General features: G+C 46.3%; 4 protein-coding genes across 4 annotated transcripts in view; 2 read left to right on the top strand and 2 right to left on the bottom strand.

Moving 5' to 3' along the window:
* Window positions 1-8630: 8630 nt before the first annotated feature.
* CDK10 (cyclin dependent kinase 10) lies at window positions 8631-24417 on the top strand. The gene is made up of 14 exons (XM_044663161.1): window positions 8631-8731; window positions 10801-10873; window positions 11871-11942; window positions 12504-12606; window positions 12806-12887; window positions 13492-13559; window positions 14194-14246; window positions 14463-14532; window positions 18408-18467; window positions 21642-21765; window positions 21845-21984; window positions 22601-22653; window positions 22874-22996; window positions 23831-24417. The coding sequence occupies exons 1-13, from the start codon at window positions 8645-8647 to the stop codon at window positions 22990-22992; spliced, it is 1104 nt and encodes a 367-aa protein (XP_044519096.1). The 5' UTR covers window positions 8631-8644; the 3' UTR covers window positions 22993-22996; window positions 23831-24417.
* Window positions 24418-26583: 2166 nt separating this feature from the next.
* On the bottom strand, window positions 26584-30430 carry SPATA2L (spermatogenesis associated 2 like). Its single transcript, XM_044660521.1, has 2 exons — window positions 30128-30430; window positions 26584-28463 (listed from the first exon to the last, which is right to left on the bottom strand). Exons 1-2 carry the CDS (start codon window positions 30428-30430, stop codon window positions 27453-27455), a joined length of 1314 nt encoding a protein of 437 aa, XP_044516456.1. The 3' UTR covers window positions 26584-27452.
* A 2346-nt stretch (window positions 30431-32776) lies between these two features.
* Window positions 32777-38517, top strand: LOC123236636. The gene is made up of 6 exons (XM_044662997.1): window positions 32777-32861; window positions 34547-34654; window positions 36211-36350; window positions 36453-36549; window positions 36715-36839; window positions 38341-38517. Exons 1-6 carry the CDS (start codon window positions 32777-32779, stop codon window positions 38515-38517), a joined length of 732 nt encoding a protein of 243 aa, XP_044518932.1.
* Window positions 38518-52748: 14231 nt separating this feature from the next.
* Window positions 52749-60948, bottom strand: part of VPS9D1 (VPS9 domain containing 1) — a 19838-nt gene continuing 11638 nt past the window's right edge. Inside the window, exons 12-16 of the mRNA XM_044659382.1 lie at window positions 60000-60208; window positions 59834-59918; window positions 56931-56933; window positions 54546-54650; window positions 52749-53058 (exon numbers count right to left, since the gene is read on the bottom strand). Of these exons, the coding sequence (XP_044515317.1) occupies window positions 52965-53058; window positions 54546-54650; window positions 56931-56933; window positions 59834-59918; window positions 60000-60208 (496 nt within the window). The 3' untranslated portion in view covers window positions 52749-52964. The remainder of the gene's footprint in view (window positions 53059-54545; window positions 54651-56930; window positions 56934-59833; window positions 59919-59999; window positions 60209-60948) is intronic.

Here is a 60948-nt window from a genome sequence, read left to right as displayed (position 1 = left end):
ACATCTGAATTGTTTCTTTCTAGTTGCTTGCAGTATTTTCTCCTTGGACTAAAAGCTCTTCAATTTGACTATAACATTCCTGAGGGTTGTCATTTGGGGATTTAATGTAAGGGGTGATCTGTGGATTCTTTCAATGTCTATTCTGACCAAGATCTTGTTCAAGAATATCAGGCAGTTTTCTTAGATAATTTCATGTAAGATGATATCTAGGCATTTTTGGGGGGGTCATGGATTTCAGGTAGTCTAATAATTCTCAAATTGTCTCTCCTGGATTTATTTTCCAGGTCAGTTGTTTTTTCAATAAGAAATTTCACGTTTCCTATTTTTTCATTCTTTTGATTTTATTTTTATTAATTCTTGATATCTTGTGAAATAATTTGTTTCTACTTGCTCAATTTTAGTCTTTAAAGACTGATTTTCATCCATGATCTTTTGATTCTCCTTTTCAATTTGGTCTATTTTGCTTTTTATGGCACTTCTTTCATCATTGGAGTTCTTTGCCTATTCTTCCAGCAGGTCAATTCTGTTTTTTAATTTATTTATTACTTCATTTGATTTCTGTGTCTTTCTTTCCATTTGGACAACTTTGCCTTTTAAGATGTTGTTTTCTTTTTGTATTACTTTCATTTCTTTTCTCACTTTTCTTCCCATTTTTCTTCTGTCTGTCTTACTTGGTTCTTGAACTCCTTTTTGAGTTCCTCCATAGCTTACAATCAGTTTCCATTTTTTTGAAGAGTTTGCATGTGATTTTTTGTTTCTCACTCTCTCCCGTTGCTTCTGTTTTTTACTCTTTTCTTTATAGAAAATTTCCAGGATCAAGAGTTGTGTGTTTTTTGTTTTTGTTTTTGTTTTTGTTTTTGTTTTTTTTGCTGTTTGCTCATTTTCCCACTAGAGGACTAGGAGTCCTGCATGTTGCTGGTCATTTCTGTCTTGGTTTCTGTTTCACAGGGCTTTTCCTTGGGGCTATCTTCTCTTTGCTATCAGAGGCCTGAGTGATCCCAGTACTATAGAGCTCTGACTCTCACCTCCAAATCCTGGGATTTCCAGGAGTAGGCCTATGATTTTTGTTTGTTTGTTTTGTAGATGTAGCAGGCTTTGGAGTATTTTTCCCTGAGGTTATCTTCCCTTCTGTTGCCCCCAGGTCCCCATCTGCCACTACCTGTGCTATTTCCGCTGCTCTGGAGCAAGCACCTTTTCTGGGAGCACCCATCCTCAGAACTCCTTCCATTCAGCTCTGCCACTCAGAAACCTTCTCTTCCTCCAAAGCTCAACTTAGACTCTATTTCACATAGTTTTCTTTCTCTTCTCAGTTCCTAGCAATTTCTTCTTCTGCAAATTATTTTGTATTTTTTCTTTCTAGTTAAATATCTCCCTAATAGAATGGAACTTACTTGAAAAAGTAAGGGGGATAAAGACTAATAATGTAGGTTGGGATCAGGGAATGTAGGACTTTAAATGCCAGGCAGAATGATTTATAACTGATCCTAGAGGTAACAGGGAGATAATGAAGTTTTATTGAGTAGGGTAATGATGTAGTCAGACCTTTACTTTAAGCAATCATTTTGGCAGATATGCAGAAGCCAAATGAAAAGAGGAAAGCCTTGAAAGAGGGAGGCCATTTTGGAGATTATTAGAACATTCCAAGTTAGAATTGGTGAGGGACTTAAGGAAGAAAGGTGTCCTTAAGTAGAACAGAGAAAAGAGGCAATATTTGAGATATGTTTTGGAGGTAGAAATGACAAAAATTATATGGAGAGTCAGAGCAAGGAGACCAAGATGATATGAAAATTGTCATCTAGGGTGACTGGGAAGATGGCAATGGTGATGCCCTATACAGAATTAGGGAAATTCAGAGAAGGAATAGATTTAGGGGAGAAAATTGTGTCATCTTCTCCAGCTGTTACTGACAATGAAAGGGGGGGGGGGGCTAGAGTCAAGTCAAAAGAATGTTCATTCCCCAGTATATCCTGAAGCTAGAACCCCTAGAAGTTTGGCATTGTACATCTCTTATTAGAGAGGGAACATTCCCAAAGTGGGGCAGGAGGGATACAAAAAGAAAGACAGACAGAGGCTGATCTCTCTTTTCTAAATTTCCCATGGGAGCTTACAATGGCTTGATTCATTACTGTAGCCAAGCACCATTCCCTTTCCCTTCATCCACACTTTCCTCTTTCCTTGGCATCTAATAGAAAATGAGGGGGAAGAACAAGAAGTATCTGTGACTGTCTCTAAAGGAGCTGCTGCATATGTGTTATGTATTATTATCTTCATTTTATAGATCAAGGAAGCTAAATTTCTGAGAAACTAAATGACTGGCCCAGACACCCACTGCTACTATGCCATGGCAAGTCTATCTTGACTCCAAATTTGATGCTCTTTCTTACCATGCCATTTCTCAATAAATATATTTTAGTGTGTTTTGATTTTCTTAAAATCCTAGATAATGGTGTGACATCGTGTGACAGGGAAGTCATTTCTTTTCTCTTGGCCTCAGGTTTCCCATTTTAAAAATGAAGAAATTGGTTCAATTACCTCCAAGGTCCTTTCCAGCTTTGAGATTCTATGAAAAATGGCCAGGGATAGGGCTTATGATTTCTTTGGTACAGGAAGCTCTGAAGTGAGAAAACTCCCTAAACCAATGCAGACCAGCATTTCCTCTGTAAGTTATCTTGCATTAGAGAGTTTCTTAAGTTAAATATTGAACATCTTTAACAGATTTCATATCTAGTATGTGTCAGAGATAGGCTTTGAATACAGTTCTTCCTGGTCAGCTTTTTGGTCAATATCCCAAAGATCATTATTGGTCACCAAACATAGGAGATCATCAGAAATTAAATTAAGAGAAAAGAAAAGAAAGCAAGAGCCTGAAGAGAAAGTTTTATATAAGTAGAGAAGAAAGAAATTATCTTTTGTTTCCCTCTGAACAAAGTGGTAAATCTCAATGTGAGGTTCTGTACCCTTGTTTTCTAGTTCTTCTGCCTATGTGAAGGAATAAAGAAAAGGAAGAATTCTGTTCCTCATTACTGAGTTTCCAAGCTGTCTGGATAGAAAAGCTTCTGCTTGAGCAAATTCAGAAAAGGTTAAACATTAGTGGATCTTTCCTTTCCTCCCTTCACAGTTACCCCAAAAGGCTAATTTTGTTTTAGAGGAGAAAGATTATTATAACAGGATGATAACCCTTCTGTAAAGATTGTGATTCTTTATCCACTGTGCTACCTAGCTACCCCTCAAAAAGCACTTACTATTAAGCATTTACTATTATAATGTAGGATTTATGCAAGATCTCTTGCATTTACAAAATTACCCTAGACAATCCTGTCAGTTAGAAGAATGGAACTTTGGCCCAGCAGGTGCCTTTCCCAAGACCTGACAGTTTGAGCTGGGACTATAAAGACCCCTGCTGAACCAACCTGGGGGTTCTGATTTCCTTGACCTCACCCAGACACCCAGCTACCCCTTGACTTCCCTTGGGGCCCCAGGAGGGATTGAGGGAGGTGGAACATGGGCAGGAAATTAGATTAGGTCAGCCTAGCAGCAGGGACACCCCTAAACCAATTCATCAACTATATCTGTCTAGCTGGTGGATCATACAACATCAGGGCAGTGTCAAACTATCTCTGGATGAGGGCTGGTTCCCTCAGCCTGACCTTACTTTCTAGGTCCATTGCCAACACTGGCCAGTCGCCCTTAGCAACAGCTTCTCCAGACCCTAAACCCTCTTTCCTCAGTTTTCCCTTCTGTGTTTAAATAAAGCCTTAGCCTGAAACTGTGAGCTTCTATAGTTATTTATAACATCATCCTGGGCTAAAGGGCTGAGGAGAGGGAGAATAGCAGCCACTTGACTCCAAAGGAAGTACTGGGCAAGCATCCATTTTATTCAGGAAGTGTGTGAGCTTCACTTCCTGTTGAGTTCTGCTTTTCCTCCAGCATGGAGGGGCTCCTCACTCTCCACCTTAAAGGAGCCTACAGATAGCAGGGAGACTGACTGGGCATCACAGTTCAGGCTACACATCCCTGGCAGTCTCAAATCACCAGCTACAGTAGTTACAGGCTCCTCTGCCCAGGTGTCTCGCTTGCTCTACCAGCTCCCCATTATCAGCCACATTACCCCCTTATTACACTATGTGCTAGGAACCATGTTAAATGCAGAGAATACAAGTATAAGCAAAAAAAATTGTGCCCAAAGGGCTATAAAACTGTGCATATTCTTTGATCCTGTAATATCACTACTGGATCTGTAACCCAAGGAAATAATTTTTAAAAGTAGGGAAAGGACTTATAGCAGCTCTTTTTATGGTGGCAAAGAATTGGAAACTGAGGGGATGTTCATCTGGCATGGGAGCCTGGATTTCCTTTTTTGTACACCCCAAAGTCCACAAGTGTTTAAGCAGGAAAATTACTTTCCTTCTTTGTATTCTTGCAGTGCTGAAGGAAATGTGACCTTGGGCCTCAAAGACTCACGATAAGGAAAGGCCCCCTGAGAGGAATGAACTACTTGGATTTTCCACTAGGTTTTGAGATGTACCCATAGATACACCTCCCCAGCCAGGCTTTGATACCATCCAGTTGTATCTAAGATATCTGCTCACCCCCTAAACTATGCCAGTCACCCCTTGTGTCTTTGGGACACAAACCCCAATCAGATAACAGACACCCCCCACTCCTGCCTAACCTCATTCCATTCCCTCATTCCTGGTCACCGAGCCCCTGTTGTCAAAAGATAAAAGAGACCCAGGATACATCTCCTCTAGAAGGCAGTACCCACTCTTGTACCTGTCCTCCCAATCACATGAATTCCAAATTAATAAATTTCTCTTTTTATTTCTAAGCTAAGTTATGGAATCCTGCATTCTTGCAAAGGGTACCTATCCTGAACCCAGGGGTTCAACTTAAGCCCCCCACAACACGTCAATTAGGAAATGGCTAAACAAATTATGGTATATGTTGATGATGGAATACTATTGTACTATAAGAAATGATGAACAGGATGATTTGAGAAAAAGCTGGAAAGACCTGTGTGAACTGATGCAGAGTGAAATAAGCAAAACCAGAAGAACATTGTCCATAGTAGCAATAATATTGTACAATGATCAACTGTGAAAACTTGGTTACTTTCAGCAATGCAATGATTTGGGACAATCCTGAAGGACTTAAGATGGGGAACACTATCCACCTCCAGAGGAAGAACTGTTGGAGTTGGATCAAAGCATATTAACTTTCACATCAGTGTATTGTGGTTTTATTTGGGGGGTTTTAGTTCTGTATGATGTACTTACAACAATGACCAATATAGAAGTGTGTTTTGCATGATAATAAAATTTAATTTAATTTAAAAAAGATAAATATGAGCAAAAAGAAAAATAGTTTCTGCCCTCAAGGAGCTTCTAGACTAATGAGGGAAAGATAAAATATAAAACGAAACTAAAAAGGAAGGTAAGAGTGGAGAGAAAAGGAGAGAATAAGTACTTACCCACAAGTTGAAGGAGTAAACATGGCGGGCCTGGGCACTTTCCTTAAAATGGAGGGTTTGGGAGTCATCAATCAAAGGAAAAGGCTATAGGTGTGAAGTAATCTTCCAGGCTAAAAAGGCTTCTGAGTAAAGATAGAGTCCCATACAACCTAATTCCAATCTATTTCTCCAACATCATTTGGCATTTGCCCCACTCTGGCAAGGTATGATCCAGTCAAAGTAGACTCCTCACCTTGAGAAGTCACATGTTATATGGGACATTCAATCTCCCTTCACTCCCTCCTCCTTCTCTATGCCTTTGTTATTGGCTATCTCTCCATGCCTGACATGGTAGTTAGGTAGTTAGGTGTAGAATGCTGGGCCTGGAATCTAGAAGACTCATCTTTATGAGTTCAAATCTGGCCTAGCTGTGTGTCCCTTGGCAATTCACTCAAACCTGTTTACCTCAGTTTCCTCATTTGTCAAATGAACTGGAGAAGGAAATGGCAAACCACTCTAGTATCTCTGCCAAGAAAACCAATGTCAGGGTGATACTGTTTCTGATGGCTCTATGTTGATTAGAATTGTCTAAATTTCTAGATATTGATGAGAAACATCAGGATTAACCAGATAAAATAATGATGCCTGCTCTGGAAGTGACCCTGTAGATGTTTCCACACAAGAATAGTCTAGACCAGCCCTGAGCTACTGTACCTGAGTCAAGTCAAACAAACCAAGACTTTTTCCTGTTATCTTTATTTAATTAATTTATTTATAAAATCCATGCTTTCTGTTTAGAATCAATACTATGAATTAGTTCCAAGGCAGAAAAGTAGTAAAGGATAGGCAATGGGGGTTAAGTGACTTGTCTTGGGTTACATAGCTAGGAAGTGTCTGAGGCCACATTTGGACCCAGGATTTCCTGTCTCTAGGCTTGGCTCTTAATTCATTTGGACCACCTAGTTGCCTCCTCTTATTATCTTGAGCCACACATCTTGGTCCTTATTCCAAGCTGCTGATGACCAACTTCTGTTGCTGGGCAGAAGTTTCCATCCTTGTTGTCCAATCATGAGAACTGTCTCCACCCTTCCAAAATAGTATAAAAACCTATAACCTACTCCTTCTCCCTGATCTTGGTTCTTTTAAAACCCTGGCACATGTGTCTTGTTTTCTTTTTCTCAGAGGAATAAACGATTTTGCTGAGAATGCTGTTGCTCTCTGGTTTTTAGAGTCGATACCCCCAAATCACAAGGAATCAAACACAACTGAACATTAACAACATGCCTAACATGCCTTCCTTACCTCCAATATATATAGGGTCACCTGTATCTTCCTTTAAGACCAAATTCCAGCATCACCTTCTGCTGAATACTTTCCCCACTCCCAATGGCTAGTTATCTCCCAACCCAATTTGTATTGTAGGGTGTCCCAAAAGTCTCAGTGCAATTTAAACTTATTTAAGCCTAAAACTTTATGTGAATAGTTTGCATTTATTGTATTTTCTCATTTTATATTTGTACTGCTTTCATATAGTTATATATTTGTACATGTACTTTGTCTCTCCCATTACTCATTGTAGATAGGCATTGTTCCATTCTTTGGACTTATATTCTTAGTGCATGGCACATAGAATGTGCTTAATAAAGGTTGATTGATTGTAGCCCCAGCACTTGGCACATATTGTATAGTCATTATCCATTTGTGTAAAGTGGAAGTCTAAGAGGGGCTTGAAATAACAAGATGTACCCTTTTTAGCCACTATTCAAAACGAGAGACAAGGGAAATCCATCTTTAAAATGGATTGTATTTTATTGAGATAAAAAGAGAAAATGTGGAGCACTGGTTCACATCATGGACATAAGACAGTGTTTCCCAGATTTAGAGAGAGAGAGAGAGAGAGAGGTGTGTATCCATGCCTCAAGTCATTGACCTCAGACAAAATGACCCCCTGATTTAAAGAAAAACTTGAGGGCAGCTGGGTAGCTCAGTGGATTGAGGGTCAAGCTTAGAGACCAGAGGTCCTAGGTTCAAATCTGGCCTCAGAAAGTTCCCAGCTGTGTGACCCTGAACAAGTCACTTGACCCCCATTGCCTAGCCCTTACCACTCTTCTGCCTTGGAGCCAATGCACGGTATTGATTCCAAGACAAAAGGTAAGGGTTTTTATTTTAAAAACTAAAAAAAAGGGAAAAAAAAAAAGAAAAACTCAACTTATAGGAAAATACAGTATTTATTTTATATATTCAAGCCTTCCTTCAAATTAACATTTTTAAGAAAATCCTCAAAGGTTGGAGACAGAGATTTTAATCCAGAAATAAAGGACAGGAATGTTAAATTGATTAGTTTTACAGTGAATGCAAAGAAAGGAGTTCAAGGCTGGATTACCTGGGAGAGGCTGATGTTTAGCAACGGATACAAGAGGATGCTGGGAATACTATCAATTCATATTTATTAAGTTCCTTTATTATATAAGCTTCTTGTTATAGTGCTCTGAGACAACTGGGGTTAAATTTCCTCATCTGTAAAATGAGCTGGAGAAGGAAATCACAAGCCACTCTACTATTTTTGTTAAGAAAACCCTAAACGGAATCTCAGAGATTGGAACAGCATTGGACACTATAACAAGAAGCTTATATAATAAAGGAGCTTAATAAATATGAATTGATAGTATTCCCAGCATTTTGGCTCCCAGCGGGTGCTTAATAAGTGTTTATTTTTGGCCTCAGGTACCTCCTAGCTGCGTGACTCTGGATGAGTCACTTACCCCCCATCTCCTAGCCCTTACTGCTCTTCTGCCTTGGAGTCACTTAAGGAACTACCTTGGAACCAATCAATACATTGTATTGATCCAAAGACGGAAGGTAAGGGTTAAAAAAAAAATAACAAAAATAAAGTTTATTGATTGATTGCGTGTATTCCCAGCGCCTGGCCCATTGATTGAGTAGGTCTATATTAATTATCTGTTGATTGACTGAAGGGATAAAGTTTCACTACTTGCACTCCAGTAGACGTATTTTTAATATAAGAGCTGTAAGAGTCAGTCCAAATCTAAACGGTAACAGTAGCTAAAAGAAGGCGTGGTCCTCTGAGGAAGTCCATTCTGCACCTGCGCAATCATTTCTTCCTCCCGTTCCCCCTCCCCCCACCTCCTCCCGACGTCTGCGCGTGCTTAGAGGGCAGAAGTCGCGGAATGCAATATGGGGGATCCCGAACCGGAATCGGAGCAGATTCGACTGAAATGCATACGGCGGGAAGGTTTCTTCACGGTGCCGCCAGAGGATAGGGTGAGTATGTGCGGGTTACCTTGCAGGCCAGAAATGCTTTCTCTCGGACGGCCGCCCTCTTGGGTGTTGGCGTATGCTTCCTGGGAAGAACTACAACTCCCAGGGTTCCATTTAGCTGTGCTGGGGAGTGAGCGGTACTCCCGGCGGTTTACCCCGGAAGCTGTGCTCAGCTGATGGTGGAGTCCGCTTAGGATCTGCCCTCTACCTAGAAACACCTGCTTTAGTTCTGGAAGTAAATTATAGATAAAAGATTTCTTTGGCCCTTATTGGTCTTGTAGGCCAATTTTCCACATTTTGCGGTCAGAGGCAGGACTAGAACTCTCAGCTCTGCTTTTCTAATCTGCATCCCTTTTCACTCTGCCATGTTGCTGTTTTCTAAAAAATATCTTAGACTTCACATGGGTAATTGATATATTGTTTACTTTCTCAGTGGGTAGGGGAAGAAGAGAATTAAGAACTCGAAATTTTTTTAAAAGTTGAAGTATAATTACATATTATGTGTATTAATTTACATATAATTTATAGCAGCATTAAACATCTAATATTTGTTATATATAATATCTATAAAATATATAATAAATGTAAATTATATGGATATCTGCCAGGCTTGGATCTTCCCGAGTTCGGATCTGACCTCAAGACAATATCTGTGTGACTCTGGACCAAGTCACTTGATCTTGTTTGCCTCAGTTTTCTCATCTGTCAATTGAGCTGGAGAAGAATGGCAAACCATTCCAGTACCTTTGCCAAGAAAACCCAAATGAGGTCATGAAGAGTTGAACGTGATTGAACAACTATAAATTGTATTTAATTTATGGGACACATTGTTTTCAGGCTTTTTAACAGAAAACTACATTTAGGCCAGTGTGGGAGTTAGACCATGTGATTATGTGTCCTTCACATGCTGTCCCTCTGCTTCCCAGTTGTTGTTTTTTTTTAATAAGGCTGGAGAGGTTCCCCCTGGAACTGTGATTGTGGATTTTGGTATGTTTATGGACCAAGTAGCAGGAAAAAGAAATTAATTCAGTTCTCTTCAAGAGCATTTATTAAATGCCCACCGTGAATGTAGGAGGATTCTACCAAAAATTAAAAGTTAAGCAATGAATTCAGTCCCTACCCTAGTGTATTTATGGTCTAGAAGTATCAGCATTTGGTGGGGATCCAGATCTATGCTTTCTTTATTGTGAGACATTCCAAATGAGGGAACACCTCTAACAAAAGAGATCTACTACTCTTGTGCAACTCAGAATTGGCCAGGACCTCAGAGTGAATATGTATCCAAGGAAGGCTTTGAACCAGGCTTTGAACTCAGAAGGCCAGAAGAGAGGTTTGAGAACTAAAAGAAAAGTTCTTCCTCATCTATTTAATGTATTATCTTGAATTATTATTTTTATGTCATATTTGCTTCCTACTGTATCACATCCCTGAGGTGGGGTTGGGGGGACAGAGGTAGCATAAAAATAACAGTGCAAAAGCACACATTCAATAAATCAGTGACTTTCCTTTTAGCTCCTGACACCTAATGTAAGCAGTGTTAAGTGAGCTTTAGGGTGTAAAGCCCAGACATACCAAAGTGAGCACTGAGATCATTATCTTTGAATTAGACTTAAAGAAGGGGTGAGGATTCAGGAGGGAAAATGGCATACCAGATATAAGGATATGGCAAACAAAGACATAATGATTAGACTCTATGATAGATGTCCTAGGAACAAAATAGTTCCATTTGGCTGGAGTGTGGAGACTATAGAAAGAAGAGCATGACAAGAACATGAGATGAATATGAGAGGAAAGTTATTGTAACACCAGACTGTGAAGGGTCTGAATGCCAGGCTTCATGCATCCCCTTCTCTCTAGTTGTCATCCCTAAAGAGGGTAGAACAGCTAGGTCAGGGAGACTCTGTCTCCAGGCCTGGCACTCTATCCACTAAGCCACCTAGCTGTCATAGTAGCTTTATTTTCAACAAGATCATTATAAGAGGAAGCAAGTGAGATTTAAACTTTGAGTGTCTACGTTATCCATTGAGGATCATTGAGTATTGGCTGTTCAGATTAGTCCTTTCTACTTTCAGCTGGGGCAATGCCGAAGTGTGAAGGAGTTTGAAAAGCTGAATCGAATTGGAGAAGGCACCTATGGTATTGTGTGTAAGTATGGGCTCACTGTTGCCTAGAGTCTGGCCTGGAGATCCACAAATGGTCAGCAGTTCTGGATGGAAAGGGCAGCTATCACTGAGGATGGCTGGCCTAGCAAAGAGGACAGCCAGGAGACCAGAGTGACAGGATGGAAAAGTATGTGTTGGGGAGTAAGGGCATACTCTTGAGGCTCACCCTTACTCCTATCTAATCAGGTCCCAAATCTTGTCAACTCTTCCTCTTGGTCTCACAGCTATCCCCTTCTGTCCACTCACACCACAGTCCCCCTCATTCAGACCTTATCACCTCTTGCTTGGACTTTTTATTACAATAGTTTCCTAATTGGTCTTCCTTCATCCAGCCTTTCCTCTCTGGAATCCAGCCTCTATTCAGCTGCCAAATTGATCATCTCTAAAGACCAGGTCCTTTCTCCAGAAGCTTCACAGTTTCCCTTTTGTCTCTAGGATTTAACTCCTCTGTGTGCCATTTAGAGGCCTTCATGACCTTTCTCTGGTCCATCTTTCCACGCTGTTTATTTAACACCATCTCCCTTTTTGCATTCAGCATTCTGGCCAAACTGATTTACTTTCTTTTCCCTTCTAGGCCATTCTCTCTTCTATTTCCTTGACTTTGCACAGAGAATGTTCTCTTTTTCCATCTCTCCTTGGAAGTTCCCATTCATCTCAACTCAGGTGCCACTTCCTGTCAGAAGTCCAGTTGTTGGTGCCCTCTCTCATTACTTTGTATTTATTTTGTCTGTATTGTATATTTATTTATCTGGTTACTTGTCATCTCCCCTAATAGAATGTAAGTTCTTTGAAGGTAGGAACTGTTTCCTTCATGTCTTTGACTTCCCAGCTCCTGGTACATATTAGGCTCTTGTTGGCTTAGTTCAAATCCTGATCCACTTCATTAGAAAAGGAAAATCAATCCTTCATTGTCCCTGTTAAGAGGTAAGAGGCCTCAGGGCTCTGGCTTTGTGTTTTACATGGGCTTGTTGTCCTTTCAGATCGGGCCAGAGACACCCAGACAGATGAAATTGTGGCCTTGAAGAAGGTTCGGATGGACAAGGAGAAGGATGGTAAAGTGGGGAAGAATGGTTTGCCAGAGGCTTAGTCAGGGATCTAAAGGGAGATGTATAGATGAATAAAGCTTCTGTACATCCATTTGCGAACCCGAGACTAATGTCTACATTGTCCTGAAAAATCCCAGGCGAGAGGAAGGCAGTGCAGGGGGAGCAAAGAGCCCTGGGCTAGGAGTCCAGACACCTGGGTTCTAATTCCAGCACTGCCATTAATTAGCTTGTGAAGGCAGGATAAATCACTGACCCTCATAGAGAGTAATATAACCTGCCTCCCAACTTCACACAGTGGTGAAACTCAAGCTCAGTGTTCTGCAAATCCTCAACTCAAGGGCTAGTCTTTGAGTATTAGTGTTTGGCTCAGCTGCCAAATGCTCTTTGCCAAACATGTTTCCCCTTGGTAGAGGATGAGGAGGGAGGGACTCCCCCCTGTGACTAAGAAGGACTTGTGTGAGGCTTATGTCATTGCCCAGCTAGGAGCTGGGATAACCCCAGGGCCCAGGAAGGCAGGTGTGTTGGTCTAAGTTCAGCAGTCTTGAGTGTATTGTTTTCTTGGGCCAGGGATCCCCATTAGTAGCCTCCGGGAAATCACACTGCTCCTTCGGCTTCGTCACCCCAACATCGTGGAGCTGAAGGAGGTCGTTGTGGGAAACCATCTAGAGAGGTAACCACTCCGGGTCATTCTTAGCCCAGGAGGATACAAGTCCCCAGCCCTCCTCCCCCAGTCCCTGCTCTGAGGCTGAGATTTTCCCTTCCTTAGAGAAAGGACCTGCCCCTCTCTCCGGCTTTTCTCTCAAGTGTTGGCCCTTTGGAAGGATAGGAGGTGGCATCAGGCAGCCGCATCCCCTTTGTTTCTCTTCTAGCATCTTCCTGGTAATGGGTTACTGTGAGCAGGACCTTGCCAGCCTCCTGGAGAACATGCAGACGCCCTTCTCAGAGGCTCAGGTACATGGGGGCTCCTGTCACCTTTATCTGCGGCATTGACTCTTCTTCTCTGGGCTATGCTAGTGACTAGTGAAGGACCAGGCACCTTTGGAGGGTTCATTCGGTTCAGGGATTCAACAAGCAATAAATGCCTACTGGTGCCAGACACCAGAAATACAGAGGGAAAAATATCGCCTTCCCTGAGCTTAAATCATATGGAGGAAAAGCAGATATGAATGCAGAGAAGTAAATAGAAAAAATATACAAGAGCAGCTAGGTAGCTCAGTGGATAAAGCACCAGCATGGAGTGAGGAAGACTCATCTTCATGAGTTCAAATCTGGCCTGAGTCACTTACTGGCCATGTGACTCTGGGCAACTCACTTAACTCTTTTTGCCTAAAAAAAAATCAAAAAAGAGAGTGAGTGAGTGTGTGTTTGTGTGCGTGTGGATAGCACATGTGGCCCTCTAGCACATGGAAGTGATTTGGGTAGCCCAGAATCCAGCATTGGGCCTGGGCATGAGGTCATTCACTCTCAAGCTCCCAAGATGAGCTTCTGAACTATAGGTCTCTGAGGTGGATGAGGCTGTTTTTCATTGGATCTTTCCCCATTCTCACCCTTATAGGTAAAGTGCATCATTTTGCAAGTCCTCAAAGGCCTTCAGTACCTTCACAAAAACTTCATCATTCACAGGTGAGGAGTAGGGGAAGGCTGAGAGGTCCATAGGAGGCAGGTCTGGAAGAGGAGGGCATGGCAGAGCTAGACTTAGGAAGAGTCCAGAGGACAAACTCAAGAGATGGACATTGGGGGCAAGGTTGGATGAGTAGCAACTCCATGGCTGGTCCTAAGACTCTTGTACCTCCCTGGACTGTTCAAATAACACCATCTTCCCAACTGGAAGAGTATGGAAGATTGGAAGCCCAGGTTGGGCGCCCTCCCTCCTCTACCACTGGGGTTGTCCAGATCCAGGCAGGGGTTCCTAATGTTGCATGTACCCCAGACCATTTTGGTAGTCTGGTGAACCCCGTGGAATCCTTGTCAGAATAACGTTTTTAAATGAATCATGTATATAAGATTATAAAGGAAACCAAGTTTATTGAATTAAAGTTATCAGAATATTTTGAAAAACAAGTTCATGGACTCCAGGTTAAGAACCTTTGATCCAGGGAATGGATGACTGTAGACCAACCCCAAACCAAGAGTAAGGAGCCTCTGCCTTTTCAGCCTGGAGACCCAGGGCTTGGAAGGGACTTCCTTCCCATCTTGAAATAGTCATTGAAGTTGACTTCCCTGGAGATGACTGACTACTGTCTTTTTGCAATGACAGGGATTTAAAGGTTTCCAATTTGCTCATGACAGATAAGGGCTGTGTTAAGACAGGTGAGTATCCATATGTTTCCCTGGAACCCTGTGGTGTGTGTGTGTACATGTGTGTGTATACACACGGGATCTCTCTGTCCACATGTAAATACATGAGCCTCAGACATCATCATCCCCTGGAAGGGAACAGCTGGCATACTATTTCTTTGTTCCTTGTGCACCAAGCAGGACCTTGTAGCCTATTAATATTTACATTTCTCTACCCTTCTGTGGCAGCTGACTTTGGCCTGGCTCGGGCTTATGGGGTCCCTGTGAAGCCGATGACCCCCAAAGTGGTCACCCTCTGGTGAGTCACCCTTGAAAACACTTAACACATCAGATTCTGGGTGAGGAGGATTACAGGGGGAAAGGGGAAGGGAAGAGAATAAGCATTTATATGGTATCTACTGGCACTACTAAGCACTTTATAAATATTATCTCACCTGATCCTCACAACACCCTATGAGGTAGGTGCTCTTAAGAGCCTCATTTTACAGCTGAGGAAATTGAGACAAACAGGTTGAGTGACTTGCCCAGGGTCACACAGTGTTGGAGGGAAAGGCTGCTTTCTGGGCTTATCTTCAGGCCTGTATCCGAAGGGGGGCTGGTGGGGTTGGCAAATCCCAATATTCTAGGAGGGCTGCCAGGATTTTACATTGCATGCTAATGAACGCCAGTCACCAGGGCCATTTGCAAAGACAAAACATCATAAAACAGGAGGCTAGCTAGACTTCAGGATTATCTTCTATTAATCCGAATGGAGATCAGTGAATTGTCTCTGCTGTGGGATAAGCCAACTCAAAACCTGTTGATGCTTACCCTGGAATGCAGAGCTGGGGCAAGGGAAAAAGTCATGCAAACAGACCAAAGGTTTGGTCTTGGGCTGATTTTCCCTAGTAAGCAAGAGTTGTTCCCTACAGCCCTCTGAAAGAATTCAAGCTCGTTGTTTTGGTCATGCATGAAGATGGCCAGAATGAATAGCTCATGAAGCCAAGATCAGGGGGCTTTCTGCTCCATTGCTCTGGGTTTCACAAACCTCATTGGCTCTTGCTCATCAGGCATTGGCTGAAGGGTTGCAAGGGAAGGGCAGTGAGGTGAGCCCACACCCGCCATCTATGTATGGGAGGAGCACCATTAGGCTCTAAGCTAAGGCAGTGTGGGAGGCTGATTAGAATAATCAGAAGATAAGTGGGTCTCTAAAGAGAACCTTCTGAGTAAGAAGGTTCTTTCGGAAGCCATGCTCATTCTTGTTCCTTCTGGAAGTAGCCTTAGTGCCTTGCTCACAGGGCCAGAACAGAGACATTTGAACAATCCTTTCTGATGGATAGGTAAAGCGAAGCAGATCAGTTAGCCAACCAATCAACATTTATTATGTGCCAAGCATTGCACTAAGCTCTGGGGATACAAAGAGTCAGTCCCTGCCCTCAAGGAGCTCACAATCTAATGGGAGAAATAACATGCAAATAAATGTACACAAAGCAAGCTACATCCAAGATAAATAGGAAGTAATTAAGAGTGAAAGCTCTAGAATTAAGAGGGGTTAGGGATGGCTTCCTGTGGAAGGTGGGATTATAGTTCGGACTTAAAGGAAGCCAAGGAGCAGCTGGCACAGATGAAATGGAGAGTATTCCAGGCCAGAGAAAATGACTGGAGTTGAGAAATGTTCATGGAACAGCCAGGAGGCCAGTGCCACTGGATAGAAGAGTCCATGATGGGGGGGCGAGGTAGAAGACGACTGGAAAGGCAGGAGGTGACCAGGTTATAAAGGGCTTTCAAGGCCAAACAGCATTTTGTATTTGATCCTGGAAGCCCCTGGAGTTTATTGAATAGGGAGTGACGAGTGATCAGACCTGTGCTTTAGGAAAATCACTTTTAGTGGCTGAATTGGAGAGGGGAGGAACTCGAGGCAGGCAGACCCCCAGCAGCTATCACAGTAGTCAAGGTACAACATGATGAGGGCTTGTACTAGAATGATGAGGAAGGAAGAATGAAGAGAGTATCTGAGAGATATTGTGGAAGTGTAAACAACAGGCCTTGGCAACAGATTGGATATGGAAAGTGAGGGGGATGGAGTCCAGATGATTCCTAGTTATGAATCTGAGGGGCTGGGGGGATAGTGTTGCCCTCTACAGTGATAGAGAAGGAAGGGGCTGGGAGAATTGGGAGGTGGGGAATGATAGGTTCTGTTTTAGACATGTCGAGTGTAAGGTGCCTACTGCACACCCAGTTTGAGATGTCTGAAAAGTGTTTGGAGATCTCAGAGAAGGGAGCAGGATAGGCAGATCTGAGAATCAGCATAGAAATGATAATTCAGCCCATGGGAGTTGAGGAAATCATATAGATATATGTACAGACAGAGAAGGAAGGAGGGCCCAGCACAGAGGCCTCTGGGACACCTCTGGTGAGAGATGACGATCCAGCAGAAGAGACAGAGAAGGGGCAGTCAAATAGGGAGGGGGAAACCCAGAAGAGAGTGGGGTCCCAAAAACCTGGAGGGAAGAGAAGAGCAAGGAGGAGAGTGACCAGCGGCGTCAAAGCCTGCAGAGAGGTTGAGAAGGATGAGCATCGAGAGAAGGCTGCTGGGTTTGGCAACTAAGGAATCCTCGGTAACTTTGGAGAGAGCAGGCTCAATAGAATGATGAGATGAAGAGCCAAACTGTAGGGGATTCAGAAGCCAATGAGAGGAGAGAAGGAAGAGTGCAGACAGCCTTATCGAGGACTTCGGCTAGAAAGAGCAGAAGAGACATAGGACGAGGGTTGGCAGAGATGGAAGGTCCAGTAAAGATTTTTTCAGGATGGGGAAATTTGGGCATGTTTGTGGCAGATGAAAGGGAGCCAGAAGAATGGGTGATTGTGAAAACAGAGGGGCAGCCTAGTAGAGGAGCTGGGTTGGAAGGGGATCACTTGACCAAGTGGAAGGGTTAGCCTCGGGTAGAGCCATTATCACGTAAGGTAGATGTGATGGAGGAGACAGTGGCAGAAGGCACTTGAGTGATAGGAGACAGAAGAGGAAGGAAGAGGGAGTTCATGGCAAATGACCTCAATTTCTTCTATAAGATATAAGGCAAAGTTCTTAGCTGAGAGACTGGGGAGAGGAGCCATGGGAGACTTGGGGAGGAATGAGCTGGGGACAGAGTTGGATAGTGAGTAGATAAGAGAGGAAGAGAATTGCCTAGGAGAAGTGAGGGTCCAGTTGAGGCTATTTAACATATATTCATAGTGGAGCCAATCAAAATAGGTATGTGATTTTCTCCATCTTCATTCAGCAGCGCCTGTGTAGGAGCAAAAGAGATGAAGGATAGGGGTGATCCAAGGCTAAAGGCCTGGCTGGGCATAATAGGTGATGTGATAAAGGGGACAGAGCTTCAAGAAAGGAAGATAGTGGCTCAGTGGATAGAACCAGGCCTGGAAATGGGAGATCCTGAGCTCCAGTGGCCTAGCCCTTACTGCTCTTCTGCCTTGGAACCAATACTTAGTGTCTGTCCTAAGATAAAAAGTACAGGGTTAAAAAAAAATTCTTTTTTAAAGAAGATAGTATAATAGTGCTTAATTGGTTTACCAAGGAGCCAAATGGGGAGAAGAGAGAGAGAAAGTGACCAGTGCAGTGGGGGGCTGGCCTGGGATAAAGCTGGAGGTTTAAGGATTGGAGACCACAGTGAGGATGAATAGGGTTATAGAAGGGAAGGTAGAGGTTGGTGGGGAAAGCCAGGGATTATGTTGGATAAGGGAATTTCAGAATTCTTTTTTTTTTTAAACCCCTACCTTCCATCTTAGAATCAATACTGTATATTGGCTCCAAGGCAGAAGAGTGGTAAGGGTAGGCAATGGGGGCCAAGTGACTTGTCCAGGGTCACACAGCTAGGAAGTGTCTGAGGCCATATTTAAACCTAGGACCTCCCATCTTTAGGCCTGGCTCTCCATTCACTGAACCATCCAGCTGCCCCTGAATTTCAGGATTCTTAAACATTTGTGAGTGATGGCAAGATCAAGGCTATGACCATCTTGTACGTGGCTGAGGTGGGATGGCTGAGACACTGAGTGGTTAGGGTGTAGGAAGGATTGTCCATGTCCAAGAAGACAGGAGTCCAGGAGGAGAAAAGAATTGTAAACTGATAAGCAGATGGCTTGTGATCTCCAAGGAAGAACTGACCTGAGTGGGGCTCATTTTCCTTCACTGTGCAGGTACCGGGCCCCTGAACTCCTGCTGGGGACAGCAACGCAGACGACTAGCATTGACATGTGGTAAGGAGTATGCTCCATCTTCCCGAAAGGCTTGGGGTCGGGGAATATTTTCAAGGCCTGGCTGGAGCATGGGGTGCAGAAAGAGCTGGCACTTTCTTCCATCCTAGTTCCCAGTGATCCAAGAAGTCATTCAGGCTCTCCTGTTCATTTCCTTCCTGGCCTCGCCACCATCAGGGGAGATACGGCTGTCATATGGAAGTGTGGGTAGAAGACAGGATGCTGTCTCATCTCTTGGGGGTAGGGGAAGGGAATTCATGGAAGATCTTTCTAGAAAACTGGCCTTTACTTGTGAGAGTGTCATTACTGGAACCCTCAGGGCCCAGACCTTGGCATAGGCGATCAGCCCCCGTGCCCAAAAAGTTTCTCCTTCCTCATCCCAGGCTCTTGGAATTCCTAGCTTCCTTTAAGGCTCAGCTCAAATGTTACCTCCTACAAGAAGCCTGTCCTTAGAGATGGGAGAACCTGAGTTCAAATATAGCTTCAGACACTTCCCAGTAGTATGACCCTGGGCAAGTCACTTACCCCCATCAGCCTAGCCTTTACCACCCTTCTGCCTTGGAACCAATACACAGGATTGATTCAAAGATGGAAGGTAAGGGTTAAAAAAAAAAAAAGAAGAAGCCTTTCCTGATTCTTTCAGTCAGCATTCCCACCTCCAAAATTACTTTGTATAATCGATAGTGTCCCAAAAGTCCTACTGTAGTCTTACACTTTAGTGTGTGTGTGTGTGTGTGTGTGTGTGTGTGTGTGTGTGTGTGAGAGAGAGAGAGAGAGAGAGAGAGAGAGAGAGAGAGAGAGAGAGAGAGAGAGAGAGATTATTTCTCTGCATACGTGTGGTTTCCTCCAGTAGAATGTGTGTTCCTTGAGGCCAGAGACTTTCATGAGCTTGTGTAGCCAGTGAGTAAAAAGCCCATTTGAGCCTTTGAGTTCAGAAATTGTTTGCATTCAGATAATTATTAACATGCTTTGACCCTTGGAGTTCTCAAAGCATTAGGAAGGAAAATGGTCCTTCCTGGGCCACTGGAAGGCTACTGAGGAAAACTTAAGCTTGGAATATAAGGAGAAACTTCTCAACCCTTAGTCGTTGGCAAGACCTCTGGAGGTCGCAGCAGGCTTTCCCTCTTTGGAAATCTTCCGGCAGTCAGTGAGTCCAGGAGCGTATGCTAAGCACCCACCATGTGCCAGGCACTGGGGAGACCGAGAAAGGCCAGATTGTCCCTGTCCTTGTGGAGCTTACAGTCTAATGGGGGGCACAACATGGAAACAACTATGGAAAAATGAGACGCAGACCAGATAAATTGGAAGGCCCCGGCATGAAAGGGAATCAGGAAGGACATGTAGAAGGCGAGGTTTTAGCTGGGACCTGAAGGAAGCCAGGAGACGGAGATGACGGAGAGATCTCCAGGCACGGGAGACAGCCAGTAAAAATGCCCAGAGGAGGGGGGCCAGCGAGGAAGCTGAGGTCGCTGAATCACAGCGTTTGGGGAAGATTGTGGAAGGTGGGCTGGCATGGATAATGAAGGGCTTTAAATGCTAAAGGAGTTTGCATTTGATCCTGGAGGTGACCAGAGTTTATTGAATATAGGTGTGATGTGGCCAGACCTCGGCTTTAGGAAAATCATTTGGACAAGGCAGGTAGAAGACGGGAGTGTCCTTCCCCTTGGGGAGAGACGAGAGACTTAGTGGAGGGAGGCCAACCAGAAGGCTCCTGAGGGCAGGTGATGGGATTAGGGATGAGGACAGGTTGGATAATGGGGGTGAGAGACTGAAGAGTCAAGGAGGACACCCAGGATTTGAGCCTGGGTGTCTGGCGGGGATGCAGGCCCTCAGCAATAATCGGGAAGTTAGAAAAAGGTGAGGGTTTGTAGGAAAAGAATGAGTTCCATTTTGGACAGGTTTAGTTTAAGAAGTCCATGAGACATCTATGTGAAGATGTTCACTAAGCAGCTGGAGATGGTAGGGGGTTATTTGAAAGGACAAGTACATCTGAGGATCATCAGCGCAGAAATGAGGGTTGAGGAAAAAATGAAGAGGGCCCAGGATAGGGCCCTGGAGCTGCCCGAGGGGAGTGGGAAAGACCTGGACAGAGACCCAGCAAAGGAGACAGAGGAGCAGTCAGACACCAGGAGAGAACCAGGATGGAGTCATATCCCAGGAATCATGGAAGAAGTGAGCAACTGACTGTGTCAGAGGCTGGGGAGAGAATGAAGACTGAGAAAAGGGGGCTAGAGCTGGCCTTTAAGAGATCTCTGGTAACCTTGCAGAGGGCAGTTTCAGTTGAATGGTGAGGTTGGAAGCCAGACTTTTGAGAGGTAAGAAGAGGGGGATAGGGAAGGACGGAGTTCCCAAGGAGCTCAGCCACAGGAGAACTAAGCCCCAGGGGTGGTTGGCTCAAGGGAAGGATTTTTGAGGAGGGGAGACACAGGCATGTTTGTAGGCAGCAAGGGAAGCAGTCGGCCGCTGGGGAGAGACCGAAGGGAGAGTGGAGAGGACCAAAGAGGGAGTGTGCTGGAGAAGACAAGATGGAATGAGTTGGCTGTGTCTATAGAGAGAAGGAGGTGCTGCTACAAGGCAGAAGATGAGGGAGCCCTAAACAAGTGGCCCCAGAGTTTTGGGGGAATACGAAGCTCAATCCTTAGCTGAAGTGGTCGGGGAAAGGAAGAGGTCTGAGAGAGGATGAAAACACTGGTGAAGAGGGAGAGCGGGGCTACATGAGGACCCAGGGGAGAGGCGAGGACAGGTTTGTGGGGGACAAACCTGTCAGTGTGGTTTTCTTCAGCTTTATTCAGCACAATACGAGCAGGAGTGAAGGCAGCACTGGGCACGGTGACCCCCGGCTGAGGCTTTCATCCAAGGGGGCAGCGTAGGATTGGCCTAGTTCACTAAGACATCCAGACAGGAGAGAAGATCAGTGTAGCCAGAGCAAGAACTGAGGGATGGGAGGTCGCCAGGGGGTGGGCTTACAAGGCCGAAGGAGATGTGGAATGACCAGAGATGGCCATTGGATGAGGGAAAGGCATCATCAGTCACCGACATGCAGAGGCTGGTTGGCACCTGGTGGGCTGTTCATTGACCCCTGGCTGCCCACCCACTGTTTGAGTATTTAGTTCCTTGGGCACACTGAGGCACCCCAGAAGCACCCGGCTCCTTCTCACGGCCCCCCTCTTCCTCCAGGGCCGTGGGCTGTATCTTGGCTGAGTTGTTGGCTCATAAGCCTCTCCTCCCGGGCAGTTCTGAGATCCACCAGATCGACCTGATTGTGCAGCTGCTTGGGACACCCAATGAGAACATCTGGCCGGTGAGTGCAGGGCTGGCCGGGCCCTGGGGTTGCCTCAGGCCCTTTCTTACTCCCTTGGCTCGGCTCTTCCTCCCCTCAGGGCTTTTCCAAGCTGCCTCTGGTCAGCCAGTATAGCCTGAGGAAGCAGCCCTACAACAACCTCAAACACAAGTTCCCGTGGCTCTCCGAGGCCGGGCTGCGCCTGCTCAACTTCCTCTTCATGTACGACCCAAAGAAGAGGTACGGTGGGCTCCGATGGAGAGGGGCTGCTGGGGGAAGAACCGGCTGGTCCCTGGGGAAAGCTAAATGGAGCCAGCATCTGCTCTGGGGCCCAAATGGGCGCAGCTCCTCGGAGTCTCCGCCTTTGGATGTTTTTGTGTCTGTGCCTCTTAGGGAAGGGAGCCCTGGCCTGACTAGAGCTCTGGCCACTTCACCAGCGGGGCGGGCAGTACAGGCACAGAAGCCATTTGGGCTGCCGCATCGCCCCCGCGTTTTTTTCTGCCGTTCCTTCTCGCAGCTGTCACGTTCCTGAGCTGCAGATCATGGCTGGCCAGCGATCAGCCGGGGCTCAACCTCACATTTCCCAGATCTGCCTCCTAGAGCCCAGGGAGCCCCCTTTTCTTCTCATCAGCAGCACCCCTCCTTATCCCTTTGTCTTCCTGTTGTGGGGAAATTGGCTGAGGCTCTTTGGGTTGGGAAATGAAGCATGGCCTCGAAGGAGAGGCAGGACGTGAGTGGGAGAACCGTTTTTACACAAGGCCTTACACCCCTGGGAGTGGCCGGCATAGCTCCCTGCACACAGTGGGCACGTGGCAGGGCTGCAGTCGTCCCTGACGAGCCGCTGGATTCTCTCTAGGGCCACCGCTGGGGATTGCTTGGAAAGCTCCTACTTCAAAGAGAAGCCACTGCGTAAGTGTCCTCTTGGGCCCAGTCTTCCTGCCCAAGCCTCGGGGTTGGAAAGAGCCGTTAGCGAGACCCCGGAGCAGCCCAGAGGCGGTACTGTGGGTGCGCCCAAGAAGGTCTCAGGGATGGAAGGTGGCTGAGAAGTCGGGCAGCCCTGGAAGGGGGGCAGCGGGGGGCAGGCGGAGTGACCCAGCCCCAAGGAAGGTCACTTCCTCTTTCCCCGCAGCTTGTGAGCCTGAGCTCATGCCCACCTTCCCTCACCATCGGAACAAGAGGGCTGCCACAAGCACCACCGCCAACCCAGGGGCTGAGAGCCAGGGCCAGAGCAAGCGAAGCAAGCCCTGAGGGGGTAAGAGGGCCCTCCTCCCTTCCCTTCCTTCTTAGCCCATTAGGCTTAAAAAGGGAGAAACTAAAGGGAGCCCAGATGGGGGTCTCCCATGCCACTCCATGGGGTGGGCTGGTGGGGACGAATTGAGTTGCTACAGGCCAGCTTAGTTTTGCCCACCCCCCTTCCAAAGCCAGAGGCCGGGGCAGAAGCAACTTGTGGCTTTAAAGCTGCCCTCCCCTCGCCCCTTCTTCCTCCTTGGCTTGTGGGTCTCCCCACAGACTGTGGGCAGAGCAGGAGCCGGCACGTCGTTCTTGGGAGAGGTCACAGGGTCAAGCTGTCCTCCCTCCTCTGCCCGGCTGATCCTCCCTCCTGTCGGGATAGGGCTGCACCCCTTCTCTAGTTCTGCCTTGGCTCCCCCTCCCCGAAGCCCGACTCAGCTGCTTTGTAAAGGTTCAGCGTTCTGAATTGTGGTCCTCAAAGGTCATGTTGGTAGAGCACAGACCGAGGCGGGCCCTCACAAGCCAGAACTCGAGTAGCCAACTGGCCTGGCCTGTGGTCCGAGAGCCGGCCCAGCTCAGCGTGGTGTGGCCAGCCAGCAAGTAGCGCATACCTTGCGAAGGCTCTTCTGGAGGGCAGCAGGGCCACGAGATGCTCTATGGAAGAACCCCACACCGAGAAGTCAGAGGTTTCTGCCGTGACCGGCAAGCTCGGGCCTTCTCGGGTGTCCAGGAGAGGCAGCCCTCCGTGGGCAGGCGGTCACCCTTCTGTTCGTGACCCAAGCGTGGTGTTCGGGCAAGGGATTCTCTTAGAGCCTTCCCAGCTTCTCATGCAGTAAGAATCTTCTGCTTTTTCCAGACGGATCATCGAGGCTGAGGCGTCGGGCATGGAGTTTGGTGAAGATTCACCAAAAGTCGTCTGGCGAGAGACGGCCGGACACCTGCCCGCCGAGAACAAGAGGAGCTCCCAGGACTCCCCTTCGGACGTCTTAGCAGACACTCCTGAACTCTCTGGCCTGCCCAGTGCTCCAGCTGTGGAGGAATGAGGCTGGAACAGGGAGAATTTGGTTTTCCCCACCTGGAAGACAGACACAAGGTTTGGGGAGGGAAGGAGCAGGCTTGGAGAGTTCTCGTTCCCCAGGATTCAGCTCTGATGGGCAGAGCAGGAGCTCCAAGGACCAGGGACGTGTTGTTCGGCCCCGAGCTGAGCTGGCTTCCGGGGAAGCCCGTATCTCAGGGCTTGATGTTTAAGGAAGAGTTACTAGAACAGGACCCTGTGCCGAGGCCGTCATCGGCGTCCCACCAACGCGACCAGGAATCTGGGGACCGATGGAGGGTGGGCACAGCCTCCTGCCCCAGAGGAGCCGACGTTACCCTCCTGGGGGCCACACCGTGTTTGTGCAAATGCAGGTTTTGGAGAATGTTTTAAAATGAATCTTTGATCGATACAAATGGCATTTGGCTTTAGGGAATTGGCTGTGTTGGAAACTTAGCTGGGGAATGGGAAGCCTAAGGGGTGGGCAGGGAACCTCAGACAGGGAGGGGAAACAGCCCAGTTCAGCTTTTCCCTTCCACGGAGGGCACCCAACAGTTCCTACCCAAAGTCTGAACTGGGGTGCTGGGGAACAGAGTCAGGTCTCCATGCCACCGGTGAGGGCCCCACAGGGCAGGGCAGGGGACAGATCCCCCCTTTGTCCCCAGGAAGCACCCCCTCAGCTTGTCCTTCCCGTAAAAGACTGCCTGGGTGGGCTGGAGCTTCCCGCTCTCTGCCCTTCTCCCGGGTCAGATCGTAGCGTTGGGAGGCGCTTAGTGGGGTCGTTTCTACAGCCCAGCCTGGGGGCCCCCCGGCCTTCAGGCGCGCAGCCCAGCTCTCACTCGACAGCACCAACAGAAGGCCAGAGAGCTCGGGCAGGCCCGAGGTCACCAGACGGCCGTCCGGCTGCGCTGAGGTTTGGCTCGAGGACCTCTCGGCGGCCCCTCCGAGGCGCCTTCAAGCAGCGGCCCCAAATCCGTCTCCCCTCCCTGAGGGAGCTGGGAAGAAGACGAGGCCCCCTTCTGGGGATCCATCCCCAATAGCTGTCCAACCCCCATTTGTCTGAGGCCTTCCACGCTCTCTCCTCTAATGGCCTCCAGTACAAACAGGCCGCAGAGCGGAGTGGGGGGTCTGCGGCGGGCTTCCCCTCCCCCGGCCTTACAGCCATGACTAAGCAGCCCTCAGCACCTCCCCAGCAGCCCCCGGGAGGCGCCCCCTCTCAGAGAGGTCGGGGCTTGCCAGTGGGCTTCAGACGGCACCCCGTGACGAGAGAACACGTAGGCCCAGTTTTCGGGTGTAGCTGGAGGCGCTTCCCCCCGCGGCCGCCTGGGAGGGGGCAGTTCTGCGTGTGGGTCCCATAAGCATTCCTGGCGGGCGGCAGGCCTGCCCCCCTCTGCGGACGACAGGAAGGGCAGACTTCAAAGCACCTCATTGTCCCGTAGCAGGCCGGAGTCCTGGAAGAACCCACGAGGGATGTTTGCTCTGTGGCCTGTGAGAGCTGGCTTCAGGTCAGCGGCCAGGAGAAAGCAGCCAGCTGCCCGAGGCGGCCGGACGGCCGAGCTGGTGACCAGAGCCGGTGTAGTCTCCCTCCTCGTCCCAACCCGGGAGGAAGGCTCAGGCCGAGCCCTTCAGCCCTTCCTCACGTTTCACAGCACAGCTGGCGCTCTTGGGACATTATGAGCTCGTCCCCATTCTAGAGAGGATGCTTGGGGGGACACACAGCCCCAGAAGGACAGGCGGCCCTCACGCTCATACTGTGAACTCTTGGAAGGCAGGCCCTGCTTCTTGCCTTTTTTTTTTATTATTATTATTATCATTAAAGCAATGAGGTTAAGGGACTTGCCCAGGGTCACACAGCTAGGATGTGTCTGAGACCAAATTTGAACCCAGGACCTCCCATCTCTCTGTCTTGCTTTGTATCTCCAGAGGCCCTCTGTGCCTAGAACCAAGGAAGCCTTTAATAAATGTTTGTTGATTCTTTTGACACCCAGTAAAGAGGGATCCTGCAGGCTTTTTATTTTATTTATTTTAAACCCTTAACTTCCATGTATTGGCTCCTTGGTGGAAGAATGGTAAGGGTGGGCAATGGGGGGTCAAGTGACTTGCCCAGGGTCACACAGCTGGGAAGTGTCTGAGACCAGATTTGAACCCAGGACCTCCCGTCTCTAGGCCTGACTCAATCCACTGAGCTACCCAGCTGCCCCCTGTAGGCTTTTTAGCAGCTCAAACTTCACCTTCAGAATGGCTGCTGCTGTCCCCGGACAAAGCATTCCACTGGGGGACGTAGGAGGAGGACCCCCGTCTTTAACCGACCCTCCCTTCTCAAAGTTGGCAATACCCGAGAGGATTGGAAGAAGAGAGGAGACAAAGAAAACGTCTCAGAAAAGATCAAGTCAGGTTCGAGTCAGATTAGGGGAACCGCCAGGCAGGCCGGACTGTCCTGGGGCTCCCTTCTGGTTTCCACACGCCTACGGGAATTGGCTGAGGGGCAGGAAAGATGGTGGGTTGTCTTAAATCTGTGGGGCAGCCAACTTTGGGGTCAGGATGGAACAATTTGGCTAAAGAACATAGACATAGGAGAAGATCCCTGGTGAACACAACATCACCTCACTTTAATACAGACAGCCACCTACACAGGATGGACCCTGCTGGACCCAGGCCCTTCTTCCATGGTCACAGCCTCAGGGATCACAGGGGTCTTGTGGGAGAGGAATGTGGTGGCTGGGGTTGTCTGGGCGGGGTGGAGGGGTCGACCAGCCCCTGATCATCAAATACAAACCCTGCCCCTGAAGGGGACCCTCCTTCCCCAGAAAGCAGCTCTCTTCCTAGCAGAAGGGCCAGCCCCCCAACAAATACAAACCCTGCCCCTGAAGGGGACCCTCCTTCCCCAGAAGGCTGCTCTCTCCCTGGCAGAAGGGCTTCCACAACGATGCTGAAGGTAATAGGGAGAGGGTTTGTTTTTCTAGATAGCCCCACTAGCTTTCTCATGCCCTCATGAAGAACTTATTTTGCCTTCCATTTCCAAGAGATGGGAATTCCCTTGCAGAATCATTCCAGCTGACATCGGTATAGCACTTTTAGCTTTGTCCAAGATACCATGAGGTTGATGAGGGGGTTAAGTCTCCTAGGGCCCAAGTTTCCTGAACTACAAGTGGGGATGATGAGTGACTTAACAAAGCTCGCACAAGTAGTTGGTGGCAGAAAGAACTAGAACCCAGGTCTCCTAAATTCTGAGCACCCAGATAATGCTGCCTCTGGCCTTCTACCTAGAGAGGAGCCGAGTATCTAGGTCAGGAGATCAGGATTGCAGACTCCTTCCTTTCCTACTGAGCTAGAAGGTTCCTATCCTCCATCAGCCAGGGGAGAAGCCAGGCTTCTCCTTGGAGACGGGAGGGGGGACAATTTGAGCCTTACAATTTGGGGGAGTTCATCTTTGGCCCAACTCATCCTAAGGCCTGGCCCTGGAGGGACTCTCATAAAGCAAGGAGTCCAGCTGGGTCCTCTGCAGCCAGAGACGTCGCTGCTTCTCACTCTGCAGCTCGTGCAACGTGTGACCCAATCGGCAGCTGTAGACAGCCTGGCAGTGGCTGGCATGGAGCTGGCAGCATGTATCACAGCAGTAGGTGGGCAGTGTGCCTACTGGCAGGCAACCATGAAGCTGGTAGCGCTGGGGCTCCCCACCAGATGCAGAGGGAGAAAGAGGAGCCCCTTCAGCAGCCTCGAGATGCCCACCGATCCTGACGTGTCGAGGGGAACGACTGGGGCTCTTGCCTCCAGCAGCTTCTGGAGTCAGCTCCCGCCTCAAGGCGATGAAGGAGAAGGTGGTTCTCTCTTCCGTGGGTTCTTCGAAGGCCTCATAGGACAGGCTCTCCTCAATTGGCTCCTCCACACTCGGAGCCTCCCAGCTGCTCCCGTTCTCCCGAAGCTCCCTGGCACTGGAGGCCATGTGGCCGGTACCCCACAGTTTGGCACTCTGTTCCCAAATAGGGGGCTGGTAGGTTAGCTCCGGGGAGGGCGACTCTGGCCCAGGTAGGGGCTCGCCACCATACAAGGAATCATCCTCAGGACCTTCTTCTTCCAGCATGTCACTGTACAAGTCAATGCCAGCAGGGTAACTGACCAGGGGCCTGGTGGACGGCTCTCCGGCTCCAGTTAGCCGCCTCCTCAGCCGGTCCACACAAGTGTCCACGTCGCCACTGGCTCGGCGCTCCTCAATCAATTCCTCTGAAGACAGTAGGCTGGTCCCCAACTTGGTCAGGATCTCCTCTAGAATCTCACACTCCAACCTCAGAGCAAAGCAGCCCAGAGCCACCTGAATTAGCTCATAGCCTGGCGGGGGAGTGACCACCACCAGGTGATGCTCATCCCTCCTGGTGTAGCCCATCTTCTGGAAGCACTTGGTGATGAGATCCTCGGAAAGCACACCCTTCAGGAAGTGGACATAGCCCCCAGAAAAGGTCTGCAATTCAAAAGAACCGGGTTATTGCTTTAGGGGTGCTCAGCCTGTTGTAACCCACTCCCCTACCCAAAATAACAACAGATTTCCCTTGTGTCATTTTTTTTTTAAACTTTCATCCTAGAACCAATCTTAAGTATTTGTTTAAGGCAGAAGAGTGGGAAGAGCTAGGCAATGGGACTGAGGGACTTGCCAGAGGTCACACAGCCAGGAAGTGTCTGAGGCCAGATTTGAACCCAGGTCTGTCTCGTCATCTTAAACTGAGCCACCTCGCTGCCCCCTTTCCATTGGGTTATGAAGGATTTCCTCACAACAACCCTGTGCAGTTTGTAGTGTATTATCTTCATTTTACAGAGAAGGAAGCTGAAAGGCAGATTTTCCCAGGGTCCTTTGAACCCACACATCTTCTGACTCCAAGACCAACTCTTCCCCATAGATCCAGGGTGCTTCACCTAACGCCTCAGCCCTTAAGATAGAATTTGTGGGATCTGTGAATTGAGGCGAAGGAAAGAACAATGACATCTTTATTTTCACTCACCTCTAACCTGAATAGAGCACTTCCTTCACTCATTTAAGAACAGGGGGTCTCTGGCAGGGTCCCTAGGCTTCTCCAGACTGCCAGGGGGTCTATGACAGCTCTCTAGATCAAGCCCCTGCCTGAGCCCGGCCTCTCCGGCCAGGACACCTGCTGCCCGACCCCCGGTAGGTGTCGCTGCTGAGATAACCTGCTTTTGGAGTTGTTGCCTGGGTTCCTGGTGAGGCTGGTGTTACCACAGTAACCGAGTGGAGGTGTTACTCTCCCACGCTGCCCAAGCTGACATCACTCCTCTACCTCCCCAGCGTTTGGAATTCACAAAGTTGCTGGGGCGATCTCTTCCAGCTCATGCTAGCTGGCATCCTGACATGCCAGTTCATTGATGCCCTGAAGAAAGCTTATTTAGGCTCTATTCCTTCTGGCCATGGAATAAAGTGAGTGAAATGAGTGCCAGCCACGGCATCTCCACCTGATCAGGAACTGGGCCATTTCGGGAGTCTGGCCCCAATCCCTGGGACGCACACAGGCTATTCCCCATCTGCTCAGAGGATCTGGGGCCTTCAGAAATCGTTTTGGTCCAACACTTTGTGTTTTACTCATGAGGAAACGGGGCAGAAAGGGAAGATGGCTCCGGGGAGGTGACTGGCGGGGCTGGGATATGAACTTGACCCCAGATCCTGCCCACTTTCCACCGGCGTCTACCTAGCTACCTACCCCCACTCTAGCAAAACTTCCCAAGACCCTCCATCTAGGCGGCCTCTCCCAACCCACTCCTAGAAAGGCTCCCCGTATGAGACATCTGTGACCAAAAGGGCCCCCGTCCGGGGATAGAATAACGGGGAGAAGGGGGCGAAAGGTGAATTTTGAAGCTTGGGCACCTTGCCTAGGCTCTGGGGCCCTTTTTCACCCTAGGAGAAGGTGAGAGGTCTGCGCCACACAGCTACTCTACTCCTCTGGCCCAGAAAGAGCTACCCGCTCTTTCCCCCAGCTTTCTACCCAGCTTTCCCCCACCAGACTTTGAACAAGTGCGGGTTGCATTTCTTCTCCCCACCCCCATCCCTTGCCCGGTACACAACTCGGGCCCAGCGGCCCTTTGCCCAGGCGGAGGGGGGAATGCCGGGGCCGCTTCTACCTTGATGGTGGTGAACTCCTTCCTCCAGGGGAAGAGGTAGAGGTGGACAGCGGCGAGCTCCAGAAGCTCGAACGCTCGGGCCAGGTTGCGCAGGGCAGGGGCCAGGTCGCTTCGGCCCCACAGCCCGTCGGTGAAGAGGGCCAGGGCGTCGTCCTGGAGCAGCCCATGCAGGTCGAAGTCCTCGACCAGAATCTGCCAGAGCACGGCCCGCAGGGTGGGGTCCGCACAGACGCCCGCGCCCCCTCTGCGCCGCTCTCTTTCCAAGCACAGACGGTAGTCCTCCGACAGGGAGCTGGCCCCCATCCTGGGGAGCGGCGGGGGGGACGATTAGATGCGGAGGATCCCTCCACGAGCACCTTGCACCGCCCCCAGCCCAGAGCCCCCGGGCAGAAACCCACAAGCCGAACCAGACGTTCTCCCCTGGCCCATCGGGAGTCCGAGCCAGATGTGCCCACGCTCGGACTGCCCCCACCCACGCCCGCCCCCGGTTCCGAGCCTCAGCCCAGAGACTGGAATGGTCAGGGAAGGCGGGAGCCTGGGGAGGCGTCTCTACCTGTCCAGGTTCCCCGAGTCTCCTCCAACGCCCAGCGCACAACCCAGAGCCCAGTGGACCAGCAGGGCCCTTCCGGCTTCGCGGGGGTCTCTCCCCCCCATTGGTCAGACAAGGGGGCTGACGCATATGGGGCGTGGTTTGGGGGTTCCGCCCCCCTTCTCCGCCCAATTTTGGAGTTTAACTGTGTCCTTGCCGAGCAGAAAGAGATGAAAAAGGGACCTGGTGGGGGGGGTTCTGCAGGGATGGGTGGTGAGGATGGGGGACGTAGCGGAGAGGGACAGAGGCGGGGCCCCACCTGGGGACAAGGAGGGGGCGGGACTCCCCAATTCATCTCCTCACCAGTATCAGCTTCCAGATTTGGTGTAGGAAGGTCAGGCTTTGCCGCTCTAGCTAGGGGACTGTAACCAAGTTCCTGTCCCCTGCTAGGTCTCAGTTTCCTCTTCCAGCTCTGTCTCACCACCCAGCTAGGGTCCTTAGCCAGAGGACAAGGGTTCCGAGGAGCCTGAATTTGGCAGGACTGCGGCTCGTGACTCACGGCCCACGTTGCGGGGGGTGGGGGTGGGGGGAGGCTGAAAGAACCGGGGAAATCGTGCTCTTGCTCTTTGCTACGCTGAGGTCAGCTTCTTTCTGCCTAGTCCGGCCCGAAAAGCTATCTGTCTAGCCACGAGTTTCAGCCTCGCTCCTTGAGAAGCGATGCCTCCTGCCAGGGCATACGCGGCACAAATTAACATTAAGACCAAAAACCTGGCTTCTCGTCCCAGCCTTGCCCCAACTTTGCTATGGGCCCCTTTATGAGCCTCAGTGTCCTCTTCTGTAAAATGAGGGCTGTGAATAATAAGTAAAATCAGTTTCTCTGCTGCGAGGGAGTCGGGAGCCTTCGGTCTCTTCCCTGCTTTCCGCTACTCCCCAGATCTCTCTTTCTTCAGAGCCCACCGCAGGCACGCAATTTCGCTGGGACGCTAGGTGGCAATGCTGGGCCACTGGAGATCTATCTGAGTTGGCTTCCTCCGGAGAAAAAAAGCTAGCCTCTAACCCCCTCCGTAGCCCGCCGGCGTCACAGAACCACTACAGAACTGTTTTGAGTCCAACCTCCTCGTTTTACAGAAGAGGAAACCGAGTCCCAGAGAGGGGAAGGACTTGCCCAAGATCATCTACCAAATCAGCGAGAAAACCAGGATTCAAACCTAGGGCTTGTAGAGCTATCCCCAGGGCCCTTTTCCAGAACCCCCAAACTAACTGGCTCAGCATGGAGTACTCCGAGCCCTTGGAAGGCTTCGTAGAGGAGTGGGCTTTAAGCAAGGAGTCAGGGAGGAGAGATGGAGCTGGGCAGGCACCTTCTGCATGCTGTGACCCACAGTTGTCTCCAGGATAGCAGAGAGAAGGGAGAAAGCCGGTGGGATGTAGAAAGAGAACTGGGGCTTAGAGTCAAAGCATCTGAATCTGACGCTCCATTCTACCATGTCCTGGAATCCATGGGCAGAAAGTGTAAAAAGGTATTTTTAGGCTCAATGTGCAAAACGATCTCTCCAAACATGGAATGAATTCCCTTCTTCCAAAGTCGGGAAGGCAGTGAGGTGGTTCAGTGCAGAGAGCAAAGGACCTGAAGACAGCAAGATCTGGTTTCAAATCTTGCCTCTTTGTGCCTCAGTTTCTTTATCTGTAAAGTAGAGATAACAAATAACACGATTGTTATGAGATTCGAATAAGATAACATAAAAAGTGCTTTACAATTTTTTTCAAAGCATTACATAAATGCTAGCTCTTGTTATAGAGGGGATTCATTGGACCAGTTGACCTGTGAGACCACAGACAGGTTTCTTTCCCTCTCGGTAAAATGAGGAAGTCAGAGCTTGAAATTTCTAAACTCCTTTCCAGTTCTGTATTCTGGACTACACAATAAAAGACCTACCTAGTAAATTAACTTGCAGAATTTGGGGGGTTGGCTGGCAGCCCAGGGGGCGGAGCCAACACCTACCAAGTGCTGGAGGATTGGCCAATGAGGGGCTTTAAGGGCGGGTTCTCCAAGAAGCTTTCTCTACTTAGCTTTTCTCCTTGGCAATATTTGGCTTGGTCTGCAGGGCACCCTCCAAGGCAGCATGTCTCCTTCTGAACGCCTGGTTCTGGTGTTGGGAGGAGCTGGGACCGTGGGCTCTGGGATTGTGAAGTCGCTCCTGGAGAAGGGTGAGGGGCTTCGGGGAGAGTGTTTTGGGTGTGATCATAGCCCCCCAGTTGGGTGGGAGCTCACTGGACTTAGCAGAAAGCCGCAAAATAGGAGGTGGGGAGGGGGATCCGCTGAGGAATTCCCAGGGCAAGAAAACCTGGGTCAAAGTATTTAGAACTAGAAAGAACTGGAGTCCAATTTCTTATTTACAGAAGGGGATACTGAGGCACAACGAGATCACATAGCTAGGAAGTGGCAAAGTTCAGTTTGGAACCCACGTCCTTTGACTACAAATCCAACGAGCTTTCCGCTCTACCTTGCTGGTGTTATGGAAGCTCTACAGGGTATCCAGGCTCACCCCAGTACTCATTCCCCATGGTCTTGGGAGGATATTCTCATAGCCACTTGGGAAAGAGCTAAACTGAGGTTTTTCATTCCAACCTAGCCCCAGGATTCCCTTAGAGCTCCTGGACAATGAGTCTGGTCAAGTTCAGCTTTCTATTTGAGTCCCTACTGGACTGCAGGGGGAAGGAGATGCATATGTGGGATGGAGAGATGTCCAGGAACCTAGTGGGAGAACACCCTGGCTGCAGGACAGTACTCCAGCTCCCAGGAAGTCTCTTCCATTCCCATCTCTCACACCGCATATCTGGGTGACCCTTCAGCAGACTATTTAAACCTTCTGGGACTCAGTTACTTAGTCTATGAGGTGAAGTGGCTATAGGATTTAGATCTAGAGAGCACCAAGAGGGAGTATATAATCCAGGGGATCTTAACCGAGAGTCTATGGATAGGTTTACACGGGATCCATGAACGTGGATGAGAAAAAAAATTACATTTTCATTTTCACTGATATTTAAGTGAAATTCAGCGATTTAACAATTACAAATTTTAAAGTGCTAATTTTTTTTAAATATTCATTTTAAAATACTAATTATTCTGAGAAAGGGTCGGGGGAAAGGTGAGGGGGGTTCCTCAGACTGCCAAAGGGTTTTGCCAAACAAAAAAAAAGTGAAGTATCTCTAATATAATCCAACTTTTTCATTTTAGAGAAGAGGAAACTTTGGCTCAAGGGGAAGACTTGTCTAAAATCAAAGGAAGTGGCAAAGCTGAGATTTGAACTCTGGTTTCCTCTGTTTCTAGTTTGTCTTTTTAGATTAGATGATTCCTTCTAGTTCTAAATTTCTGGAATTCATTTGCTTCCTAATGGACTCAAGTTGGGATGGATGGATGGATAGATAGATAGATAGATAGATAGATAGATAGATAGATAAATGGATGGATGGATGGATGGATGGATGGATGGATGGATGGATGGATGGATGGTTAGAGAAAGAAAAAGAGAGAGAGATGGGTGGATGGATAAATGAATAAATGGATGGATAGTTAGAGAAAAAGAGAGAGAGATGGATAGATGGATGGATGGATGAATAAATGGATGCATGGATGGATGGATGGCTAGAGAAAAAGAGAGAGAGAGAGAGAGAGAAAGATAGGGAGATGGATGGATGGATGGATGGATGGATGGATGGATGGATGAATAAATAGATGGATGGATGGAGAGAGAGAGAAAGAGAGAGAGAGAGAGAGAGAGAGAGCGCCAGCTCTGACTGTCTCCTGGCCCAGACTCTTGGTAAGTAGGATCCCACTCTGCAGTCCCAAGTTTCTAGGAACCTTGGACCTGATCATCAACCATCTCCCATAGGGTTCCAAGTTGCTGTCATCTCCCGGGATGCTGAGCGACTGGAGAAGCTTCGGAGCTTCCTACCAGCAGAAGCCCACAATCGCCTGTTCACCCTGGTCGGGAATGTTGGTGAGTGAGTCACCTCCTCAGGTATAGGGTGGGGCAGGAGTTCTGGGAGTGCCCAAAGAAATGGGGGTTGGGCTTTGGGCTCACACTGAGAGGCAAATGTGAAACTTCAATGTGTTCTGGGCACAGATATAGGGGGAGGAGAGGGCAGGGACCAAAGCCAAAGGCTGGTGGAGTGGGGAAAAAAAGGTAAGAACTCTAAAGTTGGGCTCTTAATCTTTTCTTTGTCCTGGACCCTGCAGGCAGCCTGGTGAAGCCTGGGCCCCTCCTCAAAATATTGTTTTAAAAGAAAAAGAAAAGAATTTTTTTCATAAGGAAAAATACAGGATGTTATAAAGGAAACAAATTCTATTAAAATTCAGTTAGTTTTTTAACTAATGGGGGAGTGGTATGAATTCGTTGTGAGATAACAGGAAGTACTGATGATAGTACTGTCTGCCCTTCAAGTTTCCTACCTTGCAGCAAAGTCCCATTCTAGTTATAGCTCCACGTAGCATCTGAAGATGGGAATGTGGGATATTGTAAACATAGTGGACAGCATAAGTGGAGGCCAGGAGGCAGGAAAGTGCAGTGCTTGGTACATGATAAATGTTTACTAAATGTTTGTTGCCTGACACAGAATATGGTGAGGTGAGGAGAGCTGTCTGATTTCTATGGAACATAAAAGTACAGAGAAGGAAATAACAATATAAAGGTGTTGGACTGGATGACTAATATCATCCCTTCCAGCTCTAAATCTAGGATCTCATACAACTCCCCCATTTGACAGATGAGATAAGTGAGTCCCAGAGCAGTTTGACCAGAAGTTTGCTCAAAGCAGAGCTAGAATCTGCTGAATTTTAGAATCGAAAGCCCTTTTAGTGGCAAACTAATCCTTTTGCTGTTATTCAGTGGTGATTTTCTTGGCAAAGATTCTAGAGTGATTTGCCTTTTCCTTCTCCAGCACATTTTATAAGTGAGGAAACGAAGCAAACAGGGTGAAGTGACTTGCCCTGGGTCACACAGCTAGTAAGGGTCTGAGGCTGGATTTGAACTCAGATCTTCCTGACTCTAGGCCTGAAACTCTATCCACTATACCACGTAGCTGCTTTATCTAATCCTACTCCCATCTGAAAGAGATATTTGCAGCATGCTCAGGCCCTTGAGTACAGGTCCAGAGCTCTTTCTACTAAGTCCATGTTCAGATGAGGAAGATGAAGTCCAAGGAGGTGTACCCAAGCAAATTGCCCCCCAAATTGCCCCAAAGCAATTTGCTCAAGATCACAGAATCATTGGAAGCAGGTTCTGAACTCAGCTCTCCTGACTCTAGAGTCACTGTTGTTTCTTCTGTGCCACACCAAGAAGCTAGTCTGGGGCTCCCCAATTTCAGCCAGCTCAAAAGTAATGTAGGGATTGGCCAAATGAAATGGCAAGCAAAGGATGCCCCTTCGTGTACAGACATGGACACACACTCCCAATTCCACCCCTAGAGGGAATGGGGCCATATACTTTCTCAAAGGCAGGATGAAGCAAAAAGCCCAGTCTCTCAACCATCACCCTGGTTCCCTTTCCCTCTGTAGGCACTGAGGATGGAGCAGAAGCAGCCAAGGCAGCCCTTCTGGGAGGAGGCAAGAAGGTCACTGATGTGGTGTCTGCTTTGGGCTTCAGCTGGTGGCAAGGAGGGGCACCCCATACTCAGACCCTGCAGGAGCTGCAGTGGGTATGCAGGGAATGTGGGGTGGCAAAGGAGGAAGGTAAGAGGGAAAAGTCGGGATTGGAAGGGAGAAGAGCTATGGTTAAGACAAAGATCCCACCTGCCTAGGTCCTGGAAACTTTGCTCCTGAGTACCTTCACTTCCTGGAAAGCCTTCTTTCCCCTGGTCTGGGAAAACCCTGGAGGCTCCTACACCTTTATCACTGGTAAGGCTCTGGAGCAAGGTGATCAATAGGGTCTGTGTCACTCTGGGGTCCCCTGGGTGGTGCGGGAGCCCCAGTGTAGAGTTATTGTTGGGGTTGTCCATCCTCTTCCCTCTCATCTCCCAACTAGATGCCCAGTATTTGTCTTACTTTTCTGTTGTATTCTAGGGAGTGCAGGGGATCGTCTGCTCAGGCCAGGCACAGGCTTCCTGACCCTGGGGGCTTCAGGGGCCCTGGCCTTCAGCAGGGTGGTACGTGAAGAATACCCAGATGTGCCCTGTAAGCTGAATGAGGTGAGAGCCTTGGGGGCAAAGTCTATGGACAAGAGCCTCTAACCTTTGTCCAGGGCACGAGGCATTGGGGTGGGGGGCACCAATAGGGTCTTTTTTCCCCCGATAAGGTAAGAATAATTTATTTAAGCCATCTCAATCACAAGCAAAATGATCAAAGGTCAGCACATTTGTCACTGTGTGGTGCAAGTCAATGAGGTCCCCTAGAATCTTCCGATCCACATTCAGAGACAACCACGATCCAATAGCTGCTGTGGTCACCAGCACCTGATTAGCCTGGTCCAAGTTTTCTTTACTCATCCTCATAAGCAGATGGGAGAGAATTAAGGAAATAGTTATGGAACAGAGTATGGTTTCCAAAGACCTCCCCAAATAGATGTTCAGCTGACATTATTAACCACCCAGTGCTAGCTCTGGGAAAGACTTAAAGATTTTAGATAAGACGCAGTCCCTGGCCTCATGGAGTTTTTGATCTAGAAGGGGGATTAGATATAAATGCAGCTAGCTATAATACAAAATAAAAGTGATGTAAACTGCTATGTGAGGTCTGAGGAAGAAATAGTCTTTATTGACTGAGTAACTGAGAAGACTTCATGGAGAAGGTAGCATTTGGGTTGGGTTTTTAAAAGTAAGCATGAATTTATAGTTATAATTAGTCATTTTGGTGCCTGGGGCAATCTGCAGTATGTGTAACATGGAGATGGGGGTATGAATTGACTTTGAGACACTAGGAAGTACTGATGACAGCATTGCCTGTGACCTCTAAATTTCCCACCTTGTGGCAAAGCTCTGATGGTCCCATCCTAGTTTTAATTCCATTCTGCCATTAAAGCTAGAGAAGGCAGAAGCATTCTAAACAAGGTTTACCATAAACAAAGGCGTGAAGGCTGGAGAACACAGTGCCTGGCATAGAGTAAGAGCTTAATTAATGATTGTTGGCTGACAAAGAATAAGTTGAGGTGGGGAGAGTTGTCTAGGCAAGGCAAAGGAGGCTTGATCTTTATTTAGAAGGCAATCGAGAGCCACAAGAAACAGTTAAAAACACTTGTGATGTGACCAGATGAATGCAGGAGGGAAGTAAGTCTGACAGTTGATATGAAGGGCAGATTGGAGGGACTGGAATCTAGGCGGGAAGACCTGGTTCCCAAAGTTGCTTTGGTTGGTGCTTCGGAAGATACCCTCTGTTTGGGTATTGGTTGGGGAAAGAGGTGAATGTATGAAAGACAGACATAGAGGAGGCAAGATCCATTTTCAGAGAGGGCCAGCTGGTCTACCTGTTGTTCCACAGTTCTTCCTGATTTGAGTTTAACTCAATAATCATTTATTAAATGCCTCCTTCATGCCAGGCCCTGTGCTGGGCAGGAGGAGTGTTACCAGGAGGCTGAACTCATTGAGCTGAACCTTAAATAGGATGAGAGATTCCAAGAGGCACCTCTCCCTGCTCCAACTCCCATTGAGAGAAAGAGAGAAGCTGATGATCTTTTTCTGTTTCTCTAACACTTAGGTGAAGATCAACATGGGGGTTGCGCTCCCTGAAGCCCTGGGTCCTGGCTTTGTCAGCCACTTGGAGGTTGGCCAGGCTGTGGCCTCCCTGGTGGATAAACTTGCTGTCTCACACTCTGTCCTGCGTATAGACTCTCCTGCTGACCTCCAGGTTCTGACCTCAGATGGGAAACTGTGACCCCCTTCTTGTCCCCCAGGAAGTGTGCATTGTCTCTAACTGGCCACCACCAATGCCCCTATTCTTTCCTTTTCTCTACAGAGAGTTTCCTTTTTGGGTTGAGGATGCTTCTAAAAGCTCTCTTAGCCTGGGTTATCCCTATATTGAACTTCCTGTTTTCTGCATCACTCCCTTTTTTTACTCAAATCCCTTCCAGATGGGACCTCAGATGAGTTCTGCCCTTCCTCTTGGGAATAGTGGACTGGTTTAGGGAGGAAGACAACAGGCTGAGTGGTCCAGGATCTTGCTACACCAGGGACAGGGTAGGAACTCACAACCTAGAATGTCGATAACATTTCTGAGGCCCATTTTTTCCAGCTATTAGGAGGAAAGCTCGGGTGCTCCAGGCTTTTGGTAAGAAATGATGCAGATAGAAGAAGCCAACTCCCATTGGATCTAGAACTGATGGAGACCCTGGGTCCTAGTGAGAGGGTAGAGACAGAAGGACAGAAGGAACCAAGACACAGAAGTGAAGCCTTAAACTTGTGTTCCCCCCCCCCAACTTAGGCCAGACTCACACAGTACCAGAACATTTTCCAAGAAGTAGTATCTGTAGTCATCTGAGCATCACCTCCTCTCCCCAATTCCCATCCCAGAAGTCAGAGGCACAGGGTAATAGCAACTAACAAGATGAGAAACATGGAAAATGACCCACCAGCCCCTGGAAAGGAGTCTTTATCTAGTCCCACTGATTTCCCCTACATGTTTTGCCCCCATCCTACCATCCTCCTCTCTTCTATTTAAAAAACCTTCTACTTCCACTTAAACTTCCTAGTCTGATCCTTGGCTGGGCCATTTCCAATGATAGCTTCTCTGATATATTTCCCTAGGTGGAGGCAGATAATACCATTACCATCAAGCTCCCTTCCCTTGAGATGCCCAATATTTCTCCCAATCATTTTGTTCTCTTTTAATAAAATTTGTACGAATTCCAAGTTGCTTCTGATCCTTGGCTGGGGGTTCTCCGGGAGTGGACTCTCCTGAATCTTGGTACTTGATTGGTCGCAAAAAGAAAAATAATACAACAAACATTTATTAGGCACCTAATATTAGGCACTTAGTACCAGGACCTGTCCTATACCCTGGGGATACAAACACAGAAACATGAGTCAGCCCTCAAGGAGCTAACATTTGAGGGGAAATATAAACATAAATGAACACAAAATAAATGTAATTTTGCTGGTATATGGAATGCTTTAAAGAGGAATAAGAAATATGAATAACCTTACTTTAGTTCAAGGTTTTTTTCACATTTTAGCTCATTTGATTCCCACAACAAATCACTGCTCTTAAAAATGGTGACCTTGGATTATGTCAAGGTCACAATAGAACTATCCAACATTTTCCTTTCCTACTGAAATGCTCAAGAACAGCGATGGAGAAGTCAAGTGTAACCATGGTGACCAGATCCACTCCAAATTTATTTCATCTCATCTCTCAACTACAGTAAGGTCATTGTTCTACTCCTCCCTGATTGTTGCAGTCCCTACAACAACTGTCTCATGCCTTCTCTTCCTTTGCCTTGAACTTCTTCTTCTCCCCATCTCTTCATCTCATATTCCCTTGACATCATCCCCTCCTCCATTTCTCCTCTATTCCTGCCTCTGATGAAATGCTAGCCCTTCTTCCTGGACAAGTCACTTAACCCTGTTTGCCTCAGTTTCTTTAGCAGTAAAATGAGCTGGAAAAAGAAATGGCAAACCACTCTAGCATCTGCCAAGAAAACCTCAAATCATGTCACAAAGAGTCAGCCACAACTGAAAAATGAATGAACTGAACTGGACATTTTTGAATTGGATATTCCATAGGCATCTCAAAACAGAACTCGTTGTTTTCCCCTGAAAGTCCATGCCACTTCTGAGCTTCCCTCTTCCTGTTAAGGGTACTGCCATTCTTTCAATCGCTCAAGTTCACAACTTTGGAGGCATCTTCATTCTCCCTCATCCCACAGATCCATTCAGTTGTCAGATCTGGTTGTTCTACCTCCACATCTCTTGCATCCCTTCTCTTCACTCACTCAGCAGCTGTCCTCAGAGCCTTGTTCAGGTTTCTCCTCACCTTCATTTGAACCATTGCAGCCAACATCTAATTGCTCTCCCTGTCTCCAGGCTTTTGATAGTGAAGTAGTTTAATAGAAGTCTGATCTTGTCATTCCCCTTTGAACTTCAGTGGTTCCTTAGTCTCTCTACAATTAAATACAAACTCCTCTGTCATTGAAAGCCCTTTACAACCTTGTCTTAACCTACCTTTACAACTTTTTTATCTATTGCCCTCCTCTATGAACTCTTTGATCCAACCAAACTCTTACCGCTCACCATGCATAACACACCTCCTGCCTGGTGCCTTTGCAATGGCTGTTCTCCATTCCTGAAAGGCATTCCCTTCTCACCATCATCTCTTATAATCCCTAAATTCCTTCCTTGGGCAGCTGGGGGGGGTGCCAATGGGTAGAGAACTTTGCCTGGAGTCAGAAGTCAGAAATATTTATCTCCCTGAGTTCAAATCTGACCTCAAACACTTATTAGCTGCGTGACCCTGGGCAAATCACTTTGTTTGCCTCCATTTCCTCATCTATCAAATGAAATGGAAATGGCAAACCACTCCAGTATCTTTGCCAAGAAAATCTCAAATGGGGTCATGAAGAGTTGGACATGACTGAAAATGACTGAACAATAATGACAACCAAATTATACCATGTCAGAATTGGTTGAAGGAACTGGTAATGTTTAGCCTAGAGAAAATAGAACTTTGAGGTGACAGGATCAGTATCTTTAAATTCTTGAGGGGATGTCATAGGGAACAACAAGAATAATAGCATTTGTAGAGTTGATATTTGTATTTATAGAGTTGAAAGATTGCATAAGACTTTATAAACATTATCTCTTCTGATCTTCACAACAGCCCTAGGAGGTAGGTACTATTATTATTCTCATTTTGCAAGCAAGGAAACTGAGTCAGAGGTTGTGACTTGCTGTGGGAAGCCAATAAGAGAATAGATAAAAATCTGAGACTCCTCTTTTGACCCCTTTTGTGATTTTTGTGATTTCTTCTTGAAAAGTATTATGGCCTTACTGAAAAGCTTTAAGTTCCTATCAAACCTGAATTTAAAGGGTTAACACTGTTAACACAGCAAGGCATGCTGCTGCCTGTTATAGCTAAGGCCAAGATACTCCCCAACTTGGCTTTCTGATAAGAACCTAGTCAAAATTCAGCCTTGGCCTTGGTCTATTCTGAAGCCAATATTTTGTGTTCTTTGATGTGACATAATTTGTAACTTCTGTGCATCTGCAAAGTTTCCGGGGGGGTGGGAGGGGTTCTTTTGTGTGAAATGAGTCTTGAAATATATATAATAAACTCCATGCTCCTGGAGCCAGAGCTGGAAGCATGAAGTAAAAGACATTTCCCTTGTCCTGTCCTTATTTCCTTATCAACTAAACTGTCATCAGATTATCAGAGATGATAAAGAGATCTCCACAACTTGCCCTGGATTACATTGTTAGTAACTCCTTTAGGAGACCACTGACCACAAACCACAGAGAAAGGAGAGATCACTAACAGTTATGAGGAATGGGATAGACTTTTTGTAGGTAATAGAACATGAGTTGAGCCTTAAAATAAAGAGGCAAAGAAAGGAGGGAGGACATTCCAGATATTGAGTCAGGAGGAATGAATTGAGAGAAGTCAATTGCCAGTTCAACTGGAACATAGAGTATATGAAGAGGAATAATGTGCAATGTCTAGTAAGGTAGGCTGGAGCCATGTTATGAAATGCTTTCAGTAACAAGCTAGGAAGTTTATATTTTATCCTGGAGGTATTACAGAGTTAATTAAAGGTTTCTGAAATAGCAGAATGACATAGTTACTGCTTTAGGAAAATTATTTTGTTATTTTTGTGGAGAGGGGGAAAGACTAGATGCCAGGAGTCCAATGAGGAAGCTGATACTATATAGTCCAGACGAAGGTGATTAGGACTGGAACTGGATTAGTGGCTGGGTAAGCTTATTGAGTGGGTTTGGTTTCATTCTTTACACTTTTATCTACAGGGCCTAGTGCAGTGCCTGTCCTGATTGATTCAAGAGATGCTGCAGAGATAGAATGGATGAAACTGATTAAATATAAAAATGAAGGTCAAAAGGTAAAGACCATGCCTAGGTCAGTGATGGTGAACCTTTTAGAGGCCAAGTGCCCAAACTGCAACCCTTGAGCCCTCTGCCTCAACCCAGACAAGGGAGGGAGGAAACGCTCCCATTGGGCTGCTGTGCTGAGGGATGGGTCATGTGAGAAATGTCCTCAGGTGCACATGGAGTTGGGGGAGGGGAATAGCATCCTCTGGCACATGTGCCATAGGTTCGCCAACACAGTTCTAGATTATAAACCTAGATGTCTGTCTCCTCCATAGAAACAGAAAGTGGAAAAAAGGATGGATTTAGGGGGAAGGCAATGAGCTTCACTTTTAATATGTTGAGATTGAGATGCCTCTGGGATATACAAGTGGGAACATGGGCCTGGATTTCAGGAAAGCAACTAAGGCTAGACATAAAATATATAGGAATCTTTTACACAGAAATAGTAAGGGAGCCCAGGAGAGCTAACAAGACCACAGAGAGAACAGAGAAAGAAAGAAAACAAGGATGGACAGGAAAAAATTTTGGAGACACCCAAGATTAGGTGGTGGGTGAACCAGCAAAGTTGACAAGGAATGGTTGATTGCATAATAGCACATGCAAAATCCATATCAGATTATTTGTCAGTTTTGGGAGAGAGGGAGAGAGAGAGAGAATTTGGATCATAAATTGTCAGAGAAAAAATGTTAATTTTTTTCTACATGTAATTGGGGAAAATATAATAAAACATTACTGGAGGCAAAGAGAGGATGAGTAATAGAAGCATCTGGAGGACTGAGTTAGGAAAACCCAGAAATACTTTGGAGCAGAATCAGATGCAAGAGTAGGTTGATGAATTATCTAAATGCTGCAGAGAGGTCAAGAAGAATGATGACTTAGAAGAGTCCATTGGCTTTAGTAGAGAGCAGTTTTAGCTGATTGGTAAAGTTGGAAACCAGCCTGCAAAAGCTTGGCAAGTGAGAGAAAGCACATGAAATGAGTGTAGACAGCTGGGAATAAATGCTGAGGTTGAGATAAGGGTATCAGATATGAGTGAGAAGACCAGGAGCCTAATCAAGATAACCACATTAAAATCTTACTTTGTAGCTGTGCAGCCAGCCAGGGACAAGTTGTTTATTTTATCTTTTGGGATTCCTTCTAAGATTATCTCCACTCTATACTGTATATATCTCATTTGTATAGTCATTTACATGTCATTTTCACTATTATCTGTGAACTTCTTGGGGTAGGGACTGGGTTTCTTGAGGCGCTTTCCCTTACTTTCTTTCTAAGTGTTGGTTTTTAGGCAGAAGAGTGGTAAGGGCTAGGTGATGGGGGTTAAGTGACTTGCCCAGGGTCACACAGCTGGGAAGTGTCTGAGACCAAATTTGAACCTAAGACCTCCCATCTCTAGGCCTGACTCTCAATCCACTGAGCTACCCAGATGCCCCTGTTTCCTTTACTTTCTTTGGATCTCTATGATATAGCTCAATGACTGGCATATAGTAAATAGTACTTAATAAAATGGTCCTTTTTTTGTTTAAAAAATTTTAATGTCTTAAAAAATTTCTTTAAAAAAATTTTCCCCTAATTACATGTAGAAACAGTGTTTTAAATCTCTTTTCTGACATTTTGCAATCCAAATTTTCTCTCCCTCACTTCTCCCCTCCCCAAAACATCAGGTAAAATGATACAAGTTATACATGTGCTATCACGCAATACACATTTCTGTACTCCATGTTATGAAAGAAGACACACATGACATATACAAGAAAAAACTCATGAAGGAAATAAAGTGAAAAATGGCATGTATCAATGTGCATTCAGATTCCATCTGTACTTAAAAAAAAAACCCTTACTTTCTGGCTTAGAAGTAATACTGTATATTGTTGGTTCTAAGACAGAAAAGTAATTAGGGGTAGGTAATGGGGGTTAAGTGACTTGCCCAGGGTCACATTGCTAGAAAGTGTCTGAGGACAGATTTGAACCTAGGACTTCCCATCTCTAGGGCTGGCTCTCAATCCACTGAGGCACACAGCTAACCCCCATCAGTACTTTATAAAGCAGTGGATAACCTTTTTCATCATAAGTCTCTTGAAGATTTCTTGGATCCTTGCATTGCTGATTGTAGTTGTCACACACAATTGATCATCATACATTATTGCTGTTACTGTATACAGTGAATGGTCTACTGATTCTGCTTACTTCAGTTTGCATCAGTTCATATGAGTCTTTCCAGGTTTTTTGCAATTGTCCTATTCCTCATTTCTTATGTCACAATAATATTCCATTACAATTATGTACCACAACTTGTTCAGTCATTCCCCAAATGATCCCTTCAGTTTCTAGTTCTTTGCCACCACAAATAGAGCCTACAAATATGCAGTTTTATGACCCCTTGGACATGATTCCAAATTGCTCACCAGAATTGTATTAGTTCACAGCTCCACCAACAGTGTATAAGTATTCCACTTTTCCCACACCCTCTCTTTACATCTCCTCCAAAATTTATCATTTTCCTTTTTTTTGTCATATTAGCAGCTTTAAGAGGTATAAGATGGTACCTCAGAGTTGCTTAATTTGCATTTCTCTAATCAATAATGTTTGGGAGCATTTTTTCCTATGACTAAAGGTAGCTTTGATTTCTTTATCTGAAAACTACCTATTCATATCCCTTGATTATTTATCAATTGTGGAATGACATATTCTTATACATTTGACTCAATTTGAATAAATTTGACTTTTTTTTAGCCCTTATCGTCTATCTTAGTACTGAGTACTATCTTAGTACTTAGCTTATCAGTTCCAACAGAAGAGTGGTAAGGGCTAGGCAAAATTGAGGTTAAGTGACTTTCCCAGGATCACACATCTAGAAATTATCTGAGGCCAGAATTAAACCCAGGACCTCCCACCTCCAGGCCTGGCTCTCTATCCACTGAGCCACCTAGCTGCTCCTTAATAAGTGCTTCTTGACTTGACTCTTTGGGTCTCAGTTTCCTGATCTATAAAATGGGGATAATAATACTTAGGTTACTTACTGCAAAGGATGGTGTAATGAAAGGGCTTTGAAAACCTCAGTATATTACCTGAGTGCTATTATTATTATTATTATCATTCCTTTAACTACTGTACTGCCACACACACACACACACACACACACACAAATGCCTGGCACACAGTAGGCACTCCAATAAATACCAATTTATTTTATTTTATTTTTTTAATACTGGGCTTCCTAATCTTGCCCAGGCCAGAGTGTAGGAGCTATTCACAGGCTAAATCCTTTCTAATTTGCAGAGGAACTTGGGACTACTCAGTCCTGGCTTGGCCTTTTTACCCACCCCTCCTTAAGCTGCCTGGGATACTAATCACATCTAGAGATCTCATAGCAGCCGTCTTATTGGTATTCCCCAAAGTGATGAGGAGACTGAAACAAGATTCTAACAATAAAAATTATACTTGTTTGTGGCTAAAAAAAAGAAAGTGCTATTCTCCTATTCCCCAGAGTTCCCCATATTAACATGGAACTTAGCATGGACACCCCATCGATTGACTCAGTGCTCTGCAGCGCAGAATTCCAGAGTGGAAGCATTCTTGGCCCAGGGGCAGGAATTATGAGTGTGTGGTTTGGTTTTCTTTTTCTAGTTGCCAGCTTGTTTCTGCTGCTCATGTATTTGGGTCTGTTTTCTCATTCCACTGTGCTCCTCAGGTATGGGGATTAGTCTGTCCCCTCCTTCTTGTCCTCCACACACTGAACTTACCTCCTGACTGACTGCTCAAGAAAAGGAGTGCCTAGCTGGTTGTGGGACAAGGAAGAAAAGGGAACAAGAGCCATTGTTTTCAGTGGTTTCCATATGGGTAGGAGGGAGGAAGAGAGAGTTAGACTAGGGTGGGGTCACCCTAGGGACAATCAGGACACCTGCCAAGGGACCTTTCCAGGAGGACCTTGACTGTGTTTCTTTTTGAAGTTTTATGGGTACCTTTTGTTGGTGACCCTTGAGGCTTGGTGGGGCTGCAGAAACTTGAGTTACATAAAGGGAAGGGCTGGGTTAGATCATCAGACCAAACCTTAGTCTGGCAAAGACTGGGCAGTGACTCAGGTGGCAGGACTGTGGGCTCAACCTATCAGCCTTTGCCAAGAGGGCTTGCTTCACTCACAAACTCTAGAATGGAAGGGACAATTGAGGCCAATCAGGGACCCTTTACTCTTGATAGTTCTGATCATGGGATCTTTTCTCTCCTATACCCAAGTCCCAATTCAGTGCATTCCATATGGGTAGGAGGGAGGAAGAGTTAGGCTAGGGTGGGGTCACCCTAGGGACAATCAGGACACCTGCCAAGGGACCTTTCCAGGAGGACCTCGACTGTGTTTCTTTTTGAAGTTTTATGGGTACCTTTTGTTTTTACATCACCACCATTTCTGGAGGTGGCTCCAGTGAGCCTTCATTTGTAATAGAAATGACTGTTAAAATTCCAAATAGTGACTGATACATAGTAAGTGTCTACTTGATACTTGCTGATTTGACTGTGGGAGAATATGCAACATTTCACACCAGCTTCCTTCACCTCTTGGGGAAATGAGACAAGACCATTTCTTCCTCTCTCTTCTCTCAAGCCAAGATTAGACATTATATAATAATACAGGGAAGAATCTCTACATTTTATACTTTCCAATGGATGTAGAAGGGCAGAAGGAGAAGCCTGACCCTTCAGAAACACAGAACTTAGTCTTTATTCCATAGAGATTTTCTTGGCCCATTAGAGTTAAGCCTTAATAGATAACGTCGTAGCTTGTTTTAGTGCAAAATAGCAAACTATCAGTAGAATATCAAAAGAACGGGGATGAAGGAGTTTCTCAGCACCCTTGGAAGCATTTTGGCATAGTGGAGAGAACGTAGGACCAGAGTTAGAAGAATTGGGTAAGAGTCTCAGTAACTTGCTATAAGACCTTGGGCAAATAATTTCTTGTCTCTGTGCCTCAGTTTCCTTACTTGTAAAGAGGCCTTCAAAGAATCCTCAAATTCTCTTCTAGCTCTGACATTCTGTGATTTGGTAGCCAAGCTTGGAAAAAGCAAGGGAATGATAACACCTTTCCTAACTAGTGTACTTTAGAGCTGGGGCCCGAGTCAGGGTTCAGGGTGCAGATTCAGACAGGGACTGGATGATCTTCTAGAGCAGGGGTCGGCAATGTATGGCTCTTTCTGCAGGAGCCATAAAGTCAAATTTTTTTTTCAGGCGCTGTTACAGGAGCCGCACTGTGAGCACTGTACGGCTCTCACGAAATTACATTTTAAAAAATGTGGCGTTTATGGCTCTCACGGCCAAGAAGGTTGCTGACCCCTGTTCTAGAGGAAGCCAGGCAAGAAGCTTGATTTCTAAGATTTCAGGTCCCTGCTGCTCACCCTCATCCCTCTAATTCTCCTTGACCATTTTTCTATCATCTGGAATTCTCGTGGAGCAGGACAGTCATGTTGGAGGCAAGTAGTTACTGAGTAGTGGCTCTGCTCACTTAGCCCCTTCCCCAAAGGACATCTACAAACTTCCCACTATTCCTCACTTTTTAGGGGGCACATTTTCAAAGCTATTCCTTCCCAGTCTTAAACCCAAAAGCATCTTGCTGGGTTTCACTGCCCTCCTACTCCACATTCTGGTTTAAGGAATGCCATTAGGCTGGAAAGCAGATCTTTCTTCCTAATCCTCTGTTATACCAGGCCCAGTGGGGAGGCTGGGGTGCAGCGGGGTGTAGTTGATATAGCTTGACATGTTTCTTTCCTCATGGAGGGTCCTAAGATTTAAGGGGACATTTGGAGACATTTTATTAACTTGCCAGACTTGAGCTCTCAAATCTAGGACTCTTGAACCCTCAGGGCAGACAGCAGCTGCTCTGGGAAAAGGAGCTAGTCTTTGGAGGCCACGGGCTCTCTCATCTCTGGATAGGGGCTCAGGCCCTGGGGTGCGATGACCTGGATTTGGTCCATTTCCCCTTTTATGAGATGGCTGCTTATGCTTTTAATGATTCCTGCATTTAACTGCCAAATGGCCTGATGCTCATTGAAGGCTGACTATGGGCAGCAGTTAATGCCCCCGTTTTTGTGCAGTTTTCAGTGAACAAGCTGAGGTATTCCCCGTGTAGCTCTATAGTCTAATCTGCCCTCTTGGTCTTTTGGAACCCAAGATTCACTCTTTCCTCTGGATGTTATTTTTTTGCCCCCTCCAAACCCTAAACTACATCTCCCTGGAGATGACTCTCTACTTTACTTGTCTCCCCTCAAGCCTGTGGGACTTCTGTAGATGCAGGCATATGCTCGAGGAATGCACCTTGTGGCTGGCTGAGGACACAATTCCACAGACAGGGTGTTTGATCTCCCTTTGGGTACCAGTTAGCGAAACCCCACCTTACCCCAACCTTGGTCATTTCCTGTGAGGTCTCGAGGTTTCAAAGGCCCCCAGGACACCGCCCTGCCGCTCTGAAGTTGGTTGGGAGGGGAGAGAGGGGTATAATAGACATGGAAATGGAGGTTATATAGAGGCCAAGTCCAGGGGCTGCATCCGTAGGGTTTGGGCCCAGGAGGTAACAGCTAAGGAGAAAGAACCTCACCACCAGTCTGAGTTTTTATCTTGGAGACAACCCTGGGCAGCATTCCTGAGAGCAAGACTCGTTACCCTTTGTAAAGGTAGACAGGAGCCCCTCCTCTACAGCTGGCCTGGACAAAGGGACTCAGTAGAGAACTATTCCCAGACCCCAATAAGCTTTGATATTACTGCAATCGTGGAAGGTGATTTCTTTCCCTGCAGCATGGTAGACAGAAAGTCATCCCTGGTCTCCTGCCTCTTCATGTGTTCACGATGCTTTCTGCCTTACCTTTTCAGGTAAGCCACTGCCCTAGGCCTAGGGGTTCTTAACCTTTGTATCCCTCTGGCAGTCTGGGGAGGAAGCTATGTGGACCCTATCTCGGAATAATGGTTTCAAATACATAAAGAAACCAAGAATTAGTGAAAAAAAGATGTGACTTTTTTCCCCATCCAAGTTCATAAAGACCCTGAAATTTCCAGGTTAAGAATCCGACTTAAAACCAATTTCCCAACATGGGATTGCTTGGCCACCTCTAATCTTCTCTCTCTCCTTGGATTGAGGTGGGGTGAAGAGACAGTTCATTCCTTCAGTCAAAGTGGCCCTCTTTCTCTAGTTCCTTATGAGCCCTCAAAAACCCTACTCAGGTAGGGGCAGCTAAGTGGCTCAGAGGATTGAGAGCCAGGCCTAGAGACAGGAGATTCTGGGTTCAAACCTGGCCTCAGATACTTCTTAGCTATGTGACCCTGGGCAAGTCACTTAATTGCCATTGCCTAGCCCTTACTGCTCTTCTGCCTTGGAACCAATATACAGCATCGATTCTAAGATGGAAGGTGAGGGTTTAAAAACATTTTTTTGCCTAGATAGTCCTGGAAATTCTCTTGGTTGTTTGCCAGAGAACAATGGCAACATTAAACATCCTTTTTATTTATCTTTCTACACAACCCAACTACCAAGGGCCTATGGAGGCCTAATACCACACCCTATAGACAGGGTCCTGCATGCAAGGGAAGGGGATGGTGGTGTTCTTGGAGAAGGGAAAGGTATACTTTCTGTCCTCCAGAAGCTTGCCTTTTGGGGAGAAATGCAAACAGACAACATTCAAAGTTTAAACTGCTCTGTGTAAGTAGTGTTGGAAGAGTAATGATCCAGGCAGAAACAAGGCCAGTAGTGAGTGACCTGTTTTATTTCCCCAGCCTTTAGGCCTGTCTTTATGACACATTATCACTGTCCAGATGCAGCAAAAGCGGAGGCTGAGTCTGGCAAGCAAATACACTTCCCATTGGGGCCTTCAGAGCCCTTTACACCACTGCCCACAGACCTTCAAAGGATTCACACTGACCTAGGAGCGAACAAAAAACAAGTCAAGGGAGGACTGTTTCTGGGTCAGGAAGAGTGAGCTATCCGTGAGCACAGGAGCTCGCTCTGAGGCTCATCTGAGAACCAGGGATTCCAGAGAGCTCCTCCTTCATTTATGGGGAAAAAGAAATGCCTGCAAAACACAGGACAAACTGGAAGTGGGGGAAGACCGGGGGGGGAGGGGGAGGGAGGGGAAGAGGAAGGGCCATCCAAACCATAAGCTCCAAGATAGGCCTCAGCATCCCCAACACATAGAGAAATAGTGATATTTCCCAGACTCTTCCAGATATACAAGAACCAGACCAATGAATTCTATTGTACAGCAAAGTATCCTGAATGAATAAATAAATATAGTTACAACTTGTGTCTATCTCAAAATAGCCTAAAAACTCTGGGCCCTTTCTAGGAGGATCTCTAAGATCTTCTGGCCTCATAAAGAATTAAGATACAGTGGTAACATAACCAGTCACAAAGGGAGGAAAGAACCAAACCCAGGAATCCTATATCCCGAGCCAAGTTTCTAATCTCTTCTTTGTTCCTTGGTTTCTTAGGAGAAATCTAAGCAAGATGCCCTCATCTCCAGTGGAGGGCCCTAACCCCTTTACCGGGATTATATAAAGTAGTCCTCAGTTAGTGTAACAGGTCAGTAGTAGTTCTCTCTTGTGCAGCCTGGAAATCCCAGTTCCCCAAATCTAACCACCCAGAAATACTTTCAAAGGCCCATTCCCACTTTCCCTTATCAGTGGTGCTCAAATCTTAGGACCAGAGCATGGGTATTTTCACAGAATTATTTTCCCTTCACATTCTGGCTCTGTGGAAGAGAGGGAGAGAGGAGACAAGTCTAAAGGCGAGAGACTCACCCACAACAGGACATTCCGATTCTGGGACTTGTTCTTTTCTGAACATACATGCTAAAGCAGCTCAGGTTGGGGTGGGGACTTCCTGGGGGGGTGGGGACCCCAGTCTAGGTCCTTGGGATTTTCCTTCTAGAGTAGGGGGTGGAAAAAAAATCACCTTCAGAGTCTGTTTGGAGACCAAAATTTGGCAAATAGCCGGGTGCCCAAGGCCTGTAGCTGCTGGTGAAATGTGTGTATACCAGGCATACTCTGGTTTCCCTGCCAATTCTGACTCCACCACTTGCCTTTGGAGCCCTTTCTCCAATGGTGGGGGGCAGGCCCACTACCTCACTCTCATCAGATAACAGAAGAGTGTCCATGGTGCTCAGTCCCTCAGGGACAGGTACCGAGTGGAGCCTTCCCTCTAGCTGATTCAGGGGTGGGGAGACAATTCAATTTCTCTGTTCAGTTTTCTTAGATGGGCCCTCACTGGGCAACCCTTTTCCCAGTCTTTTCCTTAAAGGGTCCTCCCTGTTCACCACTTGTTCTCCTGGCTCTACCTCTCTCTGAGACACATATCTTTGAGGATGCCATTGAGGCAGGGAGTCCAGGAGGTCAAGGAGGAACAGGACTTGGGATAGATGGAATGTCCCACTCAGAGGAGATAGGCTGTAAAGCTCAGCATGTCAATCTCAAGAGCCTTAGCCTCCAAACTAGGAATTAGGAATAATGCCACTCTGACAGGACAAGCCAGAAAGGTGGGGAAGGGGGTGGGAAAGGTGGCTCCTCACCAACCTGGTGAGACAGTCTTGACAGTGGAAAGGGTTACAGCAGTGACCAAGTAAACCAGCCACTGGTATAGCCCAGGACTTGACAGTAAGGATTTCCTAGCTGCCTCACTTAATGCCTTCAGCTGCATTCACAGAAGCAAGAGTGGGCATCTAGGAGCTCATCTTGGGGATTTCAAAAATATTCTGATTTTACTGAAAGTCCCTTCCCTATCCCTGGTCTCACAGAAAGGAGAGCAACTGCCCAGGGCTCCGGAGAAAGCTGGGTCCTGGAAGCCAATCTTTTCCATGTCACTGGCTGGCCATGGGGGAGCAGGTTTTCCCATAATCCTGGAGAGGAGTTTGTCATGAGCCCCCTGGACAGTAGATGTCAAGGTGGAGGTGAAAAGCCACTTTCAAGATTCACACCAGATTGCTCCATTATCTCTGGTGCACAGAGGTTAGGAGAGTCTGATAATGAGAAATAAAGCTAGGAGAGCACTTTCCAACTATCCGTGTTCCAACCACCAAAGTTATCCAGCCAGTGTGGAAAAGAAGCCCTGCCCATGCCCTGCCATGGGCAAATTGAGACTTGAAGGAGAGGTCCCTCAGCTCTGACTTCAGGAGTGGCCACGCTCTCTCTGGGAAGAGGATGAGTGGGAGGAACAGGAGGGTTGGCTGTAGGTCTTTGTTTTTAGGGATCTCCCAGGGATGGCTGCTCTATCCTCCTCCATGGACCAACAAGGCCAGGGTGGTGTGTCCTTCTCTCCTGCTATTTCACCAAAGCCCCACGTGGCAGCAATTCCACATAGCTCAGGGCACTCTGCAGGGAGGTCAGGCAATAACCTTCTTCTCCAATCAGATACCTGGCACAAAGAAATCAGACAGAGCCCATTATCAATCTGGGGACACAACATGGCAGCATTGGTCTCAACATCATTCCAGGGCCCAGTCCTCTCAGGAGGGATCACTCCACTACCATACACACACAGCCCCTACATTTTCTTCTGCCCTTCAGGAGCAGTTCCTCAGAAAAGCATGACTGTCAGGGAAGCTGGAATGAGAGTGGAAGAAGCTTAGTAGCATTTCCTGAATACCTACTCTGTGCAAGCCCTGGAGACAGAAACACAAATGGAATAGAGAGCTCATGGCTAATTTAGAGATATATGAACTCTTATAAATTTACACTCCATTTTTAATCCAACTCGGAGGACACCGAATGGGCAAAAGGTTATGAATCCTAGCAATTCTTGTCTTTGTAAATAAAAATGTAGAATTACTGAGAATGAGAGGAGATATCTTCTGCAGGTGCATACTCAAGAAGGCTGAGGAAGTTTGGCAGCACATGTTCTAGCACAGAATTCTGAGAAATTGCTAAGGGACCAAGAGGGTTGGGAGATGCAGATGAAGATTCTGAAGGGTCCTTCCCAGAGCCAAGGTCTCTTTGGAGAGTGCCTATACTTCCCAGAGTTACTGCTTTCTGGAAAATCCAAGATCCCTCAATTTCCTCAGTCTCCTCCAGTTTCCCCTCCCTCTCTTTTCTGTCCCATCACATTAAGGTCCAGATGACTCTGAGGTCCACTGGTCTGGCTGGCTCCCCAAGTCATACCCCAGGGAGCCTGCTGGATTGTCAAATTTCATGAGCAGAACTGTCAGCTAGCTAGTGAATGACCCTGACCCCAAAGACAGGGGTGGCTTCATGCCTCTTCTTCCCACATCCAAGGAGATGAGGGTATGGGAAAGACACAATGGATGGGATGGGGGAAGGGAGGGAGGAGGAGAAATGGTATAACTAGGGGTTATCTTTCTTTTTTGTTTGGCTTCTAATGACTTTGGCTTTAAAAATAGGCACTTGTAAGGAGTCATGTTAACCTCTTAACAAGAGAAGTGGTCTAAGGAGAGACTCCAGTTCAAGTAAAGTCAGTGGGTTTAATTAAGGGAACAATAAAGATCTCAATAATTTTTAAAAGACAAATAGGAGGTTGGGAAGAAAAGCCCCCTGCTATTTGTAACTATCTATGGATCATACTTATGGTCAGGATAGTATCTTCTGTGTAATGACTGCTTTGGTTAGCTAACTACAGAGTAATTCTGAAGTATTAATTGGGAACAGAGAATTGGTGACTGACTGGATTAAATCTCCTGATAGAAAAATGGGCCAGATTCACTAATCCAGACAAGAGCTCCCAGCCCATGCTCCTAAACCCCTTTTTTGCACTTAAATTTCTACCCAAAGAAGGGCAAGACCTGCCTGGGAAGCCCATCCTTAGAAATAGTTGAAGATCAAACAAAAGCTATTCTAGCCTCCCCAACCCTTTCCGCCTTAGAACCATAGATATCTTCCCATTCCTACCCCTCATGAATGAATTCCTCCAGTGCTGCACATTCAGACACCAGCTGGGGGAGGTTACTCTTCAAAACTACATAAGACAGGATGGGTAACAGATCGTCAGCACCACTGCAGAGAAACCAAAAAAACACAGGAAGAAAGGAAGTAAACAAGTATTTATTAAGCACTTTCTCTGTGACAGACATTGTGTTAAGTACTTTATAAATATCTCATTTGATCTTCACAATGAAGTTGGGAGGTAGGTCCTATTATTTAAGTGACTTGCCCAGAATCACACAGCTATTAGTGTCTAAGATTGAATTTGAACTCGCACTCTGCTTGCTGTACCACCTTGTTGACTTATACTTCAGCCAGTAAATTTTGGCTTCAAGATAACAGTTAAGGAATTCCAGTCAAATCCATGAATCAAAGTTTAGGATCTAGATGGAAGTTAGGTTGAGGTCAAGAAAATAAGATACATCCTATCCATACCAAACAGTAGTTTAGGGGAATGAGCTGGCAGAAATCCAAGATAGGAGAAATATATGGGGTAGCTACATACAAGATCAGTTTACAGTGGAATGTATGTAATAAATTTTATTTTTCTCCTCATATATTCTTCTGGTTGTTCTTAGTGTTGCCTGGATGGAAAGAAATCTATTAATCTTCCATGCATATTCCAAATATAAAAACTAATAAATTATATTTGTTTTCTAAGTGGAATAACTATTCATTTGAATTACAGGGTAAACTTCTTTCTATTTAAAATGGAAGGCATTATTAGTGACCAGAAAGTCTGACTAAAAGAAAAAATTTCTATTACTAAATTTATTTCTATTACTAAAAATAACAGATTGGAAAAAACATTTGTGGTAAATATGATAGATTAAAACATTTAAAAGGCATAAAGAACTAGCAAAATGTAAGAAAAGTAAAATGGTCAAAGGATAGAAAGAGAATTTTTCAAAAGGAAAATGTATTCCTAATTACCACATGGAAAAATGCACAACCTCACTAATATCTAAAAATATGTAAGTCAGACAAATTTCAGTTACTACCTAATATCCATCAATAAATTGGCCAAAAATAATCAAATGTTAGTGGGGTTGTAAAGAGGCATGATAATTTATTTTTAGTGGAATAGTAAAAGAGAATTCTTTTACAGAACAACCTTTCTTTGTACAATTACAAAAACAATCATGTCTTTTGATCCAATAAGCCCATTGTTGGTAATATACTCTAAAAACAAAAAAAAGGGGGAAATCTATCCAAAGATTTTTATATCAGCATTATTTGTATTGCAAAAAAGGTGGAACAAGGTAAATGTCCAATAATAGGAGAAAGGCTACATACACTGTGATCCACTGACAATGGAGTATCATGTATAATCACATATATAAAGTATATAAATATGGGGGCATCTTTATGAAGTGCCACAAAGCACAAAAATCAGTCAGGATCAGAGCTAAATTTATGCTACCATGAGTACCCAAGAAGAAAAGTATGTGAGGAGTAATGGACAAAGATTGTGAAATGAAGATGAAATTTTATACATTAAAATTCATTTCAATATAAGCTGTTGCAAAGCAAGTTGGTTGTACTGACATTTCCTATTAAATTCTATTAATAAATCATTAAAAATCTAAAGCACATTAAAAATCTAAAGTTGTGAACTTGAGGTCACTACAACATGGTAGGATAATGGAAAGAAAAATACAAAAGGCCCTCCTCTGCCTCTGGGACTGATGCCCAAGTGCCCTCTGGGCTGGTAGGACCCTGACCATGAGTAGTAGACATTCAGATGGCCCTTAAGGAAAGCCTCTAAAGCACCTGCCTGGACCCTTCAAACGGGCTTTTCCCACTGCATTATGCACCTAATTTAGAGCCAACATAGCTGGCCCCAGCACCTCCCCTATATCTTTTTCTGTTTGTTAGACTGCTATGAGAATTCAGGTCTGGTATAGAGAGGAGGGGGAAAGGGGAACCTGATAGTACTAGGGCAATGATGGTGAACCTTTTAGAGACTGAGTGCCCAAACTGCAACTTTCCTGATGCATGAGAAAGGGGAGGGAGGAAGCACTCCTATTGGGCTGCTGGGCAGAGGGGTAGGTGAAGTGAGAAATGTCCTCAAGCACATGAGGAGAGGGGAAAGGGAGCAGCCCCCTCTGGCACGCATGCCATAAGTTTGCCAACATGGCACTAGAGTCTTCCTCTCTGGGCCTGGAATCAGGAAATGCTGGAAGCACAGGACCCAGCAGATCCTTCTGGTTCACAATACTGCTGATAGCAGATCACGTTCCCCTTGAACATCAGAACAGAACCCAAGGGCCTGTTGGGCTGCCTCCTAGTTTGCATTCCACAGGAGACCAGGCAAACTGTGCATGTGAACATGAAGGGGATGAACTCTACCTGCTGGGGACCAAGAGTGACACCATTCTGAATCCAATACTCAGGAGCTACTACGTAAGGGGTGTTCACGAAGGTGTTTTCTATTCTATCAACCCTTCCACAGATGCCCATAACCCATCCTTTTACACCTCATTTATCAAATTATCCTGCCCCCATTTTCACTTTCTTCCCATCTATGGATTGTTCTTTGCTTTCTATGGTCCAGACAATGGGCTTTCTTGTTTTCCCTCCCACATGCCACTCTCATCTCCCATTATTTTGAACAGGCTGTGCCCAGAGCCTGGAATAAGTTCATTCATACCCTACATAGCAGAATCCTGCTATGCCCCAAAAGTTGTTAAACTATACATACCCTCTGACCCATAGCATTACTTGGCTTATTCTCCCTCCAAAAAAAATCAAAGGGAGAAAAAAAGGCCCATAAGTACAAAATTTTTTAGAGTAGCTCTTTTCATGGTATCATAGATTTAGAAAAGGGGGTGTCCATCAATCCGGGAATGTCTGAACAAGTGATAGCCTACTAATATGATAGAATACTGTTGTGCTGTAAGAAATGCTGAAGGAGATGGTTTAGAGAAACCTGAACGGGAAAGAAGACTTGAAGAAGTACAAAGGGGCCAGACTGTGAAGGAATTTAGACTTCAAGAGAGGATTTCATATTTGATTCTGGAGTCTGTCATGGGAGGAGGCCAGGGTTATACCACCAGGTCACTCTGACAGCCAAGTGGAGCATGGACTAGCATGGGGAGGGACTTGGGGCAGGGAGACTAACCCATTTAAATCCTGTAGTAGCTCAGTCAGGTGGGAGGGGATTCTGAAGACCTGCACCAGGGTGGGGGCAGTGTTACAGTAGGGAAAAGGGATCCAGCCAAGAAATCTTGTGAGGATAGAAAAGACTTGCAACAAATCTGTAGAATGAGTGTGAGTGGGGTGTAGAGGATGCCACAGAGACTGGTTGTAACTGGGAAGGTAGCGATATAACCTTGACAATAATAAGGAATCTAGGAAGAGAGGAAGAGTTTTAGGGAAAAGGTCCTGAGTTCTGTTTTGCTTGTGAGAAGTATGAAATTTCAAGTGGGATATCTAATCTGAGATGTACAAGAGGCAGCTCATGATGTGAGACTAGAGTTCAAGAAAGAGGTTAGGACTGGATAAACAGATCTGGGAATCATCTGTGGAAAGATGATAATTGAATATAGTAGGCTGCAAGCCCCAGTTGCATAAAGTCCAACCTTAAGGACTGGGGAAAGCAGTTTTAGTCCAGGGTTCAAAGGGAGATGTCTGGGTTCCTGGGAAAAGAACTGTGTTGTATACAGCACACTGGGAAATAATAGCAATCATTTACATTTATATAATTTCTTAAGGTCTGCAAAATACACATTATTGCATTTCATCTTCAGCAGGTGCTATTACATTCATTTTATAAACAAATAAACTAAAGCACAGAAATGCTAACAGACTAGCCTGTTTATAGTGGGATTTGAACCAGGCATTTCTGGAACACCCTTCCAGTTTTAAGTGGTATCCCATAACACTGAGGATTTTAGAAGGATGGAGTGAGAGGTATATAAGTTGATCACACTGAACTCCAACTCTTGCCTGTGAATGATACCCTTGTCTAGGACCTGCCTAATCTCCAACTTGGAGGAAATTTTCTCTCCAGGCTTGGATCATCTTATTCCTGACTTCAGGACCTTTCCCACATGGTATAAACCAGGAGGAGGCTGCTTCAGGATGAGACAGGAAGAATGAGATCCTAGTGCTGAGAGAGACACTGGATGAGTAAGCACAGGGCAGAAAATGGTGGAAGAAAGATGCTGGCAGTTGACAAATGTTTAGGGGTCAGATAGTGGGATGAGGATAAAAAGAATGAAGAGACCAAGGATCTCTGGGACCCCAAAAGAAGATAAAAAAAAAGTAGCTTTTAAACTCAGGAAGCAGGATAAAGCACTTAAGTGGGAGCCTGACTGATCCACTATTAACAATCCTCTGCCCTATCTGGTTAAGAGTGATATCAAGAGTATGGAGCTTTGGAGTCCAGAGTCCTGGAATGATCTTGCTTGTTCTGGGTCTCTAGTTTTCACCACTTGAAAGGCAGAGCTGAAAGGAGTCAGCAAGCTGGAAGCTTCTAGGGTCAAGGATGCTCTCCAAGAAGGGATGGAGAAGGGACAATCTACTTCTCTAGAGTGATAACACTTATACAGCAGGTGACACTCAATTAATACTTACTACTATCTCATTTAATCCTCACAACCACTTTGGGAAGTAGGTACTATTATTTTCCTCATTTAAGCTAAAATAGGCTAAGTGATTTTCCCAGGATCACATAACTAGTAAGTGTCTGAGGCAGGATAAGAACCCAGGTCTTCCAATCTGAGTCCAGGGCTCTATCTTAGAGCTGTCAAAATGGTAATCTTGGCTTACACCCCATTATAAGCCTCTGAGACTACAGTGGAATAGTATTCTGTAAATGAAGCCCCAAGCAGCAGAAACTGAACTCTTTCATGGGTAGAACCACCTCACCATCCCTTAGCTGACTTATGTCAATGATGCCAATCAGGTCATTTGCTTTGCTTCAGATGCAAAACTGCCCCTCACACTGGCTTTTCAGGGGCGTGATTGGGGTCTGTGGAAGACACTTCTGAAGCCAGTCAGGCCCTAAGCTACTTGTATAGCAGACAAAAGACTCCCTTGCTGCTTGTGAGCACGTAGGGGTTGTACCGAGACCCCTCCCAGTACTGCTGCCAGATGAAGGGAAGATTGAGCCTGGGATTATCAGTGGACATTCCTGCTATATACAACATCCATGTGTATTCCTCAAGTGGCATGCTTACAGGAAGCCCCATTTCCAGTGACATGGAATACTTCAAACATTAGGGTTCAGAGGAGGGTGTAATACTCACATGGCCATTGTGCTGGGTTGCAGGCGAGACTCCTTGGCTCCACAATACTCCTCAGCACACTCGCAGATTATTCGGAGAGCCCGAACTACAAGGTGTAGAAGAGCTGTGAGATGGGCACGCTCCTCACCTCCCCCAGCCCCACATTACAGACTTGCCCTTCCATTACCAATGCACTCCAGCTTCTTCTGAGGACACCTCTCCAGAACCATCAGGCCCAGCTCTTGGACTGCTGTACAGTAAGGGTAGGAACCTGATCCTCTGAGCCCTGCTTCTTGAGGGAAGAGTTTGGAGGCGATGCCCAGGGCGGAGGGAGGCATGTTTCCACAGAGCTCCATACTCCTTTTGAGAGCTGTTTCTCGGGTATGATAGACAATCCTGTCAGAAGAGAGGTAAGGGTTGGCCTAGGCTTGGAGGATTACGGGCATAGGGAAGGGAAGATTCCTAACCCCATTGGTCTCAAAGATCTGGGGTGATTCATGGGGGTTGAGGTTCCTAAAATAGGGCACTTCTGAATGAGAGGGTGGGAGAGAAGGGGTTATCGGTACCTCATCCCTTCCCACCAAAGGACTGTGGGGTCATCCTTCACACTGGTCTCAGGTGTGCATGTGTGAGAATGAGGGTTGGGAATTCCTTGTCAGGTCCAAGGAAAATCAAGTTGGATGTTTCTTCAGAAACCATACTAAGGGCACACACAAAGATGATCCCCAAGCCTGTGATGAAAGATGAGATGAGAGGATGAACCAAGAACCACATAAAGATGCAAATAGGACCACCACCCAACACCCAAATGAGTCATGATCCTAAAAATGGTTACAAAAGAATAAGGAGAAACTTCCCCCAGAATGAATTAAAAAATGAGATCTAATTAGGCCTAGAAGTAAAACTGGAAAATTCTCTAAATAAAACATGGGGAGCACCTAAGACAAAAGCTGACCTTTTACTAGATGGGATAGGGAAAGTCTAAAACAAATGATACTAAGGGGGAAAAGGGTTTCTGGACCATTATTTGAATTTTAGTCTTTACAATTAAGATTAATTAGGATTAGGCAAATAGGTCATAAATCAGGTAAGTATGAAATTATAAGATGTCAAAGCTCAAATAAGGGGAAAAAATG

Source organism: Gracilinanus agilis, chromosome 2 (genome assembly GCF_016433145.1).
Source record: "Gracilinanus agilis isolate LMUSP501 chromosome 2, AgileGrace, whole genome shotgun sequence".
NCBI classification, from domain to species: Eukaryota; Metazoa; Chordata; class Mammalia; order Didelphimorphia; family Didelphidae; genus Gracilinanus; species Gracilinanus agilis.
Note: the sequence above shows the minus strand (reverse complement) of the source record. Positions and strands in the feature narration are given on the sequence as shown.

Bases quoted from the DNA above. Each gene is read 5' to 3' on its own strand.
- CDK10 (XM_044663161.1), top strand. From the start codon at position 8,645: ATGGGGGATCCCGAACCGGAATCGGAGCAGATTCGACTGAAATGCATA. The intron at 10,874-11,870 runs GTAAGTATGGGC...TTGTCCTTTCAG, and splicing joins AGGCACCTATGGTATTGTGT to ATCGGGCCAGAGACACCCAG. The intron at 12,888-13,491 runs GTACATGGGGGC...TCACCCTTATAG, and splicing joins CGCCCTTCTCAGAGGCTCAG to GTAAAGTGCATCATTTTGCA.
- SPATA2L (XM_044660521.1), bottom strand. From the start codon at position 30,430: ATGGGGGCCAGCTCCCTGTCGGAGGACTACCGTCTGTGCTTGGAAAGA. The intron at 28,464-30,127 runs GTAGAAGCGGCC...TTTGAATTGCAG, and splicing joins AGGAGTTCACCACCATCAAG to ACCTTTTCTGGGGGCTATGT.
- LOC123236636 (XM_044662997.1), top strand. From the start codon at position 32,777: ATGTCTCCTTCTGAACGCCTGGTTCTGGTGTTGGGAGGAGCTGGGACC. The intron at 36,351-36,452 runs GTATGCAGGGAA...CCACCTGCCTAG, and splicing joins CCCTGCAGGAGCTGCAGTGG to GTCCTGGAAACTTTGCTCCT. The intron at 36,550-36,714 runs GTAAGGCTCTGG...GTTGTATTCTAG, and splicing joins CTCCTACACCTTTATCACTG to GGAGTGCAGGGGATCGTCTG.